Raw genomic sequence first — 72,089 nt, 5'->3', positions numbered from 1 at the left:
ATGTTTGGTTTTCATTGGCTCAGAATTTATATTACTTCAGCAAAGTGTGTGTGTGTGTGTGTGTGTGTGTGAGCACATATATATTGGAAAGAATACTCAAGCTCGTTACACTTACTCTTAAACGTTCTTTTTCTCATATGTGTTAATCAAGTCTTATTGTTCAGAATGTTTGTGTATTCACCCAGGTATGACCTGAAAGCACTTCGACAGTGTATTTCATAGTTAGCAATGCAGATACGTTAATACATGTACTTGTAGCTGATTCCTCTCTTTGATATTTAGAACATTCTGTCATTACTGAAGCTGCAGGCCTGCTCACAGTTAGCGGCTTAAATCCATTTCACTTCAGTGGGATTTAAGCAGCCAAAGGGTGAGCAGGATTGCATCCTGAGTTCCTGAATACCAAAACAAACCTAATTTAAATTGTGGTCTTCCCATCAGAAATCACAAAAAACATCATCATGTACTTTGTATAAGACTACAAGTGTTAATGTGTCTATGCTTGAGGTATGTTATGTCTTAACTTAAAAGAGGTGTGTGTGTCCAAGATTCACAATACTTTTCTTCTTTCTTTCTTTCTTTCTTTCTTTCTTTCTTTCTTTCTTTCTTTGATACACAGTATAATCTAAGTGTAGACAGACACAACTATACCTAACACAGCCCTTCTCTTTTGGCACTGCAAGGCAGTGTGGAAGTGGGAAATGCCCCAGCCACCACCATGCACGCATGGGTTGCTGAGTGGATTACTGCCATTGTTGATGTTATCCCGCACCTGCACCAAGTCAGAACTGCACCAAAGCAACCTTCCACTCCTCCATTTGTACAGTGCTGGTTATGCATCCCCCCTCACCTCCAGTGCCATCTCCTGGCACTGAAAGGTAAAGGTGGGAAGGCCTCTTCCTCCAGCCCCAGTTCTCTTGCCACCTGAGGAAGAAGAGAACACACAGTACTGGCACCACTGATCCTACATAGCACCCCTTCCTGCCTGCTGCATTGTGTCCCAACTAGCAGGACTCTCTGGAGCAGCCATCCCAACCCATTCCTCCATCATTCCCCTCCCCTTTTGTTTGCTGCCACCACAATGTCAGCTCTGTGGAGAGCCCTACAGCCAGAAGAAGCAGGCCACAGGGCTCTCATGAGAGCTCACCTGGGTCTCACAAGACCTGGGTATGCTCTCACGAGAGCCCCATGCTTGCTTCTTCCAGCCACATGGCTCTCCATATAGATGTCAGGGTGGAAACTGAGCCCATAGAGCCCCAGAGCAGTTCTGATGCTGAGGAGGAACAGCAATCCATGGGAGAGGAGCTCGCTCATCTCTCACAAGCACAGCAGCTGGCAGAGATTCTTCCTGCCAGCATTCCTGAGATAGATAGTGACCCTGGCAATGAGAGAGCAGTGGAGGGGGGCTTGCTGGATGTTCGGCACAGACGCAAGGAGCGGTGACAGATGGAGGGCACTGAAAGGAGGCGATCCGTTCGTTTGGCGCTAAAACAACAGTCGCATCCCAAGGACCCAAGGGAAAGAGGGAGGATCTCTCCATAGCCCATAAGTTCAGAGTCTTCCCATGGTTCTCCTTCAAATGGGGACCAACTGCCTTACCTGGAGCTTAGGCTACTCTGCTATCTACCCCAGTGCAGTTCCTTCCTTAGTCGCTAGTGATTAGTATCTGTAAGAGTCATTAAGTAATAAAGGAATAACGCCTTGGAAAGAATCCTCATCGTCTGTGTCCTGAGTTGGCTATTGGAGGAGACTGTAAAAGGCAGCTAGGGCACTCCTGACAATAGCAAACAGAGCAGCAGTGGCAAATGTAAGGGGAGGGGAAATGCAACAAGGGAAACAGAGGGTAAGTAGCTGTTCCAGAGAGCCCCAGTAGCTGCTCTCTTGCTGTGGCGAATGTGGTGGGGCTCTTGAGTGCCCCTACTGGAGGAGGCGGGGCAGCATCTCTCCCACCACTTTTGTGCTTTGATTGACATAAAGGAGTGTGTCTGTGTATACACATGTACATAATGGCAGTTTTTAATGGCTGTGGGTTTTTTTTTAATTGCAATCCTCTTATAGGTTTTGTTCTAAGAACCAAAAATGGGAATATTTGGTTCTCAAAATGAAATGCAAAGGAAGATTGCTATTTAAAAAATAGCTCTGTGAGCAAAGATATTTGAAACTGCCTGCCATAACACATAAAGACTAGAAATGCTGCAAAGAAGTAAAATACAATTCGGTAATTGCTTGAAATGGACTTAAAATAGTATGGTGTCACACAACATTTCATTTGATCTTTGATTCCTTTCTTTGCTTCCTATTATCTGCAGTTCCACAGTGGCATGGAGATAGATAGATGCAACCCTCAGTTATTTTATCAAAGGTCAGAGCAGCAGTGGGCATGTTCACCCCTTGGTTTGGATGCTGTACTGATTACGATACACTAGGGTCCTCCCTTCATGCTTTGGTGATATTAAATTACCATTGTTGTTGTTATGTTATTAGTCTGACCAACTGTTCTATACATTTTACATCAGGAAAGAGGTATGTGCAAATCTTTCAAGAAAATGCTTGGGTTCACATTTTGTACACTTGTTACAGGAAGACTATTCAATCTTTAATGAGCAGTTATTAGAATACCAGTGATGAAGCCCTGCTCTCTGATTTGAATATGTAGCAGGGATGGTGAACCTCTTTCAGCCCGAGACCAGAATTCCATTTCAGAGAAGCTCTCAGGGGCTGTCTTCCAATAGTGGGCATGGCTGAAGGATAAAGGGGCGAGGCCAAAAACATCAGCATGTTGTAGCTTAAAGTTATTACTGCAAGTAACTAAGCCTTAGGAGAGGCATTTCAGCCTTTTAGAATGGGGGGATTGCATAAAAACCAGGAACCACCAAATGATTGGTCTTTGACAGAAAGGAGATGAGGCCCAGGCAAGGGAGTGTGGCCACCTGGGAAAACTGGCTGGATTGGGACCCCAGGAGGGGTAGATTTGACCCCAGGCCTGAGGTTCTATATCCCCTGATGTATAGACTGAATGTCCAGGACAGAGATCTCAGTACCTTGGATTGCCATGGAATTGTGGGCCAATTAAGGTACAGATAACACCGCAGAAATTTGTTAAGATAGATAAGCCCTATTTGGGCATCTGTTTCTTCAAGTGAAACAGATGGCTAGCATTTTTGTCCCTGCTAGCCAGCAGCCAGATGTCCGGCTGCTGGCGGAGCCAGCCAGCGGCTCCACAGAATCGCTGTGGAGCACAGCCGGCCGGCCAGGATTCTGGGGGGGGAGGAACGGAGCGCCTCCCCCCCGGCCAGGATTCCGGGGGGAGGGACAGAACACCTCCCCCCCACCATCAACATAATCCGCGGAAAGGTAAGTCACTTTCGTACATCCCTAGTTGCAGCCCATAGAGTTTGCAGCCATGGGAGATTATGCTGAGGGACAGAGTTTTATACCTTCCCCTTGCTGTGGGGCACCCCTCTCCCCTCAGCAGAATGGAGTGGACAGACTTCTCCCTTAATGGGCTACAGGGGTGCACCTGGCAGGGGCCATGCCTCTGGGTGCCAGGGGGCATGGTTTCACTCAGGCAGGGCAGGCACAGTGTGTCCAAACCTGACAACTGTGTAAGTTTGCTTGAAGGCTTCACTGTATCAAACGAAGGGCTCTTCCCACCCACGTGAAACTGGATCCATTTGCTAGTGGTAAATAAAGAAAATGTTGGAACAAGAGCATGAGGCTAATGAAGTATTATGGCTTTAGAACACAACTTGTGACATACAATCCATGCAGAGACACCCTCCAGGCCTAAATCAACCTGGGACCAGGGGCTACCTGAAATACCGCCTTGCCCATATGAGCCTGCCCATCTCTTAAGATCTTTGGCAGAGGCTACTGAACACTGCTACTGAACACTGACTTGTGGTGATGCGAGAGAGGGCCTTCTTAGTGGCTGCCCCCAGGATTTTGAACTCCTTGCTTAAGGAGGCTAAGTTGGCTCCCTCTCTGTTATTCTTCCACTGGCAGGCAAATATGTCTTATTCAGGCATGTTTTGTCACATAAGCTGGTCTATTGTTGAAGATGTTTTAATTGATTTGTTGCCATCTACTTCTTTTAATATTGTGGTTTAATTGTGTTTTAATGGATCTGTTTTTATGTTATGTTTTAATCAAGATTTAGTTTTTAATATGTATTTAATTATTTTTAGCTGCCTTGAGCACCATTTGGATCAAGGCCCCACACCAGTTTCATGCTGGAAATCCCCTGTCCCACCACTGTTTGTCTCCATGATGTTTACTGCAAAGAGTATCTTTTTTTTTTGGGGGGGGAGGCAATGTTCCACAGGAAATTGCTGTGGGGCTCTCATCCAGATAAGGAAGGTGTTCAAAACTGGGGGCCCATGGCTCCTTTTTCTTCAAAATAGACATGGTCAGTTTATGCACATCTTTTAGTGTAACATAATGTGTACCCTTAGTGACCTGTGGAGGGTGAGAAAAGGGGATAAACGATATGAGGGGTTTCCCTTTCAAAATGATGAACATCCAGTAACAACTAGACTGTAATGCATGCATATATATTACAGAAGAGTAACATTTAGGACTTCGAAAGGTGCAGTCACTGATAGCTTTTGTGAGTTCAGCTGTTAGCTAACTTTCCAGCCAGAATGCTTCACATATAAAGAAGGCTTCCTGAACAATGCATACGTGTGTGGGATATGGTAGAGACTAAACCTAGAAGAAGAAGGAAGCCAAGGTATTCAGAAGGGTCAGCTAGAAATATGACAATTGTACCAGGGTGGCACTTCCTTCTTTAATACTGCATGGTGTCTTGTTTAGTTTGCATTGTACTGTGTCAAGTTTGCTTCTTCTTTTTTTAAGCATCTTTATGAAAAATTCACAAAAAACAGGCTTCCAGCTGCCTTATTCAAACTGCAGCATGTACAGTTACCTTGGGCCGAGAATGATTTATTATTCTTAAATTTGATACATAAGCTATTTAAGCCTTGATATTTATAAAGTAAAATAAAGAAAAGAAAATTGCATTGGCAACACATCTGTAGATCAGCACATTCCTTCTGAGAGTTGGGGAAGGTTGGATTAACACAATGGAAAGAACTTGGAGCATTTTTTCCAAGCCAGTCAGAGGACTGGAGAAATGACACCTCTTTCTCTTTCTCACTGCGACAGCAGATTCAGCACTGGTGATGTGCACGGAAAGGAGAGAAGGGCTGGCTGCCCCTATGAATGGGTGAGCATTTTGTTTCAGTTCATTTTGATAAGAATTTACTAAAAAAAATTGCAAATTTATTCATATTTGGGATTTTAAAAAAAACTGTACATGGGAGAAACCAAAACTGACAGATTCATCCATTCTGGCCCAGGTCTTTACATGCTAAAATGTCTGGGTTTGAATCCCTGTGCAATCAGCCATGTTTTTGGCACTGAATTACGGTTGCCTTTTTTTTTTTCTCTGACAAAATCCTCACTTTAAACACCTCTATGGCAAGCAGCTACAACTTGGTTCTACCAATACTGGGAATAGCTGTACCTATTGCTTTTGGACAGTGCAAATGGATGGGAATTTTATTTCAGATAAGAATTTACCAAAATTCACAAATTACTTCATGTTCAGGAAGGAAAGAACTTGATAATTTTTTAAAAAATCTAATGAGGGAGAAAGTGAGACTGACAGATCCACCCATCTCTAGTTGCCCCTTCCCTTCCTCTTTGTCACCCTAGCACATTGATGTGCACTGGGATGCAGATCAAGCATGGGATATGTAGTTCTCTTAAGGGCTATTCTAATAGCAGGGAGACAGTTGCTGGCAACTCTGTTCCTTAGCACAAAACTAGATGGCAATGAATTTCTTCCTTAAAATATCTGAAAAGCCAAGGCGTACCAAAGCAAAGCCATCTTACCAATAAAGTGGCAACATAATTAATTTACCTTAATAAACTCAAGATGGCTATTTTGCTTTTGTGATTTCAACGCAAAGGTTGTGTTATTTAATTTAAAAGTTGTGCAACACCATTCATATGAGCTCAAGCGAAAGAGCACGTTCCAATTTATTTCACTTAGGATATTGATTTTTTTCCCAGGCTTTTAAGTCATGTCATTGCTCAGGTTAAGCAAAAACGAATAAGCTACTGGTTTGTTCACTGTCTAGTTAATAGGCAACATGTGCCTCAAGATGGTAATTAAAAGCCTAATCTCAATGAGTAACATAATTGTAGAAAGTGTATAGAAGTTTGGTTCAAGCTGGTAAACAAACGGTAGTTCTTTGCTATCGTTTATCTGACAAAAGAGAAGGTGGGATGATCAAACATTCCCTTGCTATATTTTTAACAAGAAATTGCAGTAAGTAGGTGCCACTTGTTGAAAAATCCCTAAACTCTGTTCATGCAGCCATATCCATGGATTATTATGACTTCATAGAGGGAAGAGAAAGACTGTGTCTTCAGACCATACTCCAATGGAGAAAAGAAAATGGAGAAATCCCAGGTGCCTATAGAAAAGGGTTTATTAGTTCTTTTATATTGCCCATATATATATACACACACACACACACACACAACACAGTGTGTGTGTATATGTATGTGTGTAAATATATATATATATATATATATATATATATATAACTATCTCCAATATAAAAAGATATAAACGAATATAATATATCCAATATAAAAGGCTAATATAAAAGAACTATAATAAACCTTTTTCTGTAGGCACCTGGGATTTCTCCACTTTCTTTTCTCCATGGTTTTTTTCCCTTCAGAACTTACTCCAGCACCATACATTGATGCTAAGGTCAGAACAGACAGCTTGTACAAACAGAGGCTCCGTGCACGAGATCAGGAACTCTGCAAAAATCAGGATCCAATGGTAAGCCTTAAACACCCCTCCCCAATCAATGAAACACCCCCTCCCCACCACACACATCTCTCTCTCTCTCACACACACACACACACACAAATTTTCACCCTGTAAATGGGACGGTCATTTTTGTTCATCACTGATTTATGATACTATTGGTCTCTACAATGTTGCTGGGCTCATGAACAACTCTGGGGAAGACAACTCCTCTCCCAGCAGCAATAACTCAACTATATTGATATTTTTCTTGCATTGCCTTATTATGAAATGTTGTAGTGAAATGTTGTAGAACACTTGTTTCTGACTATTTTGTATTGTTGTACTTTTGTCAGTTTCGTTACACACTGCCTTGAACATGATATATAGGCAGGTGGCAGATTAAAACAAAAACAAAAACACATTAACAGTGACTTTGACACTCATGCAGTTCTAGAATTAACGAGCATAGTGTAGCAGGAAAAGTCCAAGGTTGCACCACTGTCAACTGCCTAAGGATCCTGATAAATATCTCTCACACTGACATTGCAGGATTCCATGCATAGTCCAAAGAAACAGAAGTAGCTACATTTTTCACCATGGACTCATGGAAATGACAGCAACAAATGCCTTAAAAAAAGACAAATGTTAATACTGAGCAGAAAAAGTCAACAACCATACCTAGAATTGCCTGCAATTCAATAACTTCTTAAATATATTCTCATTTCTGGGTGAGAATAATGATATGTTGCAAAGATTATGGACCATACAGTGGTGCACCTAATCAAACCCTGTCCAGAGAATATGTTACCATATACCAGCTATTGGTCCAACTTTTTCATAACTAGTGACAAGAAGGGAGGTATTTTACTTTTTCTGGGAATTGATGCACTGCTTGGATAATTTTGAATTCTGCCCCATCTGATATTTTACCTTTTAAAAACCTGTCAATATTTAAATGTATTGCATCCTGTCCTATTGCCCAAGGGGATACCACCTTAGCACTGAATATACAAATGTATATGTCCAGAATCCACCACACTTCTTTGATTCTGGCTTGCTGCTTCCTTTTTCCATAACATACCTTATGCGTATACTTTATGTACTAGCATAGACATTTAAATGCCTATAGGGAAAGCTGGCATCCATTTGATTTCATTAGGAGCTTCAGTTATGTATTTGCATATGGAATTTCTCACAAATCTAAACATGTATTTGAAAAATAATATTTTCAACAATTTTATTCAGCACTAGATGGCAGTGCTAAATTTAAACTCCAGACTTCCTTTCTTTGTTTGTTTCATACAAAGAGTGAATAACCTCTTTTCTATAAATAAGCTCCAAACAGTGGGTGAATACTCTTCCAATTTAAATGGTTTTCTAAGGTCTATGAATATGCTATAAAATAATCACAATAATTAAAAACCGAAATGGAGAATCAGTCAACTACACTATCCCATCTAAAATGGAAGGCTTGTGCAAAGTCCTCTAAAAAACACACCCATCTTAGTGGTGTTTTGTATTTGTGTGTGTGCGCGCCTGTTCACTACACCAATATACTGTTCCTTTGGTACTGTTTTTAGGGCTTCTTTCTTCTTCATTATGGTGACTAATGGCACAATCCTATCGTCCCTGGGAAAGCATCTCAGGGACCACGGGATTTTTTTAAGTGCCCCTCCTGAAGCCATTGCTTCAGGACATTGCTACAACCCCAGGAAGGGGACTTTGTGTTCCAATGCTTCTCTTCTCCCCTGGGCCCTGCAGTTGCCAAGGAAAGAACCACAATGGCTGCTTCCCAGGGTCACAAATGTTACTTGGGGAGAGAAAAAAAGGAGGCATGACAATGAGCATGAAGGGAGAGAGGAGGAGAGGCCAGAATATTATCTGTCCTATGACCTCACCAACCCTGCCCCTGCCCCCACCAGTGCAATGGGAATAGAGAGGCTCAGAGGCCTGTCCACTGGAGAAAAAATTAAAGGAGGGTGGAGGGGTGAAAATCACCTCTGTCACTCCTCATGCCTTGCAAGCAGCAGCCCAGCACAGTATAGGAATCTCAGATAGGTTTGTGCCCTCAGAGAGCAATCCTATGGCCCCAAGATATTGTCTGAGAGGCTATAGAATATTGAGGATTTCCCTTTTGAGGCAGTAGAGGGGGAAAGTCCCCACTTGGATTTCCCATCCCCACCTCCCTCCTAGCTGGCTGGAGAAAGCTCTGTGGCAGCCCCCTCTCCCAAGGTTGGTGTCAGAACCTCAGGAGGGGAGGAAATGGATGTCTGAGTCTGTTTCCCGCCTCCCAGCTGAGCAGAGCAGAGCAAGCTGCTCCAGCTGGTCCAGGGACTACAGAAGCAGGCAAGCTCCCAGAGAGCGAGCGAACAGAGCGAGCAAACAGGGGGAGCAAACAGGAGTTGGCCAGGGGAGTTGCAGTGGTTGAAGAGACAAAGGAGACAAAGGAGACAGAGGCTAAGAGGTAAGTGGGTTGCAGGAAGCCCAGGGCGCTGCCCTGCCCTTTATCCTTCTGACTGGCTGTGAGCTCACCAGGAGCTTCTGAGAGCTCCAACTGAATTGGAGGGGTGTGGCCTGAGTACTCCCAGCAGCTGACTGGGCGGGAAGCTTCAGTCTGTTTCCCGCCTCCCAGCTGAGCAGAGCAGAGCAGAGCAAGCTGCTCCAGCTGGTCCAGGGACTACAGAAGCAGGCAAGCTCCCAGAGAGCGAGCGAACAGGGGGAGCAAACAGGAGTTGGCCAGGGGAGTTCGGCAGGGGAGGTCAAGGGGGAGGCCCCTAACATTTTTTTTTTTAACTAACTTTTTCCCATTTATTTGTCTTGTAACACACACTTCCACACCAGTGGGACTCTGCTTTTAACCTCTACTGAGTAGAGGAGCAGGCACAGGCTAGTCTAGAACAATCACAAAGCTAGACACAAAAAGGGAAAAGGGGCTATGGAAGGACAAGACTCTCCAGTGGTGGTGACCTGCAAGGTGTGTGCCATGTTTGTTTTCTTGCCTGAGAACAACATGGCCTACACCTGCAACAAGTGCAAGTTGATCACGCTGCTGGAGGAAAAAGTAAGTGGACTGGAGCGGCGACTGTCAACCCTCCGGGGAATAAGAGAACACGAAGAGTTCTTGGACAGAATGGGGGAACTACAGCAGCAAAGGGAAGACCAGAAGCTTGAAGAGCAACAGCAAGATGAGGCAGAAGTGGGAAATGCTGAGGAGAAGAAAAATGGAGTAGAGGATACGCCTTGGAAAACGGTGACAGTTAGGAGAAGAAGAACTAGACGCCACTCTGCACCAGTGGAAGCGGTGGAGCTGTGGAACCGATTCCAGGTACTTGCAGATGAGACTGGAGGACAGCCTGCAGAGGAAGAATCACAGGGGAACCTGCATGAGAGTGAGCAAGAGGCTAAAGGTCAGTCAAACAGAGGCGATGAAACCCAGGCCTACAAGAAGAAGAAGAGAAGAGTGGTAGTAGTGGGAGACTCCTTGCTGCGTGGGATCGAGACCCAAGTATGTCGCGAAGACCCGTGGACTCGCCAGGTATGTTGTCTCCCGGGAGGACAGATTAGAGACGTGACTGAAAGGTTGCCTGCACTCATAAAGCCCACTGACAGGTATCCCTTTCTTCTCATCCATGTGGGAACAAATGATACCGCCAAGCGGAGCTACGAAGAGATCACGTCAGACTTTGAAGCTTTGGGAAGGAAACTCAAGAACTTTGGGGCCCAGATAGTTTTCTCATCCATCCTTCCAGTAGTTAGAAGAGGGATAGAAAGGGAACGAAAAATACTCCGGGTGAATGACTGGCTACAAAGGTGGTGCCGACGAGAGAGATTTGGATTCTGGGACCACAGGCTATACTTCCTGGAAGATGGGCTGTTGGCTAGGGATGGGTTGCACCTCACAAAGGCTGGGAAGAATGTGTTTGGCCACAGCATGAAGAACTTCATCAGGAGGGCTTTAAACTGAATCCTACGGGGAAGGGAGATGTAATGTTGGGGGTAACAATGGACGTAGGCGCATGCACTGCAATGGAGAGAACAGCGCTGATAGCGCCCAATAATAGTCTTCAGACACAGGTAGGAAGAAAGCCGGACTATGAAGCACATGGTCTTCGATGTCTATATACTAATGCCCAGAGTATGGGAAACAAACAGAACGAACTTGAACTCTTAATACAGGAGGGAAATTATGACTTGATAGGTATAACTGAGACTTGGTGGGATGACTCTCATGACTGGAATACAGCAGTTGAAGGATATAACTTGTTCAAAAAGAACAGGAGGAACAGAAAGGGAGGCGGGGTTGCACTGTATGTGAAAAATACATATCTCTGCACAGAAATACAGGAGGAGGAGCTTGGTAGCCCCATCGAGAGCATCTGGGTTGAAATAAATGGAGCAAAGAATAAAAGGAACCTGGTGGTCGGAGTCTACTACCGGCCACCCAATCAAGGAGAAGCCAAGGATGAAACTTTTGAAAAGCAAATAGCCAATGTTTTAAGGAAGCATGATGTAGTAGTAATGGGGGACTTCAATTTCCCCGATATTTGTTGGGAGACAAATTCTGCAAAACATGGCCCCTCCAGGAAATTCCTGACTTGTGTGGCGGATAACTTCCTCCTACAGAAAGTAGAGGAAGGAACTAGAGGATCGGCTATCCTTGACTTGATCCTAACCAACAGAGATGACTTAGTGGATAAAGTAGCAGTTACAGGAACTCTGGGGGAAAGCGACCATGTTGTACTTGAGTTCTTGGTTCTAAGGGAAGCAAAAGCCGAGTGTACTCAAACGCGTACCCTGGATTTTAGGAAAGCTGATTTTAATAAACTCAGAACAATGATCAGTAAGGTCCCATGGCAAGCAATGCTAGCGAGAAAAGGAGTCCAAGATGGGTGGGAACTTTTAAAAAAGGAAATTCTCAAGGCACAATCACAAACAATTCCAACAAGAAGAAAAGGTGGAAGACAACAGAAGAAGCCAATGTGGCTTCACAAAAAGCTTAGGGATGACCTGAAAACAAAAAAGGACACATATAGGAAGTGGAAAGAAGGCCAAGTAACAAAGGAAGAGTACAGGCAGGTAGCACAGAATTGCAGGGATGGCGTCAGGAAGGCTAAAGCGGAGAACGAGGTGAGGTTAGCGAGGGATGCTAAAAACAACAAAAAGGCTTTCTTCAGCTACGTGCATAGTAAAAGGCAGAGGAAAGAAATGGTTGTTCAGCTATTAAATAAGGATGGCAAAATGATAACAGAGGACAAAGAAAAGGCAGAGGTGCTCAATTCCTACTTTGGCTCAGTCTTCTCCCAAAAGAGGGTCTATGACCCCCCTGGCAAAGGCGAAGTACAGGCTGAAGGGGCAGGATTGCAGCTTGAGATCGACAGGCATATGGTCAAGGAACACCTCATTACTTTGAATGAGTTCAAATCTCCAGGGCCAGATGAACTGCATCCTAGAGTCATAAAGGAACTGGCAGAAGAACTCTCAGAACCGCTGTCTATTCTCTTTGAGAAATCATGGAGGACCGGGGAAGTGCCAGATGACTGGAGGAGGGCTAACGTTGTCCCTATCTTCAAAAAGGGTAAAAAGGAGGAACCTGGGAACTACAGACCAGTCAGTCTGACATCAATCCCTGGGAAAATTCTGGAGCAGATCATAAAGCAATCCATCTGGAAGCACCTTGACAACAATGCCGTGATTACTCGAAGCCAACATGGATTTGTCAAAAACAAGTCCTGCCAGACAAATCTGATCTCATTTTTTGATCAAGTCACCTCCCTTGTAGACCGTGGGAATGCTGTAGACATCATATACCTCGACTTCAGCAAAGCTTTCGACAAAGTGCCCCATGATACCCTGATGAGCAAACTAGCTCAAAGTGGGCTAGATGAAACAACGATCCGGTGGATCCACAGTTGGCTACAGAATCGGACTCAAAGAGTGCTTCTCAATGGGACCTTCTCAAGCTGGGGAGAGGTAACGAGTGGGGTACCGCAGGGCTCAGTCCTGGGCCCAGTGCTCTTCAATATTTTTATTAATGACTTGGAGGAGGAGGTGCAGGGAATGCTGATCAAATTTGCAGATGACACAAAATTGGGAGGGATAGCTAATACTTTGGAAGACAGAAACAAAATTCAAAGTGATCTGGATAGACTGGAGTGCTGGGCAGAAAACAACAGAATGGCATTTAATAGGGACAAATGCCAAGTTCTGCACCTAGGAAAAAGAAACCAAATGCACAGTTACAAGATGGGGGATACGTGGCTCAACCACACTACGAGCGAGAAGGATCTTGGAATTGTCGTCGATCACAAGCTGAATATGAGCCAACAATGTGATGTGGCTGCAAAAAAGGCAAATGCTATTTTGGGCTGCATTCATAGAAGCATCGCTTCCAAATCCCGGGAAGTACTAGTTCCCCTCTACTCAGCACTGGTTAGGCCTCATCTGGAGTACTGTGTCCAGTTCTGGGCACCACACTTTAAGAAGGATGCAGACAAGCTGGAGAGGGTTCAAAGGAGGGCAACAAAGATGATCAGGGGACTGGAAACAAAGCCCTATGAAGAGAGACTGAAAGAACTGGGCATGTTTAGCCTTGAGAAGAGAAGACTGAGGGGAGATATGATAGCACTCTTCAAGTACTTGAAAGGTTGTCACAGAGAAGAAGGCCAGGATCTCTTCTTGATCATCCCAGAGTGCAGGACACGGAATAATGGGCTCAAGTTACAGGAAGCCAGATTCCGACTGAACATCAGGAAAAACTTCCTGAGTGTCAGAGCAATACGGCAATGGAACCAATTACCTGGGGAGGTGGTGGGCTCTCCCACACTGGAGGCCTTCAAGACGAGGCTGGACAGCCATTTGTCAGGGATGCTCTGACTTGGATTCCTGCATTGAGCAGGGGGTTGGACTCGATGGCCTTGTAGGCCCCTTCCAACCCTACTATTCTATGATTCTATGATTCTATGACTGTGGGAAAGGAGGAGACAGGAAATGGATCCACTGGATCCACAAGCCTCTTGGACTCCATGCCACCCCCACCTCTATGTACCAGTTAAATGGGCTCAGAGGCCTGTCTAGCAGAAATTAAAGGAAAGGAGAATGGAGTAATTAAAAAGCCTCTGTTGCTCCTGCCACTTCTCCCACCCTGCGTAGGATGGATAAAGGCCACCCTTTATTTTGGAGTCCTCCATCATTTGGGTGTTTATCTGATAGGACTGCACTCTTAGTCTATCAAGGATAATGTAGTTAACATGTTGGAATCACAATAAAGGTAAAGGTAAAGGTGTCCCCAACCAGTCATGTCCGACTCTAGGGTGTGGTGCTCATGTCCATTTCTAAGCTGAAGAGCCAGCACTGTCCGAAGACACTTCTAAGGTCATGTGGCCGGCATGACTGAACACCGAGGTGCACGGAACGCTGTTACCTTTCCCGCCGAAGTGGTACCTATTTATCTACTTGCAATTTCTTGCTTTCGAACTGCTAAGTTGGCAGAAGCTGGGACTGAAGACGGGAGCTCACTCCGTCACGCAGCACTCGGGTCTCGAACTGCTGTCCTGCCGACCTTCCAGTCTGCAGTTCAGCGTCTTAACCACTAAGCCACCACGGCCCCTGGAATCACAATACCACATAGGCAATCAGATATGGATGCAGGGCGATGTACGAATTATGACAAAAATGTAGGGATGGAGGAGAATTTCTCCACGAATCTCCGGGAGGCTGAATGCCAACGCATTCGGGCCCCCCGAAATTGGTGGTGAAATTCTCCGCCCTCCCTCCCCCCCCCCCGGGATGGGACTTACCTCTGTCGAATGTCCCTCTCGGCGTTGGGTTCCAGCAGCGTTTCGGCAGGCATTTCGGCGGGGGCGGCGGCGGCAGCCGGTCTTCAGACTGGCTGCCGCCGTCACCATTTCCCCATAAAGAATTAAAAAAAAACACGTGATAGGCTACGTAACGATTTACGTAGCGTATCACGGCTAGCTTTTCAAAGTCAGCCATGATAGGCTACGTAAATCTTTACGTAGCCTATCATGGCTGACTTTGGGGGGAAAAAAAAGCGCTTACGCAAATGGCGGCGCCCATGGGTGCCGCCATTTGCGTTCCTTATTTGGGCACGGGTAGTCTATGTAAAGATTTATGTAGACTACGTAGTCTACATAAATCTTTATGTAGACTACCCGTGTCCAAATAAGGAATGCAAATGGCAGCGCCCATGGGTGCCGCCATTTGCATACCCACTTTTTTTTTTTCAAAGTCAGCTGTGATAGGCTATGTAAAGATTTACATAGCCTATCACAGCTGACTTTGAAAATCTAGCCATGATAGGCTACGTAAATCTTTACGTAGCCTATCACTTTTTTTTTTTACACTTTATTTTTTTCTTTCATGGCCGGGGAGACGGGGCGCTTTCCCCCAGCCAGAACTTCGGCGGGGAGGGATGGGGTGCCTCCCCCCCGGCCTGAATTTCAGCAGGGCGGGGAGGGGCGGGGCGCCTCCCCACTCACCAAGAATTTTTGGGGGAAGAAACGAAGCACCTCCACCCCGAAAAAAGCTGCGGGACGAGGTAAGGGACTTTCGTCCATCCCTACAAAAATGTCCTGTGATTGTTCTCATTTTGAAATGTACGGATGAGAAAACATTTATTTGATGTCCAAACAATTCTATGTGATGTCATGGTACATTGGTAATTTCATTGACCCCTATCTCTGCACAGCAAGACTTCCACCACAATCCAGCTCTAGTTGCACATAGGGATGGTGGAGAATTTCTCCCCGAATCTTCGGGGGGCCGAGCGCCAACACATTCGCCCCCCTGAAATCGGCTGTGAAATTCTCCCCCCCCCGCCCCCCCGGGATGGGACTTACCTTTGGCGAATGTCCCTCCCGGTGGCGGGTCCCGGCGGCGGTTCGTCGGCCTTTTGTCGGGGGCGGGGGCGGCAGCCAGTCTTCCAACCGGCTGCCACCGCCGCCATTACAAAGTGTAAAAAAACAAACAAACCCTGTGATAGGCTACGTAATGATTAACGTAGCCTATCACGGCTAGACTTCCAAAGTCAGCCATGATAGGCTACGTAAATCGTCACGTAGCCTATCACGGTTGACTTTGAAAAAAAAGAAAGCGTGTACGCAAATGGCGGCGCCCATAGGGCGCCACCATTTGCGTTCCTTATTTGGTCCCGGTAGTCTACGTAAAGATTTACGTAGACTATGCCGTAGTCTACGTAAATCTTTACGTAGACTACCAGGATCAAATAAGGAACGCAAATGGCGGTGCCCATAGGCCGCCGCCATTTGCGTATGTGCTTTTTTTTTTTTTCAAAGTCATCCGTGATAGGCTACGTAACGATTAACGTAGCCTATCACGGCTGACTTTGGAAATCTAGCCGTGATAGGCTATGTTAATCGTTACGTAGCCTATCACGGGTTTTTTTTGTTTTTTTGTTTTTTTATACTATGTTTCGCGGCTGGGGAGATGGGGCGCTTCTCCCCGGCCTGAATTTTGGCCAGGCAAGGCGGGACAGCTCCCCCCCCTCGCCTGAACTTCGGGGGGAGAAGCGAAACACCTCCCCCCCACCGCGAAGCACCCCTGCGAAAAGGTAAGTGACTTTCATACATCCCTAGTTGCACATCATTACACATGGCTTCTTGGGGTACAATGTGGATAAGGATGCACATTGGAATCCAGATCTACGTTATGTCCCAACTAGACAATTATGCATGCCTGGACTGGGGGAGGAAGTGCTCACCATGTTACCTCAACAACAAAAGACACATTTTGTATTTTTCCTAACGCTCACCCTCTCGGAGAGAGTTTCACAGGGATGTAAAAAATTCCCCCCAAAGGGGACAAAAACGTCATGAAACATCTCCTCCCTGTTTTGTCATAACACTGAAACCCACCATCCAAAGAAATAAACTGAAACATAATACTCTAGTGAAAAATAAATAACTCTAGTGAAAAATAAATAAATAAATATATAAAAATAAATAAATAACTCTAGTGAAAAATAAATAACTCTCCAAGCTGTCTGTTATCATTGGCAAATAGTTTGGCTGGACAACACCAAGCTCTCTCAAGATTATACAATACAATATCAATAAAAAATATGTATGCTAAACTCAGAAGTTAATTATTTTGCATAATAAGAGTCTGCAATTATATTTGTACAAAAAATATACATGTAAAATTCTCATAAGGCATTATTAAAATTCTGTCTAGCTTTCCTTTTTTGACCTTGGCACCTCAATTGCAATTATGCCAAGGGAAAGCAGCATGGGATAAAAATTATTAGCTCTGTCTTAACCACTGATTTAAGCAATTTGCTCTGGCTGTCACCTGGGGAGCAACAGACAGAGGAGTTTCCACAATGTTTAGCCACAGTATTTCTTTTCATTAGATCAAAAGATATGTGATTTGCTAGAACCAAAAACTATTCTGTTTGCCTGGAACTGAAGGACGCATTTAACAAAGCATGATCATCATTGTCCCATTATGCTGAAATAGGCACAGGCTCTTTCCCTGAGGCTTTGTTCTCGGCTTCCAATTGTACAGTAAATGTTGCCCTTTTTAGAGGACAACAGGTTAGAGTCCATGGGATCAATGAAAAACAAATTGTGAGGCTGTGTAGCATTAGCGCAAAGTTGTAACCTGTTCTTCCTAGTGAATAAGTAAAAGTTGATTGAATCAGCCAATGGTTATTGTAAAAGTTTCTTTATGGTGAGCTCTTCTTTTCTATTTTAAGGCAAGTGTACGGATAAAAGATTAGGAAACAAGCATCAGTATATTGTAAGATTTGCGGAACTGACTACATTTGCCTTCAAAAGGTGATGGAATGTGGCAGTGGCTGACATTGCTAATCTTTTGGTGACAAGTACATTATTGGCCTCCACTGGGGGGAGCGATCCTTTCTCTTCCCTGGCCGATCTGCTTTTATATGTTCTAGAACCAGGGCTTCTTCACATAGAGGTTTTATCCCACCATTGAGATTGCTCACTCACGGAAGTTTGCTTTTCATGACATCGTGTGAACCTCCAGGGCACATCCAGAGGTATTTCTCAGTAAAATCTTTCCTATGTAAAAAGATCTTTCCCATGTAAAAAGGTCCTGAAATAAAGAAGTATTAAAATACAGTGGATAGTTGCGCTATTAAAACAGCCACTAGATTGCGGTGTTTCATTGAGTTCTATGGAACTTTGAAAATTAAAAAACTTCCCCTCTCAGCAATCACATGGTCACTGTCTGGGTAGGCCTGCAGATTTTTTCTTTAACGTAAAAGCAGCCCCAAAGTCCAATCTGGACAAATGTCATCTCTTTTGAACTTCTCCGTGAATACACTCAAACAAATAATGGGTAAGTATGGATGGCGAAGAATTCCGCCATGGATTCCAGTGAGGCCAGATTCTTTAGAATCCAGCCTCCCAGAGTCTGTGGCAGAATGGAGCAATCCCCTCTGCCACCCCGCAAAGTCCCCGCAGACTGGATCCTACCTGCCTCCAGCAGTCTGGATCCGGCTGCTGCTGGCCGCTGCTGCAGTGTGCGGCCACAAATGGTGTCCTGTGTAGGGCATGTGTTCTAAATGTTGTAGGGGTGACTTACCCATAGGGGTGTACAAAACCCCACTTACCTTGCTCCGCTGGGGTCCACGGGGGGGGGAGGTGATCCGGTCCTCCCCCCCCCCGGAATCCTCCCTGGCCGGCTCTGCTCTGCGGTGTGTCTGCAGAGCCACTGGCCGGGCCAGGGCGATCCACAGCCAGGCTGCTGTGGACACAAATTACAAGATTAATTACAAGATATAACATCTCTTGTATTAAATAAACTTTAATTTGTTTGTCTTTAAATTATGAAATCCCACATCTTGTTCATCTTTCTACACTGCCAATAGTGTTCATATTTCCTGGGAATGTCTCCTGGTTGGGTAAAAGGAACCAATTAGGCATATTGGGTGTCTCTTTTACCTGGCGAATTTAGGGGCCCGGCTGACACTCATGGGACAGTGAGGACAGCGGTCCCAAAGCAGAGGCAGACAGACCTGAGGGAGGGTTACGTCACAACTGCCATGCATATGTTTTTGTTTAAATTCTTATTTATAATTTTTAATTTTAAAAGATGATGGTGATGATGAATATAACGGGGTAGGCCAGTATTCAGGTACAGTTTTATTTTTGGAGTGAGCTACAGATGTTTAAAATATTTCAATAGGCTGCTAATGAGTAATATGTTAATTATATTAACAGCTGTCCTACAGAGTGATTAAAATGAACAAATATTTTTCCAGTATTTTGAAACTGAAGTAGACTTAATCCAGTCAACTTTAATAAAATGCCATTTTCAAATAAGCTATTTTCTGTTGTTGTTCAAGAACAATCATAAGTAATTAGAATAGCTGTGCAGAAATGTTTGCTTTTCTAAATGCAAATAATGATTAAAACACATATGGATAATTAACTTTCCCCCATTTAAAGAAATGACTAATTAAGTAGGAGGAAGCCATATTGCCCAGAGACTGGCATTCCACTCAGGTGTTAATGGAAATGATAACTGCCAACACTCAGATATGGTGATAACCTTGAAAGAACATTTAGATTTTGTGGTTTATTTTGTTGGGGAATATGGCATATGCAAAAACAAATTATCAGTTATCATGAACAATGGAAGGATATAAAACATTTGGGTCCCCCAAGAATCTGTATTAGGATCTAACATTTTTAATTTGTTCATCAGTAATCTGGAGTTAGGGGTGAGCAGTCCAAGTTTGCTGATGACAACATATTATTTAGAGTGCAGTCCTACCAGATCGACTTTCTTTCAGCAGAGAGCTGCATTAGAGTGGTTAAAACAAAAACATAAAGCAAAGGGATATCTCCAAACTGGGGAAATCTGCATTAAAATGGCAAATGTGGTTCGGTGTACACCAGAGTAAAGGGATGTACATTGGGGGATAACATCCTCACTTCTCAAATACAGTGATGGGTTCTGAGCTCGTAATGACTGACCAGGAAAGGGATCCTGGTGTTGTGGAGGATAGCTCACTCAAAATGTCAGCCTAGTGTGCAGCTGCGGTGAAGTGTGTGATGAATGCAAATCCCTTGTTGGGGATCATTAGGAAAGGAATCAAAAATAGAACTGCCATTATTTCATTTCATTTATTATACTGCCCATAGCCAAAGCTCTCCGGGCAGTTCACAAAAATTAAAAACCATTAAAATGCATTATATAAAATATAACACCATTCATGTAATGCCATAGAAGTAGGGATGGCGGAGAATTCCACCACGGATTTCAGTGAGGCCAAATGCACTGGCATTCAGCCCCCCGAAACCTGTGGCAGAACGGCCTCCCACCCCCCACCACCTCGTGGAATAGCCCCAGAACGAAACTTACCTGGGGCTCCGGCGGCGGAGGCTGGTCTTTTGACTGGCTGCCGCGGCCGCCATTTGGATCCAGCAAGGCTGCCGTGATAGGCTATGTAAGTATTTACGTAGCCTATCACAGTAAAGGCAGCTACGCAAATGGCAGCCACTACATTCCGCTACAACAGCGTAGCGGCTGCCGTTTGCATCCCTGCTCTTTTCCGTGATAGGCTATGTAAATACTTATGTAGCCTATCATGGCAGCTTCGCTGGATGCAAATGGCGGCCACTACGGCGGCCGCCATTTGCGTCCACAACAGCCCATCCGTGGCTGGAACTCCAGCTGAGTGGAGCCAGCCAGGGAGGATTCCGGGAGGAGGGACAGAGCGCCTCCACCCCCCCACCGCAAATCACATCTGCGAAAAGGTAAGTGACTTTCGTACATTCCTTCATAGAAGAAATATCACACACAACAAAAACATATATCTAAAACAATTTAAAACAATCAGCCAAAGACAATCAAGAGACTAATTATACACTGCCAAATGCCTGAGAGAAGAGGGCAGTTTTTTTTAACCTGGCACCAAAAAGATGACAATGTTGATGCCAGGCAGGCCTCATTAGGGAGATTATTCCATAAATGGGGAGTCACCACCAAGAAGGCCCTCTCCCTTGTTATCATGATGTTGTTATACGAATCAGTGGTGTGATAATACTTGGAATACTGTGTACAGTTCTTATCACCACACTTCAAAAAAAGGATGTTGTAATGCTGGTGAAGGTGCAGAAATGGGTGATCAAAATTATCAAAGGGGATGGAGTAACTTCCCATGAGGAAAGGTTACAACATTTGGGCTTTTTAGCTTAGCTAAAAAAGGTGCCTGGGGGCATGGTAGAGGAGTATAATTACAAGTGGAAAAAGTGGATAGTTTTTTTTCTCCCTCTGTCATAATACTAGAATCCAGAGTCATCCAATAAAGTTGAATGATGGGAGACTGAGGACAGACCAGAAGAAGTACTTATTCACACATTGCACAGTTAAATTGGAGAACTTGCTAGCATAAGATGTAATGATGGCCACCAACTTGGATGACTTTAAAAGAGGATTAGACAAATTAATAGAGGTTAATGCTATCAGTGACTACTAATAGTCTGGATGGTACGCATAGGGATGGCGGAGAATTTCTCCCCGAAACTTTGGGGGGCTGAGCGCCAACGTGTTCGGCCCCCCGAACAAGTTTCGGGGAGAAATCCTCCGGCCCCCCCGCCCCCCGCCCCCCCCCGGGACGGGACTTACCTTCCCTGAATGTCCCTCCCGGCGGCGGGTCCGGCTGGCGGTTCGTCCGGTGTTCGAGCGGGGCGGGATCGGCAGCCGGTCTTTCGACCGGCTGCCGCCCCCGCCATTGCAATGAAAGAAAAAAAAAAAAAGTCCCCTGATAGGCTATGTGATGATTCACGTAGACTATCACGGCAAGATTTGCAAAGTCAGCCGTGATAGGCTACGTGAATCGTCACGTAGCCTATCACGGGTGACTTAAAAAAAAAAAAAAAAGTGTGTACGGATAATGGCGGCCCGCATAGGGAGCCGCCATTCCCCTTCCTTATTTGGTTGCTGTAGTCTACGTCAATGTTTACATAGACTACGGCGAAAATAAGGGCAACGCTATTTGCGTTGCCCTTATTTTCGCCGTAGTCTACGTAAACATTGACGTAGACTACAGCAACTAAATAAGGAACGCGAATGGCGGCTCCCTATGGGGGCCGCCATTCGCGTACGCGATTTTTTTTTTTTTTAAAGTCACCCGTGATAGGCTACGTGACGATTCACGTAGCCTATCACGGCTGACTTTCCAGATCTAGCCGTGATAGGCTACGTGAATCGTCACGTAGCCTATCAGGGGACTTTTTTTTTTACTTTCGTGTTCGCGGCCGGGCGAGGTGGGAAGCCTCCCCCCCCGGCCTGAATTTCGGCCGGGTGAGGCGGGAAGCCTCCCCCCCCCAGCCTGAACTTCGCAGGGGGAGCAGCGAAGCGCTCCCCCCCACCGCGAAAAAGCTGCGAGAAAAGGTAAGTGACTTTCGTTCACCCCTAGGTACGCATGTGTGTGTCAAGAATGGGTTAATAGAGTAGAAGCCATGAAGGCCGCTGGGGTAGTCAGGTACTAAGCAGCCACCTGGAGGTTAATTGTTTTTAGCTGTTTCTCAACCTGCTAGCTCAAGGCCAGGGTTTGCTCTGACTAATTGAGAAAATAATAACAGCCCGGCCTGGTGGGAAGATACAGCCTCTTCGGAGGTTGGAGTGGGGTGTCCTGGGCCTGGGTGGGGATTGGGTGTTCAAATCTGCCCTGGGTTGCTAGGCCTGGGCAAAAAAAGGAGGGCTAAGGAAGGGGTGGGTGTCTCTTCTTGGTAGGGATGTATGAAAGTCACTTACCTTTTCGTGGATTCTGTTCGCGGTGAGGAGAGAGGCGCTCCGTCCTTCCCCCTGGAATCTTCGATGCGGGGGGAGGCAATCCAGTCCTCCCCTCAGAATCCTGCCCAGCTGGATCCGCTCCGCAGCCGGCCATGCCCATTCGCAGCTAGGGATGGGGGAGAATTTCTCCCCGAAACTTCGGGGGGCCGAGTGCCAACATATTCGGCCCCCCGAAGTAGTTTCAGGGAGAAATTCTCCACCCCCCCGCCCCCCGCACCCCCTCAGGATGGGACTTACCTTTCCCGAATGTCCCTCCCGGAGGCGGGTCCTGGCGGCGGTTCGGCAGGTCTACGGCAGGGGCAGAGGCAGCAGCCGGTCTTTCGACGCTATTTGTGTTGCCCTTATTTTCGACATAGGCTACGTAAAGATTTAAAACTTTAAAAAGATTTAAGACTTTAAAAAAAAAAAAGCGCGTACGGATAATGGCGGCCCCCATATGGAGCCGCCATTCCCGTTCCTTATTTGGTCGCTGTAGTCTATGTAAAGATTTACATAGACTACGGCGAAAATAAGGGCAACGCAGCGTTGCCCTTATTTTCGCCGTAGTCTACGTAAAGATTTACGTAGACTACAGCGACCAAATAAGGAATGGGAATGGCGGCTACCTATGGGGGCCGCCATTATCCGTACACGCTTTTTTTTAAAAAAAAGTCACCCGTGATAGGCAACGTGACGATTTACGTAGCCTATCACAGCTGACTTTGCAGATCTAGCCATGATAGGCTACGTTACTTGTCACATAGCCTATCATGGGGGCGTGTTTTTTTTTTCTTCTTTTATTGCAATGGCGGCGGCGGCAGCCGGTCGAAAGACCGGCTGCCGCTCCCACCCCGCACAAACACCCTCCGAACCGCCGGCCGGACCCACCGCCGGGAGGGACATTCGGCAAAGGTAAGTCCCATCCTGGGGGGGGTGCGGGGGGCAGGGGGGGTGGAGAATTTCTCCCCGAAACTACTTCAGGGGGCCAAATACATTGGCACTCGGCCCCCCGAAGTTTCGGGGAGAAATTCTCTGCCATCCCTACTTTTTTTCCAATTGCAAATAGCAACCCAAAGCTTAGGACTCTTGAGACAAGAGGGTCTTCAGTGGTGAGTTGCAGGTTGCCCGCATCAGACATTTTCAGGCTGCAGCTACTTTACATCTTCCTACTGAAAGGCAAAATTCTGAAAGAGATGGGGGTACCAGACCACCTTACCTGTCTCCTGAGAAACCTGTACGAGGGTCAAGAAGCAACAGTAAGAACTAGACATGGAACAACCGATTGGTTCAAAATTGGGAAAGGAGTACGACAAGGCTGCATATTGTCACCCTGCTTATTTAACTTATATGCAAAGTACATTATGAGAAACGCTGGGTTGGATGAATCACAGGTCGGAATTAAGATTGCCAGGAGAATTATCAACAACCTCAGATACACAGATGATACCACCCTAATGGCAGAAGGCAAAGATGATCTAAAGAGCCTCTTGTTGAGGGTGAAAGAGGAGAGTGTAAAAGCTGGTTTGAAACTCAACATTAAAAAAACGAAGATCATGGCATCTGGCCCCATCACTTCCTGGCATATAGAAGGGGAAGAAATGGAAGCAGTGACAGATGTTATTTTCTTGGGCTCCAAGATCACCACAGACGGTGACTGTAGCCATGAATTAAAAGACGCTTGCTCCTTGGGAGGAAAGCTATGGCAAACCTAGACAGCATAGCCAGAAGCAGAGACATCACCTTGCCCATAAAGGTCCGTCTAATCAAAGCTATGTTTTTCCCAATAGTAACGTATGGCTGTGAGAGCTGGACTATAAGGAAGGCTGAGCGCCGAAGAATTGATGCTTTCGAACTGTGGTGCTGGAGAAGACTCTTACGAGTCCCCTGGACTGCAAGGAGGTCAAATCAGTCAGTCCTAAAGGAAATCAACCCTGAGTGCTCATTGGAAGGACAGATATTGAAGCTGAAGCTCAAATATTTTGGCCACCTAACGTGAAGAGAAAACTCTCTGGAAAAGACCCTGATGCTGGGAAAGACTGAAGGCAAAAGGAGAAGGGGACGGCAGAGGATGAGATGGCTAGATAGCATCAATGATGCAATGAATATGGACTTGAGCACGCTCCGGGAGAGAGCGCAGGACAGGAAGGCCTGGCGTGCTATGGTCCATGGAGTCACGAAGAGTCAGACACAACTGAACGACTGAACAACAACAACTGAAAGGCATGCTGGTGTGGTAGCTACCTTGTTTGCCTGTCCATTAGGTATTAGTATCCTGCTACAAGCATGAACATTCTTATCTTTTCATGGCCTTTCCTTCTGTCCTTTCCACGCCATCACAAACTCAATGCTGGATTTGTTATACAAACTGGATATTTATATCCACCCACTTGCTTGGAATAAGCACTTGGATGCAGTTTGTGTCTTAAAGTGTGAATGAAATAATTAAATGTTTTTATGATCTAATATCAGCAACTTGCTTAGTCAGATTTCCATGAAGATGAAAGCTGTTTTGGAAACTTAAACATAATTATTTTATAATACAAAACAGAATCTCTCCAGTTGTAGTAAAACATTGCAATTTCATGTACTCTCTACTAAACTCTGATGTTCAGCTATTCACTTCATAAATATTTAGCTGTGGGAAACATCCTAAAAACAGCAAGGAGGAGTTAGTATTTGCTACCAGGATTTTTAATAGCTCATTAAAGAATGAAGAGAAATAAAATGGAAAAATCATAACCATGATGCTTTTCTTTAATAGATTCCACTTGTAAAGATTTTTTTTTTCAAACTGTGCTATGATCACAGGATGGTATGAAAAGTATGAATGCATGCAGGCACAACTTTTTATTTTTTAAACTTTTTTTAAAAAATGGCAGTTGTCTTAATTGATCATTATATTTTTGATTTTTAACTTTATTGTTAGCCACTTTTGGCTCTGCTGAAATAGAGGATAGAATCGTCCTTTTAAAAAGTGTATATAAACAGCAATATAAGCAGACTGTAATAGAAAGAAAACGTATCAGTAAAGTTCATCAATCAAAGAAAAAAATGGCAACTTAAATTAACAAAATACTAGGGGTTGGGGGGGAGTGAAGTATGTAACCCTGGGACATAATAAAAAGCAAAAGGAAGGATACTTCACTTGTCTCAAAACAATGTCTCTTTCGGTTTCAGAAATGAAATACATTAAAAGCCAGTGTTCAAAATGTTTCCGAAGAAAAGTCTCCCAAACTGTCATTGGACATAGGAGGCTTCATTATTCCTGGACTGAATGATCCACTTTGTCTGGAGAGGCTCAGGCTTTCATGGCCATTATGACAACCATGAGCCTATCTCAAATGATATCTGGCCCTATGCACAGGACAGGGCATACATTAGATCTGGGGATCGGGGCTTGGGTTCTGGTTCAGGGGATAATGATGCTTCAGTGGGGCAGCCAGAAATAGCTAGGGATGGCAGAGAATTCCGCCACGGATTTCAGTGAGGCCGAATGCACTGGCATTCAGCCCCCCGAAACCCATGGCGGAATGGCCTACCCCCCCGCCCCCCGCGGAATCCCCCCTGGGACGAAAGCTTACCTGGGGTGGATGTTCCGGCGGCGGCTCCGGCGGCGGCTCTGGTGGTGGCGGTGGCAGCAGTAGCTGGTCTCTCGGCCAGCTGCTGCAGACTCAAATGGCGGCCACCACGCCATTTGCGTAGCTGCCTTTGCCATGATAGGCTACATAAATACTTATGTAGCCTATCACGGCAAGCAAAAACAAAAAACCGTGTACCCAAATGGTGGCAGCTACGGCAGCCGCCATTTGCATTTATCTTTTTTCACCATTTTAGCCTACGTAAATATTTACGTAAGCTATTACGGTGAAAAAAGGGGAACACAAATAGCGTAGTGGGCACTATTTGCATTCCTTTTTTTTTCACCGTAATAGCTTATGTAAATATTTACGTAGGCTAAAACGGCCGGGGGGGAAAGGAACACAAATGGCTCCCACTACGCTATTTGCGTTCCCCTTTTTTTCGCTGTAATAGCTTACGTAAATATTTACATAGGCTAAAACAGCGGAAAAAATAGAATGCAAATGGTGGCCGTCATAGCCGCCATTTGCGTACGCGGTGGGTTTTTCTTGTGGAAGGCTGCCCAGCATTTACGTAGATTTAAAAAGATTTACGTAGACTACAGCGACCAAATAAGGAACGGGAATGGCGGCTCCCTATGGGGGCCGTCATTATCCGTATGTGCTTTTTTTTTTTAAGTCACCCGTGATAGGCTACGTGACGATTAACGTAGCCTATCACGGCTGACTTTGCAGATCTAGCCATGATAGGCTACGTTAATCGTCACGTAGCCTATCACGGGGGCATTTTTTTTTCTTTTATTGGAATGGCGGCGGCGGCAGCTGGTCAAAAGACCGGCTGCCGCTCCCGCCCCGCACGAACACCCGCCGAACCGCCGGCCGGACCCGCCGCCGGGAGGGACATTCGGCAAAGGTAAGTCCCATCCCGGGGGGGGTGCAGGGGGCAGGGGGGTGCGGAGAATTTCTCTCCGAAAAATGTTTGGGGGGCCGAACACGTTGGCGCTCGGCCCCCCGAAGTTTCGGGGAGAAATTCTCCGCCATCCCTACTCTCTCCCCCCTTGCCCCTGCCAGGAGGGCCGGCCACTCCTTCCCTGCCACCTCCAGGAGATGTTGTAGAGAGCCCTGCTAGCTATTGGAGACACTGTATTGCAGTGGTTCCGGTCCTTCCTCTCCGGCAGGTACCAGAGGGTAGCACTGGGAGAGGAGGTTTCGGACCCGTGGCCACTCACTTGTGGGGTGCCACAGGGTTCCATCCTCTCCCCGATGCTATTTAACATCTATGTGAAGCTGCTGGGGGCTATCATCAGGAGGTTTGGGGTGTGGTGTCATCAATATGTGGATGACACGCAGCTCTACCTCTCATTCAAATCTTCACCAAGGTTGGCCGTAGAATCCCTGTCCAAATGTCTGGAGACGGTGAGTGGCTGGATGGGGAGGAATAAGCTGAAGCTGAACCCTGACAAGACCGAGGTACTTTTGGTGGGAGACAAGAGGAGGCTGGGGGATGTTGACCTGGTGTTGAATGGGGTACGGCTACCCTTGAAAGACCAGGTCCGCAGCCTGGGGGTCATTTTGGACTCCCAGCTGTCCATGGAGGCTCAGGTGTCAGCTGTGAGCCGGACAGTGCTGTATCAACTCCATCTGATACGGCGGCTGCGCCCCTTCCTTCTGACCATCTGCTCCCATCGGTAGTACATGCCCTGGTCTCCTCTCGTTTAGACTACTGTAATGTGCTCTACGTGGGGTTACCCTTGAAGACGGTTCGGAAGCTGCAGCTGGTACAGAACGCGGCGGCTCGCCTGATTAAAGGCAGCTGCCGGCGAGATCACATCACTCCAGTGCTGAAGGAGTTGCACTGGTTACCAGTTGTTTTCCAGGCCAAATTCAAGGTGTTGGTTTTGACCTTTAAAACCCTATATGGTTCTGGCCCAGCCTATCTTAAGGAGCGCCTCCAGCAGCACCAGACAGGCCGCTTAACAAGATCAGCCTCGGATGTCCTTCTCTCTGTCCCATCAGCCAGGACAGCTAGACTGGTGGGGACGAGGGAGAGGGCCTTTTCTGTGGTGGCCCCCACTCTGTGGAACTCCCTTCCTAGGGAATTCCGCCATGCCCCCTCTTTAATGAGCTTCTGTCGTGCATTAAAAACGTGGTTGTTCAGGCAGGCATTTGGGGTGGGTTAGGGTATTTTAAAAAAACATTTATGGTAGAATTTTATTGTTTTAAATTGTTTTATGGTGTGTTGTACATCACCCAGAGTGGCTGCATGACCAGCCAGATGGGTGATTAATAAATTTAATAAATAAATAAATAAAATAAATACTTTCCTGCCGTGGCATTTGCCGCATCAAGGGAGTGGCTGGCAGGGCTCTCTAAAGCAACCTGCTAGGTATGCCACCACTTCTTACTCTGGGCAGCTGCTCCTGCCTTGTGCCCCCCACTGCATGGCTCCCACAAGAGGTCAGCTGAACTATTGTGAGAGGTTGGCCAACCTCTTGTGGGAGCCCTGTAGCTCGGGCACAAGGCTGGAGCAGCTGGGCAGGCAGGAGCAAGCGAGTGAGTGGCTAGCTGGCTGGGGAGGCATGCTGGCCGAGCGAGCAGCCAGCTGAGCAGGCAGGCAGCCAGCAGCGGTGGCAAGATACATCGGACCGGGCCTGATGTTATGCAGCCAGATGTGGAAATTCTTGAAGGCCCACTGTGACCAATTTCCATTACATTTTACAGATAAAACTGCATTGCAGTTTGGATGCCAGCGCTGGATCCAGCTAGGGTGCCACCAAGTCATGTTCTTTTAGATACGTTTCAGTTTGTGCAGCCTGATGACATAGACGAGCTTCCTGGAAGATGGAGAACCACCACCTGTTATCTGGATCCTTGTCAAACCTAGTTATTGAAATCTACCAAATCTGGGTTTACCATAGTTAATGCTTCCCTGAGGGAGGGTGCAATTAGGGACGTACGAATTGTGTACCTTCCGTGCCGCTTGACTTCCGCAGTTTGTGGCCAGTTCTCCGTACCATCGTTCGCAAGCCCCCGGAATTCTCCTCTTTTTTTTCTGCTCCGAAAATTACAAAGATAAATCCATACCGACAGCTGTAATTCTGCATAACTTCCGTAAGAAAGGCTATTTTTCGTAGATATTTACGTATTTTTTTCCCTGCCCTGAGACATGCAGTAATTACTTCCAGCCAAAACACTTCCTCCTCCTCGGGGCTTCCCAAAACTAGGGATGGCAGAGAATTCTGCCATGGATTCCAGTGAGTATTTATGTAGGCTAGAATGGCGAAAAATAGCGACCGCAAATGGTGCCACCCTGCCACCGCCACCTCCACTGCCCCTGCTGCACCTGCCGCCACCACCCCCGCCCCCGCCACCACACCCGCCCCCACCGAATCCGCCGCTGCACCGCCGGAGCCACCCCAGGTGAATGCCGTCCTGGGATTCCGCGGGGGGGCTGGGGCAGGAGGCCATTCCGCCACGGATTCCGGGGGGGGGCGGATTCTACAGAATCCGGCCTCACTGGAATCCATGGCAGAATTCTCTGCCATCCCTAGTTTTGGGAAGCCCCAGGGAGGAGGAAGTGTTTTGGCTGAAAGTAAACAGAGACGGAAGATTTCAATTGAAAAAAGAACATCCACAAACAAGGCAGTGAGCATAATTCTTTTTTAAAAAAAAACTTATGTATTTATTATTGAAATATCCTACCTTGAGTTTTTATTTACGAAAATTTCGCGACTCTGAGTGGATGACCAAAAAAAAGCCGCATGACGGCTGGCTCCGCAGGACCTCATGGTGCCGTTCCGCAGAGGATTCCGTGGCACAGACTGAAGGGAATTCGATCCCATTTCAGTCCATGGCAGAATTCTCTGACATCCCTAGGTGCAATTCCAGCTGCTCTTAAAAAAAAAAAAAAGGAAAAAAAGCAATGTTTTTACCAAAATTTGATCCTCTGATTTGGGATAATTATAGTACAGTGTCTCGAGTTCCATTTTTAGTAAGATACTGGGAGAGGTGATCTTTCAACTCCAGGTAGTGGTGGAGGATGCTGATTATCTGGATCCATTCCGATTTGGTTTCCAACCTGGTTTAGGGACAGAAACAGCCTTGGTCTCTCTGATGGATAACTTAAGTGGGGGATAGCCAGGGGCGAATGCAACCCTCTTAGTTCTCTTTCACCTCTCAGTGACTCAGGTACCAATGCCTTAGTATCCATCTGGGTCACTAAGCTGAACTAGGGCTAGCTGGAGGGGGCATGGTGTTACAGTGGTTCAGTCCTTTTTGGAGGGTCAGACCTAGAAGGTGGTGCTGGGGGACTCCTGATCTGTTCCATGGTCATTGGCTTTTGGGGTGCCTCAGGACTCCATCTTGCCCCACCCCCTTGCCTTTTAACATCTGCATGAAGCCACTAGGGGAAGTCATCCAGAATTGTGGGCTAAAGTGCTGCTATTATGTAGATGGCATGCAGCTCTACTTCTCATTTCCATCTTTAAATCTCAAGGAGGCTGTGGAAGTCTTAAACACATGTTGGGAGGTGGTTTTGGAATGGATGAGCCCAAAAAACCTGGAACTTAATCCAGATAAGATGTGGGAAGGCAAACCTGCTGATCTGGATGGAGCTGTGCATCCAGTCTAGGATGGGATTGAGATCCCCCTGAAGGACCAGGTACACAGCTTCTTGGTTTACCTGGACCTGTCTTTGGAGGCACAGGTGGCATTTGTGGCCAGGAGGGACTTTTATCACCTTTGGCTGATTCACCAATTGTTCCCTTACCCAGAAAGGGTAATCCTTGCCAGTTATGCATACTCTGGTTAGGGATGTCAGAGAATTCTGCCACGGATCTCGGTGAGGCCGAATGCCAGTGCATTTAGCCCCCTGAACTCCATGGTGGAATGGCCTGCCCCCCCGCCCCCCCCCCCGCGGATCCCGCCGAGACGAGATTTACCTGGGGCGGATGTTCCGGATGGTGGCAGCTCCAGCGGTGGCTGCGGTGGTGGCGGCTGGTCTTCCGACCGGCTGCCACCGCCACCACCATTTGCAGTCTTCTTCCCCCCCCCCATTCATGATAGGCTATGTAAAGACTTACATAGCCTATCATGCCTGGGTTAAAAAAAAAAAACGCGTACGCAAATGGCAGCGGCTATGGCCGCCGCCATTTGCGTTCCTTATTTTTGGCCATCTTAGTCTACGTAAATATTTACATAGACTAAGATGGCGAAAATAAGGGGGAACACAAATAGCGTAGCGGACACTATTTGCGTTCCCAGTTATTTTTGCCATCTTAGTCTATGTAAATATTTACGTAGAGTAAGACGGTGAAAATAAAGGGGAACGCAAATAGCGTCTGCTACGCTATTTGTGTTCCCCTTTCTTGTCTTTGTCTTAGTCTAGCCATAGCCACCGCCATTTGCGTACGCGTGTTTTTTGTTTTTTTTTTAACCCAGACATGATAGGCTACATAAGTCTTTACATAGCCTATCACAGCTAAATTCAGGGATGCAAATGGCGGCGGCTATGGCTGCCGCCATTTGCGTCCCTGCTAGCCAGTGGCCGGATGTCCGGCTGCTGGTAGAGCCGGCCGGCAGCTCCGCAGAATCCCCGCAGAGCGGAGTCGGCCAGCCAGGATTCCGGGGGGAGGATTCCGGGGGGAGGGACGGAGCGCCTCCCCCCCCAGCGGAACCCGGCGGAGCCAGGTAAGCGGGGTTTTGTACACCCCTAACTCTGCTTACATCTACATTGGATGACTGTAATGTGTTCTAGGCTGAGCTGTTCAGAATCTCTAGCTGGTGAAGAATGCAGCTGCCCAGTTGGTTGTAGGGTTTAAGACACTGAAATATATAACACCGATTCTGTACCGGTTACACTGCTTGCCAGTACATTTCCAGCTCAATTCAAAGTACCCAGTGTGTGCTTTCTTTTAACTTGTAAAGCCCTAAGTGCACAATCCTATGCATGGTTGGTTAGACAGAAAAAAAGACCTACAACTCCCAGCATTCCCCCCCCCCACTATGACTGGCAGGGGAATGTTGGGAGTTGTAGGACTTTTTTTCTGTCCAAACATGCATAGGACTGTATCCTAAATAGCTTTAGGTTGGCGAGCACAAGAGACAGGGACTTCTCTATGGGGGCTCCATCATTGCGAAACTTCCTTAGGAAGTGTGTCTGGCTCCCTCATTCACTCCTTTTAAACAGGACCTTAAGGCCTGCTTGTTTGAATCTGCTTTTATCTGAAACTGCTACTGAAAGGTTGACTGCTCATCTGTAGCTGAAGAATTTTAATGGATGCTGCTATTTTGTTTGTATGTTTTGTTTTTATATTACTGCCATTTTATTTTTGTAATTGTTTGTTTGTTTTCAAGCTCCCTTGAGGGGCCTCTTTGCCCAGAAAGGTGGTATATGAATGCATTAAATAAGTAAATAAGTGCATTAAATAAGTAAATAAATGCAACTGTGACTTTCTTCATTAATTATGATGTGCCTGGTCAGTTGACAGATGTCCTGTTCTGCTACAGTTTCGGATTCAGCAGCAGGAAGAAACAATTAACATGCTGAGTAGGGGTCCTAGAGAATTTTGTTAGGCCATATTTTTAAGTAATTGACCTAATTTGCGCTACCCAGACTATAAGGTTCAGATATATTTTACCCAGGCATTTTAATTTGTACAACTCTCAGTTTGCCTGTGTAATTTAATTTTACTTTACTGCTTTTTTATTAGGATTATTACACCTGTTGGACTTCTAGTTTTGTACTTATTGTAACACTTTTTGAAGTAATTAGTTACTTATACTATACACCACTGTGAATTCCTTGTGATGAGACAGGATATAGAAATGTTTTGAATTAATTAATAATATGCAGAACACAGTTATTCTGTGGACTGCACTCTTCTCCAAATGCTGTGATGCAGTTCTTGGCTCCAAATATCCATATAAAAATGTGTATTTTAGGGAAAATGTATACAAAATCTACATTTTAGGGTTAAATGGAAAGTGGTGAATTCACTTCTTAACAATATACAGCTTTCTCTCTCTTGTTAACATACGTTGTTTAAGGGAGAAATCCCATGGCTGCTAGTCAGCGGCTAGATGGCCATAGGATATGTGGGTTTCTGGGAACCGACCTCAAAGCCTGCGCTCCGAGTTCGGTTCCCAGAGAACTGACCTTCCACCCTTCCATGCTGCCTCGAAGGCAGCGGGAACAGAAGAGGATTGCAGAGTGGCCAAAATGGGGTGTTTGCGGGGGAGACGTTCTGGGGCAGGGAAGGCAGAAATGCCGGTATGACACATCCTATGTGTCATCCAGCAGTCTCCTCCCCTGCTCCACCTTCCCATGGCTAGGTAGCTGAAATTGGCTGTCTACCACAAATATAGGGCAGGAGAAGCATGGAGGGAATGATTGCCTCTGTGCTTCTCTTGCCCAGCATTGGATAGGTGGTCATCTCCAAGTTCGGAGGCAGCAGCCTATCCCCACAGGATTGTACCCTAAGTGTCACCTGAAGCTCATTGACAACATTCTTTCACACAGCTGACTTGATAGTGTATGAAGGATCATCACCACCTTTGTAAATCCAGCTTAGCTTGTTTTCAGAATTTGGATTTTGCAAGGTTTTTTTAAAAAATACATTTAGGTTTATACTAGTAGCTTTAGCTTACAGTGATATTTTTGTTCTGACTTTTTGTAATAATGTTTGCCATTTTTTAAATGATGTTTTTAATCTAGGTTTGCAACAGTAGTTCACAATATTATTTATGTTGCTCCTTCTTGTCCTTATGTTTGTACTTCTACTATTTTTACATCATGTTTTTGTTCTCTTATAGCATTTACAATGTTTTATTCACTGAAACTTTTATGCAAAGTTCTTCACTGAGGCCATTGTACAATTGTTATTTTCTGTAGATTGCCCCTGACCAAGGAGCCTTTGTCTCTAAAATGTTTGTGCTCAAATAAAGACATTTCCCTTTGGCACCTTTGAGAATACATTCTCTTTTTGCATTTCATAGGGTTTAATGCATACAATGTAGAAGTGAATTTTCTTGCAGGTTTTTTTTTTTTAAATAATAGCAGAAAATGGGATGGAACAGACTTGTGATTAAAGACATGCAGAACTGACACAACTGAAAATGGACTGATCCATCCGGAATTCTGACTGAGGGATTGATTTCCAGTCTACCAAAATGGTTTCATAAAAACAAGGACACAAAGGGGTTTTGGGACATCTCAGAATATATAACATACCCCAAATCTCTAGATCTGATGACAAAACTACCAAAAATGGACAAAGGTGCATTTATGTTCGTTGTTGTTGTTGCTTCTAAAAATGATTGGAGCATGACTCAGTAATATATCTGAGTATATGTCATATGAGTTAAACAAATTATAGTGCCATCTTCTACATGTCTACACACAAGTAAGCCTCACTGACTTCAATGGGCCTTCTTCCTGCATATGTATATGATTGTGCAGTTAGGTGAATAATAGTGGGAGGGTTTGAAAAAGCAGAAGTATGATTGCGAGCGGAGATGGGTCAAAGAAGACGCAGACAACAAGCTTGGATTGAAAATTGGGCCACATTTATTGAAATATTTGCAAAGGGGTAACTAGGACGGGAATCTAACTGTGTCAGCGTCTAGCTGACACTTCTAGGGCGAAAACACACCCAGCCTGAGGGGTGGCGGTGATCTCGCCATCCCTCCGCACTGCCCCTTCTGGGGGAGGTAGACCTTCCGGTGTCACCCCCAACCCGGTGCCGCAAAACACCTGGGTGAGTGAGTAGGGTTGGTCTCCCAGGCAACCCTTATCCCCCCGCCGAGCCGCACAACCCGTTCGGGGGGCCTCAGACGTCACCTGTCACCATAAGGTGCCTCTGCGTGCACACCATCCCTACTCCCTTTCCTGTTTTGCCCGTCCTAGCCGCCACAGGAGTCACAAGCCTATTGCTTGTGAAACTCCCCCCACCTGCGCAGAAGAATTTCCCGCAGGCCCCTTTGCAGATCGGCCAAAAATAAGTCGTTGCCTGTGTCTGACAGGTGGACTCCGTCCTGCCTGTAAAGCTCCCTCCTAGTCCAATGGATTCCTTGGTGGTTGATATAACCGTCACCATGCTCAGACAACCCACGTGCCAATTCTCTGTTCACCTTGTGCCGGGCCCGTTCCATGGCCGCATTGCTCTGCGCCCTCCACATGATTCTCGGGAGCATTGAGGACCATAATATGGTCACCCCTGGCCAACGATGTCGGATCGTCCGCAGATCAGCCAATGCCTGCTCAGTCAAGACCTTTCCAGGCTTGTAGCCCAGGTCGTTCCCTCCTAGGTGCAGCATCAGGACCTGTGGAGGGAAACTGACCAAACCTCGTTGAAAGAGTGTGGGAAGAAGACTGTCCCAACGCATACCCCGTTGGCCGAGCCATTGTATTGCCACCTGTTGGGGAAACTGCAGCCGGGATCCGAAGGCCGACGTAGAAGCTCTGCGGGCAGCCCAAAAAACCATACTGTGCCCACAGATGAGCACCTGTACTGGCGTTGGTCGAATCCCATCTAAATAAAACATTGGGGAAGGTGAAGAGAATCATCATGAAGCATCAGGCAACTTGCGAATTTAAGAGCAGAAGGCCCTGGAGCGCCATCTCCCTACTGCCTTCACTTGCTTGGAAGAAAAGCCTACGGCAGCTGCCGTAGAGGCTGCCCCAATACGGAATGAGTGAGTCCCAAAACGATAATGCCCCAGACCCAGTGTGGTCAAGACTAACTTGGTGACTGCCCAAAAGTGGAACTTTGTCAGTGGTGAACCGTCAGCATGGCAAAATAGGGGACCCTCCTTTGCCCCGCGATGCTCAAAGAAAGCCTTCAAGGCCCTGACAGGGCATAACTCGTCAGCCTGGGCCTGGTTAAGGGTCACCAATGTTCCCTTGCCTGACTGATCGGTTTTTGAACATCGAATATGGAGGTGAATCAGGTTAGAATGGATCAGGATATCGGAATACCTCAAGGCCCTCCCGGTGGTGTCAGATTTGGATGCCCAGACCAGTTCTGAAATCCTAAGGGCCCCAAAAAAGGCTGTTAAGGCTGCAGCGTGAAAGAGGGAGGCTTCGTATGGAGAAGAGCAAATGGAGGGCCACAATGCCCGAAGCTCTACAAGAATAACTGGCGACAAAGGATGTCTGGAGTCTGGTGGGGCGGGAGACATCCATGCTCAGCCTTGCACAGCCTTCCTGATTTGGAAATCTGAGGTGGAGTCCTCCACCCCTCGCACTTTGGCCCAGAAGGCCAAAGAGGTGAGCTTCCCCGAAATAGTCCTAGCAGATAGTCCCTTATTATGCAGATGTACACAGAATTGTAACAAGTGGTCCACAGGTAAGGGCCACACATCCTGCAACTGCAGTCCACACCTGAAGGCGCTAAACTCCCTACCTGCTTTCTCGTGGGCAGCTCTAGTGCTGGGGGCAATAGAATTCAGGATAGCGTGTTCGACTTGAGAGCGCCAATCTCCCACAGTTCGTCTGGCATGGGGTCTGGCAGCGGACGTGCCCACAGAGCCAACGCACGGAACCGGTCGATCTGGTTTCGTGACAAAGCATTGGCTATAGGGTTCCTCAGACCCGGCACGTGGCGAGCACGGAACCATATGTTGTGGCGTAGGCATTGGAGGGTAAATGCTCTAACTAACTCCATAACCCTTTGGTTTCTGGAGGATAAAGTATTAATGACATGCACTACCGCCAAATTGTCACACCAAAAGAGAGCGACAGAGTTGGCCATCAATTCTGCCCAAATATGTACAGCCACGTAAATGGGGAAGAATTCCAGGAAGATGAGGTCACGACAGATACTGCCGGCAGCCCAGCTCTCTGGCCACTGGCCCTGGCACCACCGGTTTCGCCAAATTAGCCCAAAGCCAAAGGTGCCAGCCGCATCCGAATGGATCTGCATGTCAGCTTGTAGAAGTAACTCGCGCCTCCAAAAGTAGATGCCGTTAAAGTCTCTCAAAATTTTAAGCCATACTCGCAGGTCCATGCGCATAGCAGAGGTGACTCTGGTGCGATGATGCGGTAGTCGAAGACCCCGCATTGCCCAGCTGAGCCGTCGCAGGAATGCGCGGCCGGGGGCCACTACCCTACAAGCGAAGTTCAAATGGCCAACAATCTCTTGGAGGGCTCTAAGGGAGACTTTATGAAGGTGCAAGATGGATTGGATCTTATTCCTAAGTACCAGCAATTTATCAAGAGGGAGACGAGAACACTGTGTGAGGGTATCGAGCTCGATCCCTAAGAACGTCAAAGTAACAGCTGGGCCCTCTGTCTTCTCATGTGCCAAAGGGACACCTAAATCTGAGGACAGGGATATGAATGCCTTAATCAGGTCAGAGCATTGACTGCCGTCCCCGGGTCCAGCAAACAAGAAGTCATCCAAATAATGAACCACATCGCCGCAGCCCGTCTTATCCCGTATGGCCCATTCCAGAAAGGTACTAAATGTTTCAAACATGGCACAAGAAATGGAGCATCCCATAGGGAGGGCGCGGTCGATGTAAAATTTGTCCTGGAAGGAAAATCCCAGCAAATCAAAGTCCAGAGGATTGATAGGCAAAATGTGAAAAGTGGATTTGATATCACATTTGCCCATCAATGCCCCGCGGTCCAGGGCTCTTATCATGGCTACCGCAGTGTCGAAGGAAGTGTAACACACGGAGCATAGGGAATCTGGGATTTCATCGTTAACAGACTGACCTTTGGGGAAAGAGAGGTCATGAATTAACCTGAACTCACCGGACGATTTCTTGGGGATAATTCCCAAAGGGGAAATCCGCAGGTTGGGTAGCAGGGGCAAGGGAAAGGGGCCGATGACCCGACCTGACTGAACTTCTTTGTTAATTTTGTCTTGCACTAAGCGCCGCATGCTAAGAACAGACCGGTGGTTACCGGTCAAATACGGCTTTCGCAGACCCATAAAGGGGATCCTGAAACCCAGTGTAAAGCTGCGTTCCAAGTAGATCGCTGCCCAACGATTTGGGTAACGCCTTAGAAGTTGAAGGAGCGGAAGAATCTTAACTGGGCTGGGGCCCTTTGTGAGGGGGAGGGTGCCCACCGCCATGTTTTCTGCCACCACGGCCATCCCTTGGGGAACCTCTCCAACCTCTGGCTCTCGGGCAGGAGGAGTAGGAGTGTTGACCGCCACAAAGAGAGCACTCGTGCCAGAAGCGGCATGGGTTTCAGGAGCAGGAACCTTTGGAGCTGAACTCCCAGCACAGCCAGCAGTGTTGAACCCCTGGACCCGCAATAGGCCTAATGGCTATTGCGGGCGACAGCTTGGCCAGGATGTGGCCGCTGTCGGACCTGTCGCCAAAGCCTGGCCTAGAAGGGGTCATGAATTGGAGCCAAAGGTCCTGGTCCTTCAGATCCCAGCGCATGGAGGGATCAATGGCAGCCCTCCTACGAAAGGCTTCATCGTAGGCCAGCTATGCACTCCCTTCATATTCTGTGTAAGCCCTGTATATTATGTCAAGGTATTTGGTGAGAACCCAAGCCCTCTCAGGGAATCTCTGTTGGAGGATGCCAGCATAAATTAAAAAACCTGGCATCCAGTTCGCCCATGTGCGAGGCACTTTGCGGGCTTTGCTCCGCTCAGGATCTCGGTCTCGGGACCTATCTTTATCACTGGGTTCAGGCTCACGAAAGAGCTGGGCAAAGACGTCAGTAAATTCACCCCGCAGAATTTTTTCTCTGGTGGCAATGGTTAAGTGAAAACCAATAGGGGAGGAAGTAGCACCAGTGGGCATAGATCCTCTACTCAGGTTGGCGCATGTGTCAATCGCGGACAACTGTGGGGCTAGGAGAGGAGGAGATAGGGAAGAAGGGGGTTCTGAAAAGAACCGGCGGGCCCCTGCCAAACACTGGCGGAGGCGACGTTAATTGGATGAGGCTGGAGCAGTGGCGGAGCCGGCGTGGTGGCATCTCCTGCTAAGGGGAACGAAGTGCCAGGCCCCACTGAATTAGGTGGGCTAGCCACCGGAGCAGTTGAGCTGAGAGTTGAGGCCGAGGCAACGGGCTGGGGAGTACTAACTGGGGAGGCTGAAGTAACTGAAGGAAGTGAGAGAGGGGGAACTAGGCCACCCTGAAGAGTAAACCACGGCAACCAACCCCATGGGGTGATTTGTCCCATGCCCGGCCATGCGAATTGAGGTGCCAAAGCAGTCTCACCTGTATCAATCGTAGGTGTGTTCTGATCCCTAGCTGGAAAAACCGACGTTGCTGCTTGTGCGCCCAGGGAAGATGAGGCCACAGAAGGGAGGAGCTCCACTGAAGGCGGTGAGCCTTCTGGAAGAGCCGAGGAAGAGGAGGTGGATGCCTCAATAGCGTCTAGACGAGCTGAAATAGAAAGAAGCAACGAGTGTTGGGTTTGCTGCCGCGTTTGCTAAGGTTGGACCGCTGAGGGTTTTTGGGGCCTGGCTGGGGGAGAGAGAGGTATCCCCGAGGACCGCTCAGCAGCTTCCAAACGAGAAAGAATTGCTGACAATACTGGGTCTGAGTCCTCATCAGACTCAGAATCAGGCCTTGGCAGCAGTCTTTTGGGGAGGGGGAGGGGGCCCTCCCTTTACCTATCTTACCACCTTGGCCCTTCTTAGGAGGCATGATGCAAAAGGTAAGTTAAGCTTAGCTGCTACCGACTGAAGTAAGCAAGTGGGCACGCCGGGCAACAGGCAGCTATCACACAATCTTCACAATCAGCGGATACGCATTCCAGATCGAGAGATTAAAGCTTAAGAGGTGCAGCAAAGTTGTTTGTTTTTTGTTTTGTTTTTTTGAAGGAAACGCGCTTGAGCCCAGGCACCCTCAGCTGAGGGTGCCCTAGCTCAGGAGGTGCCAAAGAGGCAGCCACGGCTGCTTCAATAGTTTAAGTAATTAAATTTATTTATTTATTTATTGGGGGGGAGAGATGCCAACAAGAGAATAGCAAGGCACTGGGGGGGAAACACCTAGTCCCTGGCCCTGCCGCCAGACTCCCCTCCCCACCAGGCAGCCTAAACTGTCGAGCTGGGGGGGGGAGGCAGGCACCCAGCTGCCGGGACAGCCGGAGCTGGCAAACGCAGGAGCCGCGCTTAACGCGTGCTGCTGCCGCACCTCGCCGCCACCAGCCCCCGAGGCCCAGTGAGGTAAGCGAAAGGCCACGGCCAGCGGAGGCCAGCGGAAGGCGAGCCCGGCAGACCAATACGCCGGCCGGCAGACAGGCCAGGAGCCGGCCAGCCAGCCGGCCAACAAAAAAGGGGTGGGCGATTGAGAGACCGTGTGGGCAGGTGAGCGAGCGAGCGAGCGGGCGGGCGGACGGGCGGGCAGGCAAAGGAACGATGGGGCGGGCGATCGAGCGGGCGGGCAGGCAGGCAGGCAAAGGAACGAGGGGGCGGGCGGGTGACTCAGGTGATTGGGGGGGTGAACAAAGGCCGAGGGGGCAGGCAGGCGGGCGCGCGCCGCCCCACCCAGACCCCCGGGAAGGAGTAAGGCGCCTCACCCAGGCACATGAAGAAGAGGGATCACGTGCTCGAGCGCAGCTGCTGCGCCTCCGGCCAAACCGGGGCTGCGGTGGGCGCTCGAGGAAAGGAGCCGGCAGGGAGGGAGGGAAGGGGGGGTGGAAACGATATCACCAGTAACGTTGGCTCTCCTGACGGCCAGCAGGCGCCGTCCCAGAGGGAGCGGCGCCGGAGCGCACGAGACCTGCCGCGAGTGTCGGCAACTCGATAGCCGCGCGTGAAGAGAAGCTTTGGCGCGCAGAAGCACGCTGAGTCCAGGTGGCTGGAAAGACTACGACGAAGCCGGTCTCCAGCAGGCGAGAATCCCTCGTCAAAGCCAGGCGAGTCTTTAGTTCTCAATAGCTGCGTCGCGCCAAAGAGCAGAGATAGGGAGGGGGGTCGAGTTTAAGACAACTCGGCCTGCTCCTCCCTGACTGGTGGTGCGACTGGGGTGCACCAATCAGAGGCCCATACGTCTTATCACCCCACCCACCTGCAATGCCCCCCCCTTTCTGCCAGACAAGCAGGCACCGGGTAGGGCATTTGTGAGTGTTCTAACTTTGCTCCTGTAGATGAGATTCACTCTGTTTCATCGATCTAGACCACTTTAAATTTTAATCATATACATAATATGAATTTTTTTTAAAATGACGATATATACTTTAATTGTTACTCCTAGATAATCCCATTTTGGCTGAAGTATAATCAGTTTTCTAATATTATTATTACATTTATTATTCTATTTCTATCCAACCTTTTTTCCCTCTTGTAAGGAACCCAGGGCAGCATACATGATCCTCCTCCTCTCCATTTTATACTCGCAACAACCCTGTGGGGTAGTTAAATTGGGAGTCAGTGACTGGCCCAAAGTCCACCCAGTGAGCTTCATGGATGAGTGGTGACTAGAACCTGGATTTCCAGAGTCCCAGTTCAACACATGAAGCACTACACCACACTGGCTCTCTCTGTCACCTGACAAAAGAATGATAAAATATTATTAGAATTCAGGGCTAGTTTTATTTAACTTTAAACTCAGAAACCTAGTGATAGAGTTACATATTTCAATTCGCACTACTTTGTGAAGAGGATTCAGGTGATGAAAGGTGAAGAAGTATATCATTAACGAAGAAGATAATTTGTTCTTTGAGTTGGAACTTTAGCCCCTCTGTCTTTGACTTTTTGCTAGAGAGTTTCTGCAAATGGCTGTGTAGACAGAGCGAAGAGGAAGAGAAAGTCTTGTCCAATTCCCCTTTGAATGGAAAAAATCCTCAGATCTAAAATGATTTATCTTGTTATGTGCTTTAGAATTTTTATACATGGCTTTGATTGCCCAGAAGGAACATGGTCTCCACTGCATAACTTTAAAATTTTCAAGAAGAAAAGTTCCCTCCAGGCGATTGACAGTCTTCTCGGCATCTAGGGAAAGGCTTGCCAGAGGCTTTTAAAATGTTTAGAGTAATGAACTAAATTGAGAGATCTTTGCACATTGTCAGCTATTTGGTAGGAAGGAATAAAACCTGACTGATCCTCTTTTGCATAAAGTCCAATAAATCTGTTGAAGGTTTTTATAATCCTGATTAAGAAGGGAAATGGGATAATGGGATCCTCTTAAAGTAATGTCCTTACCAGGTTTGGGATTACACGGGTTTTAGCATCCTTCCATGGGTCAGGTATGGGGTCGTTAGAAAGAATAGTATTAAATAGCTGAACTAAAACTCCAGCCAATGAATCATAATATTGGCAGCAAAGCCATTTTCTGATGGCTTCTCTTGATATTTTTTTATATGGATGGGCAAGTCAGTCTGCTGCCTGTGTATCAGAATTTTTACTTTTTTAACACGTGTCTCAGAAACCTCAATCCCTCTTCTGACTCTTTGAGGATGGTGAAGAAGCGATACCTTGATATTACTGCGTGGTTAGGTATTAGCCTAATGACTATACTTAAATTAAACACAGTAGAACAAAACAACACAACCAAATAAGATAGCCCTAGTTCCTTCACTGTGGACAGCAAAATGTCAACATAAACTAGTTACTTCACTTTAAAGAAAGAACAGAGGAATGTTCAAGTGGAACTGGCAGCCAAGATGCCCTTGGATGAGCCTTCCATTCTGAGAGCTTACCTTAGACTGCTGTCTTGATGTTACCTTGTATATCTGGCACCATCTTCAAGCTTGATGGACCTGGCAGGAGGATCACCTAGATGGAAGCCCTGGTGCTCTAGAGAACTGCCTGCCATGGTGGTATGAGATGGCTGTAGGGAGGATGATGGCTGAGAAGCTCAGCCATCCTCCTCCCTGCCCAGGGCCTTGCCTTTCAGTTCCTGGTCTCCCACCCCGTCTTGCATGGAAAGGGGAGCTTTATACTGGCATCTCTCGTCAACCAGCTGCTTCACTCTGTCCTCCTTCCCAGCTCTTGTCCCAACCACCATGCACTGCCTGGTGTGCCCTTCCTTCTGTAGCACAGGATTGTAGTCAGGCAAGCGGCTGATGATTTCTGCTTCCGTTCATGCTGTCACTTCCCCATTTCTTAGAACAGTAAGTGTTGGCAAGGTTTACCCCTGAGGGTTCGGGGTCAGGATCAGGTGACACTGCCATTTTTGCATGTGTTCACTCCGAAGTCCCATTTACACATTCATATGAAAATGAAATTTATTTTACACCCTCATGGAAAAGTGCATAGATGTATGTACTTAAATATTCATTTCTTTGACTTATTTTCTCTTAATAGATGCATATTCTAAATGTATTTTGTCTCAAAATACATATTTTCAATTTTGATACATTGAAACTACCAAGAACTGCAGTTTAAATTTCATTCCCTGGGGCACTGTATGCGGGTGGGGTAGGGGATGGTTTCCCCCACAGGGGCAGCCATTTTTTCCCATACAGTTCCTTTGCAAATTATGCTAACTCATCACTTAACATCATTCCCAGCTGCATTCTAGCTCCATTTTCAAAGTGTGCACTAGCAGTTGGGCTACCTAGCCACTTGGTGAGAGATCTTAACTTTACGAAACATTACAAAAGATTATTTTTAAATTTTTTTAGGCCCTCAGACCACCTCATATGAACTGTAAGTGTACTAAGTATCCCCAGCCTGTATTCTGCCCCCTTCAAATCCCTCCTCCCCAGTCTTCAAGAGAATCACAACCACACCAAAGCCACCTGGTGAAAAGAAATCCTGGGCTGAAATTTAAGCTCAGCCCTGGTTATTTTCAGCTCCAAACTTTTTCTTTGTTCATTAACCAGTCTAAGTAAAATTATTTTATTAATGTTTCCTGCAGCGATCTCTGGTGCTATTTCCCCATTTTAAAATGTTCCATACAGCTTGGATGTTTTCTATTTCAGGACTAATGGACCAAATCTCTCAATCCTCTGCAATGATCTTTGATAGATTATTTTAGGCTTTGCATGTCTGTAGTCTGCATGCCAACAGGTGATCAAGTTTTGCTACTTCTTTCATAATATGCACATTTAAGGTAAGATAATGCTTGCTGAGCCACCTGGGTTTCCCACCGCTCCAGTTAATGTTCAGGTTCAAGTAATTTCCTGTATACATCTTTGGAATTAGTACATTTATGTTGGGTTTGAAATGTAAAATTTCTTCTAAAATAGCTTTTCCCTGTTCCTTTCTCTCTTTTTATTACAGTTCTTTCTATTAAAATAACTCCACTAAAAGCCTTAAAAGGATCCCAGCCCATGTGAATTGTTACAGGGGTAATATTTTATTTATTTATTTTATTTATTGCATTTATACCCCGCCTTTTTTCCTCTTGCAAGGAACCCAAGGTGGCTTACATGATCCTCCTCCTCTCCATTTTATCCTCACAACAACAACCCTGTGAGGTGGGTTGGGCTGAGAGTCTGTGACTGGCCCAAAGTCACCCAGTGAGCTTCCATGGCTGAGTGAGGACTAGAACCCGGCTCTCCCAGCTCCTAGTCCAACACTCTTGCCACTACACCACGCTGGCTTTAAATGTCTTGAATACTTCCTTGGGTTTCTTAAAAGTACCAGTAATCTCTTTCGTAGACCAGGCCTGAATACTACCTTGGATGTTCTCAATAAATGTCAGAATGCACCTAAGCATTATGTGACCATACTATGAAGCCCATATTTCAGTTATGGCAAAACACTCTTTATAAATTAAAATAATCCATGCAAGAATAATTTTTATGCCTATTCAAGAAGAATGTGTGACCTCAGTTGTGTTGTATACTCCATATATCAGCAACTTGTATGTTCTCCATACGAGCTTTTAATGAAGGCCTCAGAGAGTATCTTTGATTAGTAGATTTCACTGACCTATTGATTCAGCTTCAAATTAAGTCACAGTTCCAACCACCCTCGGTCAAATATATCAACAAGTTGTATGCTCTTCATATCAGTTTTCAGTGAATTCCTCATACTGTTAATCTGATCAGTAGAGTTCCCTGTCTTATCTAATTCAGCTTCAAGTACCAGTTTCAATCACCCACAGACAAAACACTGCCTTTACTAGAGTTCAGCTTGACCAAAAATAAAACCCTGTCAAAAATAATAACCAAAGAACTCTGCCTGTTATTTACTGAATGCTTATATGAAACCCATTGTCTTGATCTGATTGTTCAGTAAGCCTTTAAGGGCACAATCCTATGGGGATAGGCAGCCGCCTCTGACCTCGGAAGTGACTGCCTATCCAGAGCAGGACAGGAGAAGCACAGAGGGAATCATCCTCTCCGTGCTTCAGCTGTCCTGTATTTGCGGCTACCCAGCCAATTTTGGCTGTCTAGCCACAGGAAGGCAGAGTGGAGGAAGTGGCTGCTGGACGACACATAGGATGTGTCGTACCGGCATTTCCACCTCTCCTGCCCTGGAATGCCCTGTTTTCGCTGCTCCACGCTCCTCTTTCAAGAGCAGAGCATGGGGCCGTTCTGAGCTGCCTGCATGGCAGCACGGGAGGGGGGGAAGGTCGGTTGTCTGGGAACTGAGCTCGGAGCGCAGACTCCAAGGTCACTTTCTGGAAACTGACATATCCTATGGCCTTCTAGCTGCGGACTAGCGGCCATAGGATTGCTCCCTCCATCTCCCAGTAGTGTAATTAGGGGAAAAACCTCAACTTCAACTTTGCAGTTATTCAACAGTGCATTCACCACCACACAACTACTTTTGAAGACTCTGGAGCTATGAATTTATTTACCAGGTGCAACCTTCCCGAGTGATTTTTCTTGTGAGTCTTTTACAAATGCACACAGTCAGGTATTTCATTCTGGGGAACATGAGCAGTTATTGAGTCTCCTTATACTTTTTGTGGTTGGAGGCTAGACTAATTTCTTGTATCTTGAAGTTCATCTCAAGGTTTGGATCCAAACCCCACAAGTAGGGCTATGCTTAAAATAATCGTGGATTTCACCATGAATAACATCAGAAACATTTTTTGTAAAGACAAATTACCCAGGCCTTTTCCATCTGACTCCCTCCTTATTAAAGAATGGTGTGTAGCCAATAGCCATATGTTGGACCCAATTTAATAATGGTTGAAAGGCAAAAACTAATTAAAGTATGTCTAGGGAGTTTCTAAGGCTTGCCTCCTCCTCCTAAGCTGCTGTGGTGCCTGATCTTGTAAATCTAATGGCAGTTGCTCATCTCTAGGCCATTCTGACTGCCTTGACAGGGTGCAAGTGGGATCAGACAGGGGTGGGAAGGTGTGGCTACTGAATACCAAAGAGACAGAGAAGAGAGAGAAGAGGAGAGTGGGGCTGTAGGCTGTTACCGAATGTGCTCATCTAGACACGTGTGCGAACTTATGCACATCTTCAAGAGGTGCATCATTAAGGATCTTGGTAAAGAGGAAAATCCAAAACAATCCACAGACACGCAAGCTTCTTCAAACCATGGGAAATATTTATTAAGGTCAAAGGAGCATTAATAAAAAAATTGTACAGTTATTACTCTGGGGAAGCAAACATGGTAGAACAATTGCAATGCACATGTATGGATTCATAAACAATTTAAGCTTGCAACAAGGATGTAAATTGTGGGGAAATTAGATGGGTTCCCATGGAGGCTTGCTCCTGAGCTTAAAACTAGGCAGCAGACATGTACTGACTGTCAAGCTTGCAGTTCCCTAGGGCTTGCTGGGGTGAGAGGTTGAAGAAGTGAGGATTAGGTAAATAGGGTCCCTAAAGAGGGAAGGAAAAGAGAAAATGTTGAGGGTGCATGTAGAGAAGAGGGAGAAAGAAGGGGGCAAGAGGAGGGCTTATTCTAAGATAAGGTGATATAATTTACCTGGTTCCCAGTCCACAGTCACCATCACCTCCCTGGTATTTGGGAGCCTCCAAGTGTATCATCCTTTGGGCACCAATTAAAGACCCATTTCTTTACTTAGGCTTTCCTTGAATGAATGTGCTGCTGCCCAGTCTGTTTGTTTGTAATTATGGTGTTGTATTAGTTTTAATTGCTGGGGGTGGCGATGGCTGACAGGAAGCTCTGGCGTGGGCTGGTCCATGAAGTCACGAAGAGTCGGACATGACTGACCAAATAAACAACAACAACATTAATATTTTATATAAATGTTTCAACAATGTTTATGTATTTTAATGTATATTATAATGTATTTTGATGTACTTGGGATTTCCTTGTAAAGCACTTAGAGATATTTTTAAATACGTTCAGCAGTATATATAAATCTATTAAATAATACCAACAACAACAACATATTCTGCCTGACTTGAGGCCTCAGATTTTATGCAATTCTGATTGGTATGACAAAGCCAAACATCACATTTCATGCATGAACTGAAGCGACTAGATGACCTCCTTTGCAAATGTCAAAGCTTCCCACCTAAGCTCAGGCCAAACTTTTCTTAAAGCCGCCGCCATGCCGGTATTGTCAGCGGTGGTGGTGCATGACCTACTCTGAAACCAAGCAGTCTGCAAACAAGACAGAGAGGTGAGAGAGGAGAGAAGAAGCAGGAGGACAACCAGAAGGAAGGGAGGAAAGAGAGAGAATGGGACGGAGAGCCAGAGAGGCTGGAATGCTCCTGTGCAGATATCCAGCCATGCCTTCTTTCAGGGTGCTCTGTTCCATGCTCAGTTCTCAATGGGCTGTTTCTGGGGATTAGTCTCTCCTCCCCCCAATATGTTTTGTATTATGGAAACCTTGAGATTCCCCTAAACCTGCTGATACCTCCCACTTTTGTATGTGGATAGTGCTGTTCTGGCTAAAGAGCCACACTCAGAGAATGATTTCACTGTTAGTTTATAGGAAGAGCTGCATAATCATACACCTTTGGATGACATTTCAAGAATACTTTTCCAAGTTACTCAGTGTGGTGGGCTACACATGCATTAATGTTATTTGATTTTTCTACACTTTATTACTGTAAAACATGTAGAAAATGACTGAGAGAGGAAAACTGTCAAGTGGTCTGCTAGCAAACAAACACAGCCAGACTGGGTTTTGTTTTTTCCTTATTGGCTGGCAATCTTGTGTATATCTAACATGGTCATAATGCTGGAAGGATCCCTTGTCATGAATGTCTATGCTCAAGGCCAATTTTGTAGCTTATGCCTGAAAACACTTGTTTCTTTTTAAGCAAAGAATATGACTCAGTAGCTTCTGGGCAATTGCTCTGAACAAGATGTGAAAGAAAATCCCAGGGAAAATTAAGTAGCCTTTTTGTGTGTTTGTCAACAAGGATGAGCATTCAGATATCACAAAACAGGGTTCCATGTTTAAACAACTTGGTGGTTGTTATTGATCATCGTACTCTGCCTTATAGTTTCAACCACACATATTGTGCTAAAGTTTTAAAGAAAGTTGGCTACCATCCCGGCTTGTGAAATCTGCCAGAGGTGAGCTAAGTACCTGGACCTCCAAGGTGGTCAGTGCCTCCTTGAGGGATGGTAAAGTCCCTGCAGCTTTGAAAGAAGCTGTAGTGAGGCCCTTGTAGAAGAAACCAAATTTAGATCCTACAGTTTCAGATAACTCCTGCCCGGTATCAAATTTGCCATTCTTGGGCAAAGTGCTGGAGCATGTGGTGGCCTCACAACTCCGAGCAGTCTTGGATGACACTGATTACCTAGATCCATTCCAATCAGGTTTCAGGCCTGGGTATGGGATGGAAACAGCCTTGGTCGCCCTGGTTGATGACTTGCACCAGGGAATGGATGGGAGGAGTGAAACCTGGTTGGTTCTTCTGGACCTCTCAGCAGCTTTCAATACCATCTACCATGGTATCCTTCGGGATCCTTTATGTGGATTGGGTGCAGGAGGCACAGTTTTAAAGTGGTTCAGGTCCTTCCTGGAGGATCGGAAGGTGGTGCTGGGGGACATCTGTTCCACCCCATGGCCATTAGCCTGTGTTGTGCAGCAAGGTTTTATCCTGTCCCCCATGCTTTTTAACATCTACATGAAACCACTAGGGGAAGCCATCAGGGGGTTTGGGCTGAAGTGTCATCAGTATGCAGATGATACTCAGCTCTACCTCTCGTTTCCATCTGCACATCCTAGGGAGGTTGTGGAACACCTGTTTGGAGGCTCTTTTGGTAGGGATGTCTGAGAATTCTGCCACGGATCCCAGGAAGGCCAAATTCCAGTGAATTCGGCCCCCTGGAATCTGTGGCGGAATGGAGCAACCCATCCCACCACCCCACGGAAGCCCCCAGGAACGGAGCCTACCTGGCTGCGGCAGCGGCTCTGGCAGCGGCTCCGGCAGTGGCGACGGTGGCTCTGGCCGCTGCCCAGCTGCAGCCACAAATGGCGGCTGCTACACCGGCCGCCATTTGCGTCCCTTTGCTGAGCTGTGATAGGCTATGTAAATATTTATGTAGCCTATCACGGCTCAGCGAAGGGACGCAAATGGTGGCCACTACGCCAGCCACCATTTGCATCCGCAGACCTGCCACAGCCAGATGTCTGGCTGCGGATGCACCCAGCCAGCAGCTCCGTGGAGTTGCCATGGAGCGGAGCTGGCTGGGGTGGATTCCGGGGGGAGGGATGGAGCGCCTCCCCCCCCCATGGATGCCACTTATGAAACAGGTAAGTGGTTTCATACATCCCTATGTTTTGGGATAAATGAGGGTGAACAAGCTGAAACTTAATGCAGAGAAGGTGGAGGTACTGTGGGTTGGGAAATCAACTACTTCGCATGGTCTTAGATGGGGTTGCACTCCTCCTAAAAGACCAAGTACATGGTCTGGGAGTCTCCTGGACTCTGAGCTAACTAAGGAAGCCCAGGTGGCTGTGGAATCGAGGAGTGCATTTACCAGCTTAGTTGCCTTTGAAGATGGTTCAGAAACTTCAGCTGATGCAGAATGCGGCTGCCTGAGTATTGTTGGGGGCGAGGCGATTCAATCATATAATGCCTATAGTGCACCAGCTGTATGGGTTACTGGTGTGTTTTCAAGCCCGATTTAAAGTGCTGGTTTTGACCTATAAAGCCTTGAATAGTTTGGGACAAAGTTACTTGAAAGACCCCCTTCACCCATATCAGCCTGCCCATACTTCAAGATCAGAAAGAGAGGCCTTTCTCACTTTCCTACCCATGGGACTAGACAGGTGGGTGGCACACATGAGAGGGCCTCCTCTGCAGTGGCCCCACAGCTTTGGAACAAGTTGCCGTCAGAGGTCTGCTATGCTCCTTCATTGCAGGCTTTTAAGAAGGCCTTGAAACCATATTATTTTACCTTGGCGTTCTCTTGATATAATTGTTGTTGTTGCCATTGTTCTTGTTGCTGGTGGTTCTATTGTTGGCTTTTATTGTTTTGTTTATTGCTATTTTATTGTGTTTATGTTTTATCACTTTTAATATTTTAACTGTTTTTATGTATTTTATTGCTGTAAGCTGTCTTGGGAGGGCTTCTGCCCTGAAAGGTGGCCAAGAAATATTATAAATAAATAAATAAATTTAAAATGTGTATTTGGTGACACTGAAGACTCATCAAAGTGAATATTGGAGCTATGATCCCCCTATGGAAACTAATTTTAGAATGCAGCAGCTCCCATTGTTAAGGAGATTTTTTTTTAGTTTAAAAAGTGGCTTGCCTCTTCAGCTATCAGAGCTGATGAAGCAACAAATTCAGAGAAAACCCCACCCCCTCACCTTTCTCTCACATAAATATGTACAGATTCTTTGGATCACAGCCATTGCCCTTAAAATTTAAATACATTTACATATCATGAACGCCTCAATATATCTGCCTAGTTTAGCTTTTTAAATGGCCCTGTTCACCATTAACTCATTCTCTATGGTTAAACATCTGGCTGATCCTCCCTATGCTGTTGGGAAGTCAGTAATTAAGGGGGCGATCCTTTAAGGAGAGTCAGCCACCTCTGGACTGTCCAATGCGGGGTGGGTGGAGTGCAGAGGGGATCCTCTCCTTCATTCTCTGGCCACCCTGCATTTGTGGCTGGATGGCCGATTTCGGCTGTCTAGCCAGGGCATGTCAGAGCAGGGGCAGGAGGCCAGAAGGTGCATAGGATTCATCATAACAGCACTTCCGCAGTTCCCTTCCTGCCCCCAGGAATGCCCCCTTTTCAGCTGCTCTGTGCTGTGGAGCCGGGGACGCACAGTGTCACCTATGAGGTGGTGGATTTCTGGGAACCAAGCTCAGAGCGCTGGCTCTGAGCTCAGTTCCCAGAAATCAAAAAACCCTTTGGCCATCTAGATGCTGTCTAGTGGCCATAGGACTGTGTCCTAAATCATTTCCCTTCCAACAGCATTGTACCTTGTAAATTTTTTTGCTGTGCTACACAGCTAATTTGTTAGAAAGTAGTCTATCCAAGAGTCTAGTGATCAAGTTAGAAGCCTCGAACATCTTTCTGATTTGTGCTTTTAGATTTAACAACTGATGGCCCAGACAACAGACATACTGACTAACTTCATAAACTTTAATGAATAATTTCATATAAATAGATAAACTCCAAATTTCCAGTAACGATTACACTTAACCTCATGCATTTATTGAGCTGCCACAAGTAAATCCCACCATTTCCCCAAGGAGCTCAGGATGGTTGTCCTATTTTATCCTAACAACAACCCTGAAAGGTAGATTAGGATTTCCAATAGTGATTATCTCAAGGTCATCAAATGAGCTTTCTGGCTGAACCCAGCTTTACCCAGTGCAACTCTGACAGTCTACTCACTACACCAGCAGTTGTGTGCCATGGCCTGTGAGGCTGGATCATCTGGCTGCTGAAACAACAGTAGCTCTTTTAAGATGTTACATATATGTGTGGAGTGGGAAGTATGTTTATGTATGTGCCAACCTCCAGGAGTTCATTATACAATCTGAAAGATACACTGCATGTACAACTCTATGCATATTGGGCTTTCTCCATTTGAACAAGAGCCCTGACAAAGTCAAGCCATTGAGCATGTGGAGTGAGCCCACATGCTCAATGGTAAGGCTGCACAAGCAGAGGTCCTTTCTGACCTCATAATGAATGGATGGAGGCACAGAATCCTGATTCCTCATCCATATGAACATGCAACATCTGAAAAAGGACTGTTTTCTTAGCTGTACCAAATTTTATTCAAAGTAAAGTAAAGATTTTGCCCACAGTGTCACTCATGAGGGAAAGACAAATATTTTCAGCATGCAAAAAAGGAAGACATTTCATACTTTAATACATCTCTCTTTTAGATTTTGAATTATAATATCTTAGCTTTGCTTATGCATGTGAACCCCTTAACTGTGATGGCACAGATTTTTGATGACATCAACATTATTTTCATGCCTGATCACTTGTGAGTATGATAGTAGCTGTGGCAAAATTTGCCTCTGACTCACAAACTACTGCCTAGATATTAGGGGTGTACGAATTACTCACCCCATTCCGGTGGGGCCATCCACTGGGGGTGGAGGCAATCCATCCCTCCCCCTGGAATCCTCCCCGGCTGGCTCTGCTCTGTGGCAAGCCCATGGAGCCACCGGCCGGGCCCACCTGCAGTCGGACTTCCATCCGCTGCCAGGCTGTGGCCGCAAATGGTGGCCGCCGTAGTGGCCACCATTTGCATCCCTGCATTAGCCGTGATAGGCTACGTATATACTTATGTAGCCTATCACGAGAAAGAGCAGGGATGCAAATGGCGGCCGCTACCCCATTTGTGTCCCTGCTCTTTTCATGATAAGCTACGTAAATATATACGTAGCCTATCACGGCTAACGCAAGGACACATATGGCAGCCACTATGCCATTTGTGTCCCTGTGTTAGCTGTGATAGGCTACATATATATTTACATAGCCTATCATGAAAAGAGCAGGGGCACAAATGGTGTAGCGGCTGCCATTTGCATCCCTGCATTAGCCGTGATAGGCTATGTATATATTTATGTAGCCTATCACAGCAAAAGTCAGGGACATATGGCGTAGCGGACGTTATTTGCGTCCCTGCTCTTTGCCATGATAGGCTACATAAATACTTACATAGCCTATCACAGCTGAAGTAGAGAGGCAAATGGCTGCCGCAGACGGGCAATCTGGCCCCCCGGAGACCATGATGGAATGGAACAATCCTCCCCGCCACCCCGCGAAACCTGACCGGGATGGAACCTACCTTTTGTCGGCTGTCTGCAGGTGTGAATGGCGGCCCTGGTCTGCGGCTACCATTACCCTCGCTCCGTTAGCCATGATAGGCTATGTAAGTATTTACGTAGCCTATCACTGCAAAGAGCAGGGATGCAAATAGCATCCGCTACGCCATTTGCATCCCTGCTGTTTTTGTGATAGGCTATATAAATATATACATAGCCTATCACGGCTAACGCAGGGATGCATATGGCAGCTGCTGTGCCATTTGCGTCCCTGCTCTTTGCCGTGATAGGCTACATAAATATATACATAACCTATCACGGCAATGCAGGGACGCAAATGGCAGCCGCTATGGCAGCTGCCATTTGCGGCTGCAGCCCAGCAGCGGATGGAGGTCTAGCTGCGGCTGGACCCGGCTGGCAGCTCTGCGAACTCACCACAGAATGGAGCCAGCCAGGTAGGATTCCAGAGGGAGGGACAGATTGCCTCCCCCCACCGCAGACCCCAAAATGGAGCCAGATAGGTGATCTGCCCACCCTTACTAAAATCCTGCATTTATTTTTACTTTTACTTACTTACTTACTTACTTACTAAAATCCTGCTTACTAAAATCCTTACTAAAATCCTGCAAAATGGGGCTTTCTGCTTCCATTTCAAATGCAGGATCATAACAACTCCTTTTCAAACCTGCTTCCTTTCCCCCCTCCCCTTCCCCCCTCCTTCTCCTGAGTCTTCCATTATCTTTCATTGATCTCACTTCTCTTCTTGCCGCTTTTACTCTTTGCAGAGAGGGAACTCAAGTGGAATTTGATAGCTCATTATCTGCGATCTATTTAAAAATGGAACAAAGGGCATTTAGTGCAGGAGACTCCTTGGAGGAGCACGGCGTCATGTAAAGAGCCCGCAAACTTCTGTGAAGGAGCAATCTCAATCACAGGATAAAAGCTTCCAGTGAAGAAAGCCTAGGTCTGTTAAAAGAACAATGGCTTTTAAACTCATCCTAGAAAGAAGACAGTTGGCCGGTTCACATGACATGACAGCCCATCATGGCTTAATTTAGCCACAGGGACTGTTGTATTGTTCTGGGTGACCACATTTTTACATGGCATCCATGGACACCCGGCTTACCATGTCTTGTCATGTTATGCGAACCTGGGCAGTATGGCTTGTTGGGAGTGGGTAACAACAGAACGGCCCATGGCTTATTTGAGAATTGCAACCCACTCCAACAAGCCATGCCTCCCGGGTTTGCATGACAAGGCAACCTATGCCAGTATAATTAAGTAAATGCTGCTGGCACACAACCGACATGCGTGGTGGGGGAGAAAAACACCATGGCTATTTCCACAGCGAACCCTGTCAGTAAGTTCCGATAGTTCAATTTATGTATAGACATTTTTGCTTTCATTAACCTTACAGATTATTTTATGGTACCCTTAACTGTGTGAACTGGCAAACAGGTGACTGTGAGTCTCAAAGAAGACCTAAAGCTTCCACAACACCATGACATCTCTAGTCTGAGCAAGTGTACAACAGGAGAAAATGAGGGGAAAAAATAGAACCCCTTACCTTTCACTTTGGTTTGAATGGCAACATTACCACTTATTTCTCACAGAACCTTTAAAGACAAGTGAAAAAAGGTCTATGCAAAGGTGATAAACTAAAAGCTTTCAACTCGCAAGGGGCTGGCTAATAGAGGGAGGAAGCATTAGGTAGAGAACATATAATGGGTAAATGTTACTGGCTGCCAAATGTTTTGTTAGCTATCTCCCTTTGTATAACAATGCTGTTTTATAACTGCTGGGTTAGTGCTTTATGGAAACCTTGCAAAAGAGGCTGGGGAAAACATTCAAGAGACAGGAACAAGCACAGCCAAGTTGCTTTGCTCTGCTGGAGAAGAAGCAAACAATGTATATCTACTCAGAAGTAAATTCCATTCAGTTCAGTGGGACATACTCCAAGGTAAGTATTATAGGAGAGCAGGCTAAATGTGTGTTGTTGTTTTGGTGGTGTTGTCATCGTTACTAAGCCTAGTTGCCTCTAAGTGCTCAATATACAGCTGCTGGTTTGCACAGAACATCTTAACTTCAGTCCAAAATATCAGTTTGTATGTATTCCTGCATTTTTGCTAAATGGAAAACACAACAACCCCTACTGTTATTTCTATTCAGATACTTCCACTCAATAGGCCTTTCTGCTGTGAATTCTGAAGGGCAACTTTAGAGAATAATAGCACAAATTAATGTTTGGTTTTTATTTATGTATATCTTAGGGAAGGATGAATCTGTCAGTTCTGATTTTTCTCAGTTTCTCTTTCTTCTCATCTTAAATACAGCTCAACTTAAACGTCTGAATTTTTTTTTAAGTTCTGCTATTTCTCCTAATAAAATGAAAAATATTCTGCAATCAAAAAATATTATTTATTTATTGCAGTTATAGCCTTTTTTCCTCTTGCAAAGAGCCCAAGGGGGCTTACATTATCCTCCTCCTCTCCATTTTATGCTCACAACAACAACCCTGTGAGGTAGGTTGGGCTGAGAGCCCAGAGTCACCCAGTGAGCTTCCATGGACAAGTGGGGACTAGAACCTGGATCTCCCAGCTCCCAGTCCAATACTCTTGCCACTACACCACACTGGCTCTGCACTCCTTCTAAAACATGCCTTTTTGTACACAATTTTTCCCTATATGCACATTAATTGCAAGCAATTTCTCAAATATAATGCATTTTAAATGTTATTTTCACCAATATATGCATTGTTATGTGCAGTTTTCCCTAGTATACACATGTTGTACACTTTTTTAAATTAGAAAACTGCACTGCAAAATTCAGAAATTAGAATTTACAAGTTTCGTTAAATTTTGGGTTTCATTTTGTGTATGGTTTTAAAAGTGCCAAATTAGGTACATTCACATTAAAAAGCAAACTGAAGGCATTTCTCTCCTGTTCCTAATCAAGATTTATATTCCACCTTTATTGCTGAGGCCTCAAGGCAGTTAACCACAATAGATATAAACACATAAGAAGCTAACTACAATATTAAAACAGCTAAAATCACAGATAAAATATAAAGTAATAGCAGCTGAGACACTAATTCAGGAAGAGAACAAACAATAAAAGTGATCAGATACTATTAAAAGGTGAATCTTGGCCGGTGCTTAAAATATGATGATGATGTGCTTAGTAAATACGACTTTGGAGGGAGACCCTTCCTCTTATAGCTAGTATCCACCGAACATTAGAGAAAGGAGATACCAAGAGAAGGGCGTCCAAAGGAGGTCTTAAAAGCAGGCAGGTTCATTATAGAGAAGACATTCAGCTAGCTGGTCCCAAAGTAATTTAGGCATTGAAGATTAAAACATCACTTTGAATTGGCTCCAAAAGCAGGTTGGTAGCCACCGAAGTTCTATGTGTGTTTGAGCATAAGTTCAGTGATCCTGCCTAGACATATTTGCCTGGGATCATGGAATTATAGGAGGCGCATTCTGTAAATGTCTTCAGGATCAGAACAGGGCAACACTAGCAGTTTCTGTGCCATGGAAAAACTGCTAATGTGCCATGAGAAAGGAAGTAATGACTCAAAAGCACCTTTAAGCCAAAGCACCTTCCCACAGATGAGGCTGCCTATGGAATTTCTGTATGATTCACTGCTTTGGACTGGTCTCTTCCCAGTCAGTCTTTGACGGGAGCTGGCAATTCATGCTGTATCACGTGTGACTGGGTCACTCAATATACCAATGCAGAGACTGGGCAGACTTTGTCTACCCTCTGAGGAGGATTTCTGTTGCATCTCTGTATGGGTCAGTGTTCTAAAATGGGCTCCTTCCAATCAAGAGGCACATCCAGAAAAATAACACAGGCAGATACATGGAGGGTGAACTGTTTTGCAGAGAAAAAGTTCTTTTTAACTCAAAAAAGTGTGCCTTAGTTTGTAAGACATTTCAGAACCACTGGATTAGAGCTGAATACTGAGGTTCATTTTTAAGATTTATTTATTTATTTATTTATTGCATTTTTACCTCGCCTTCTTTTTCCTCTTGCAAGGAACCCAAGGTGGCTTACGTTCTCCTCCTCCTCTCCATTTTATCCTCACAACAACAACCATGTGAGGTAGGCTGAGAGTCTGTGACTGGCCCAAAGTTACCCAGTGATCTTCCATGGCCAAGTGAGGACTGGACCCTGGATTTCCTGGCTCCCAGTCCAACACTCTCACCACTACACTGCACTGGCTCCCTATAGACTTCTCCTGTATGTGATCAAACTAAGAAACCCTTCATGTTTGGCTGCTCTTGATAGCTATTCAGAAACTTTAGCTGGTGGAGGATATAGCAGTCTGCCTTGGAAGTGGTGGTGGTGATGGTGGAAATAGATTCTTCGGAGCACATTAAACCTACAGGATCTGTTCTTATTGTCCTTCTGACATAATGGAAAGCTATTCTTTCCTTTGGATGGACAGATGTGTCAATCTCTGTCTTGTTGAAATCATTGTGTTATTTTTAGATCAATCTCATTCTGTCCCATTTCAGCAGGAGCTTGCATTTTTTTTTAAAAAAAAAATCTGCACAGATATTTGTATTTTTTTTGTACACATTTCTCTTGATGTACACATTGCTGTGCACATTTTTAAACATCCACATTTCTCCCCACATACTTTGCATTGCTGAAATATTGTTTTGTGTGCCCTAATACACACACTTGTGCATTTTTTCCCTGAAACAAGCTGCACTGGAAAATTCACAAAAACAAAACAAAACAAAAAATTGAGAATGTGCACAGGGCTTCTTCACATGGAGCTTTTATCCTGCTATAGAGATGGGTTACTCATGGAAGTTTGTGGGTCCTTTTGATGACATCGTCATCCTCCAGGGCATCTCCTGCATTAAATGATCTTTATTTTATTGTTAAAAGATCAGAGATAATGAGCTATCAAATTACAGTGCTTGAGTTCTGCTTGAGTTCCCTCATGAAAAGAGAAAACCCACAATAAGTGGCGCTATACCACAGCACCATCTAGCGGCTGTATAATGAAGCATATGGAAGACTCAGATAAGGGGGGAAAGAAGGGGGGAAGAGGGAAGGAAGCATATGCAAAGGGAGTCCATTGTGATTCTGCATTTAAAACAGAAGCAGAAAGCCCCATTTTAAATGTGGGATTTTAGGGTGGTGTAGAGATGCTCACAGCCTCAGTTTGCTGAAAGGCTCAGGATGTGTGAATTGAGCAAATCTGTTAAAAGAAAAACATGCAATGAAGTGAATTTCTAAAACATCAATTTTTGCTCATCCTGCCGTGGTCAGATTTGTGAATTTTGATTGGCTCAGTCTGTGTTGAATTTCTAGATAAATTATCTGTGGCTATGTTGTAATTCATGAAGAAGTTACTAATGATGCCATTGGAGTGAATGTCACAGTTGTTGCATTTATTATACTTTGAACATTGTTCAATATGTTGAATTGCTGCTTAGTGGGGCTAAGATACTGACTAGTTTGCACTAATGCAAGCAACAGCACCATGGTGGCCATCTTTGCAGAACTATAATTACATGTCACTTTGTATTTGTCTGTAATTTCTTTTGCCAGAGTTCTTCTTGGTTCATCCTGACGTTTTTGTCCTGGCACAAATGAATTGCTCAGGTTTCAAGATGAAAATGTCTTTTAATGTATCTGTCCTGACAGCCAGTATGTAGTTTCACTCTGTCTTTTTCAAATTAAATGTTTATTTGAGACATTTTGTTTTTAAATTGTTTTGATTTCCTCTCATTTTTCAGTTGAAAAACTTATTATGCAGGCACATCCAAAACATCTACACTGCTGATATTGTTCTTGTTAGCAGGAAAGTGATTGAACTGAAAGCGGAAAAAGCAGAGGAAATAAGATTAATTTAGAATGGAAGAGATGTGCCAGTGAGTGGCAGTTTTCTCCCTGCACCATAGTCGTAATACTATAGATATACTAAACACAACAAAGAGCTTAGGACAAATCTCTAACTGTGCCAAAGACCCAATTTGTTTGCAGTTTGTTCATTTGGCAGAAAATGTTAAAATCCAGTGAGATGGAGAAAAGGTATAACAGGGTAGAAAATATACACGCTCCATAATCTGAGGAAGCAAAGAAACTACAATGGATTTTCGACAGAAATCAATGGGAGTAAATACATACATAAATGAGGTAGCTGGACAGTTTTCTCCTTTGGCTCATATTTGGACTATAGATTTATAGGTCTGAAGCAACAGATGGGGGAAATTCCATTTGTCTTCATTGATCTTTCATATTTAACACGTCTAAGACTTTAGTCTGTTTTATTCAGAACGTGTCAAATTACCAGAGGGAGAATGCAGGAGGAAATAAGGCCAGTTAATCATACTCATGGTCCAGCTGTGGGTGGTGAGGTATGGTGAGAGACACAGGCTTGTGTCCCCTGCATGTAGATTATTTTTATACACTAGTACATCCTCCTGGTTTTTGTTACAGAGGAATTATATGGGTGGGGCACACTCATGTATAAACATATGTAGGGATCATTTATACAAAATGTTCTATCTCTGATGCGGGAGAAGGCCCACTTTTCTTTGGAAGTATTAGAACAGCTTACCTAGGTCTCCCAGGACCTAATGAGGTCTACACCAGCTTTGATTCAACAGTGCTTCAGCATGAAATGCTTCCAGATCATTCAGTGGACTGGACCCATTGGCTGTGGAGGAAAGGCCAGAAGAAAGGCATGCAGACCACCTGAACTTAATCCCTGGTGTCTCCAGTAAAAAGGATCAGATAGCAGGTGATATTACAGAACTTGCCTGAGTCCCTGGACAATCATACCAGGTCACAATAGACAATTCTGGCCTGAATAGTCCATTTGGCAGCTTCTTATGTTGCTATGACCATAGCTGTGGAACTGAGGCTGAAATCTATGTATTCATGACCTTGGTAGAAGCTTATAGAAATTTGTGGGACTCATGAAAAGAAGAAGATAATAAAGGAATGAAACAGGATGAATTAAGATGCAATCCTATGCATAGGATAAAATAAAGACAGAATAAAGTCCTACAACTCCCAGCATTCCCCAGCCAGCATTCCCCAGCCAGCATTTCCCAGCCAAAAAAGTTGTAAGACTTTTTCCTGTCTAAACATGCATAGGATTGCGCTCTTAATATAATAGAAATAGAAAATAAAGGAGGGGAGAAGCAGAATCCTGAAGCTGTTCGAGCTGGGGGAGGGATTGGGGAGGGATTTGGAATCATTAATGTGTTTTGTAATTTCTTTAAAAAAAAATTTTTTAAAAAAATGAAAAGAAATCTGTGTATTCAAAGCCACCCATGCAGTGAACCACAGACCTGTGGTGGATCTTAATCCTTGCCTCTGAGACTCAAATTGGCATGCTATTCAGTAGACCACATTGAGTGTGTATGGCTATATGCAGAACATCAAGTGTGCTTTGATATCTCTCTGCTACTGGAACATCTGAGATACTGTCAGCATTGCAGGGGGGATGACAGATTTAATAAGAATTATGCGGTCCTGATAATGATGCACATTTTCTAGAGATGTAGAAAGTTGCCAGAGTTCCATAAAAGGTTGAGTTGCAGTTCTGTACTCTAGGCAATGCACACATACATTCAGTATTTGCAGAAAAACACTGAGGAGGTGTATTTGAATATTCAAGTTTGGGGCTGGGCTGGCTTGAAAAGGACGAGCCCTCACTTATATGCATTTAACTAAGAAAAACAGTTATTTAAAAGTGTGTACACTATTCCCATATATACTTGGAGCAAGGAAAAATAAATGAACTCATTCTAAAATATATGGTTTAAATGTTTTTAATTTTTTTAATGGCATGTAACATCAATTTCCCTCTTCCTCTCAATACCCTGTTGTAGGTGTTGCAACCATCTGGAATCTGATAGGTGACAACTTGAACGAAAGCCTCTCTATAGTTGACCAGCCCAGTGGAGTGGTTATCCAGGGGAAAATACAGGTTGACCAGCTTGTTCCAGATATTTAGGAAGCTCACAATGATCTTGCATGTTTTTTTTTTTAAAAAAGCTGTTGCTGGTTATTATTAAGTTTGAGTCAGACAAATCATATTCCACATTATAAGCAGAAATTAGGGGTTGAGTAGGTCCTACAGCTTATACTCAGAAAACAGCTAATTGATCTGAAAAATGGCAGTGCAGAAGTCAGTCTGAGGATGGTTTATGCCAATGTTGAGGTAGAAAGGTCAAGAAATGGCTTATTTATAAGAATTTAAACTTTGTTGAGCAACCTCCAGCAGTTTGACAGCTAATGTCTTTTTCCCCATAGACTTTGCTTTCTGGATCAATATTTTGCATTAAAAATTGCAGGTAGGGTTCCCAATCCAGATCAGACCCATAGTGAGAGGAAGGATTAAAGCACCCTACCCCCCCCATCAGCCCCACTGCTACCATACCATATCCGTATTGCCTAAAAAAAACACACTTATTAAGGGCATGACCCTTAACAGCTGCAATTTCCCAGCATTTTGGAACTTGGACAAACCCACATATAGAGATGTGGGCCTGCTTTCATCATGTGTAGTTTGGCTCTTAACTTTATTTCTTTATTTTTAGGAAAGGCATTAAAATCATTAATATTGGAAGTTGTGACATGAATAATAAAAGCTACATGCAGCATCCAACTGTGTCATTCTGCACATTTAAATAGTGCTAGTGGAGCTCCACTCAATCTTTCCTTTGTGCAAGCAGTTGCACAGGATGCTTGTGCAACCAGTTGTGCAAGTAGTTGTGCAGCCAGTTGTGCAACCAGCTGCAAAAGTATAATGCACAACCGTCATGCACATCTGGTTGTGCGACCGCAACTATGTAAATGAGACTTTAGCTGGATTCTCCTCTTCAGCAGAGTTCGGAACCTAGGGCCGATCTACATTGCGCCCACCATCGCAATGAATTTGGTGTCCCATCGGGTTAAACTCTCTCGCATTAAAACGTGATTATTCACACTCACCCATTTTCCCCGTTGCAGTGCTTAATCGAATGCGCGAGCTTGGTTCACACTTGAGCGCTGTGCTGTTTTCCTGCGTGCGCTTGTCTGATCTAGGCGTGTACAAAACCCCGCTTACCTCTGGCTCCGCTGCGTTCCACAAGTGGGGGGAAGCGATGCGTTTCTCCCCCCCAGAATCCTGCCCGGCCGGCTCCGTTCCATGGCCAGGCCGCAGAGCTGCCAGCCGGGCCAACCCGCAATGGGGCCTCAAGCTGCTGCCAGGCTGCTGCGGCCACAAATAGTGGCCATTGTAGTGGCCGCCATTTGTGTCCCTATGCCAGCCCGTGATAGGCTACATATATATTTATGTAGCCTATCACGGCTAAAGCGGGAATGCAAATGGTGTAGGGGACACCATTTGTGTCCCTGCTTTAGCCGTGATAGGCTATGTAAATATATACGTAGCCTATCATGGGCCGGCATACGGACGCAAATGATGGCCACTACGACGGCCGCCATTTGTGGCTGCAGCAGCCTGGCAGCAGCCAGAGCCACCACCCCCACTGCCGCTGCTGGAGCCAGAGCCGCAGCCAGGTAGGCTCCGTTTCGCTGGGCTTTCGCGTGGTGGTGGGGCGGGGCGCTCCATTCTGCCACAGATTCCGGGGGGCCGAATTCACTGGAATTCGGCTCCCCTGGGATCCATGGCAGAATTCTCTAACATCCCTAGTCTGATCTTGGATGCTAAGTAGGGTCGGCCCTGGTCAGTAGTTGGATGGGCAACTGCCTGGGAGGCTGGGAATCAGGCTTCCTGAACTGAGCAGGGGGTTGTTCTATCCCTTCAGAGGAGACTAAGTTTTACCCCCTCCTATCCCCTTCACAACTAAGAAGCTTCACAACTTAGAATCTTCGAAGATCATGCCTGAATTAGAAAAAAAAAAGGAGAAGCCCCGATTCTGCGAGGATAATGCCTTAATTTAAAAAAAACAACAACATCCGGAGTGGGTGATAGGAGGGGGTAAAACTTAATCTCATTTGAAGGGATAGAACAGCCCTCTGCTCAGTGCAGGAAGCCTGATTCCCAGGTGGTCACCCACCCAACTACTGACTGGGGCCGACCCCACTCAGCTTCTGAGATCAGACAAGCACGCACACATCCAGCCCTTTGCTTGTTGCTGAGGAAACGGGGGCTGCTGAAGAAGCTATGCAATCAGGAGCCGGAAGAAGACATGGGGCCGTCGAGAGCTGTGATTGGACAGGAGGGAAATACAAACACCACCGTATATGGACAGCTAGGGGAAGGGACTACGACCGGATACGGTAGTGAAGGCGGAAAATCAGAGCACATTAAGGGGAAATACCGGGATATTAGGGTATTGAAAGCGGGAGCACAGAAGTGGGAAATTCCGGTTCCAATTCGAGGTGGCTACTGCGTAGTGTGAAAGGCGGGTGGTGAAACCTCATTGGAAGTGAAAAAAGGCGGTAAGTGTAGATCCAGCCCTAGTTTCCACTAGTGCAGCATCGTTTGTGATAATGAAATTACACTGATGAATGTGGCCAATGGTTCCTCAAATTAATTTTGAATACAGAATTGCTGGTGTGTGTTTAATTATTTTTCTTCTCTGATTGCCACCCTATACTGTGTAAAGAGTCTGTCAATAGCTTCCCTCTCTCTTGCGCTCTTCAAAATATTCATTATATGTTGACACAAATGTTACATAACTTAATACTACAATGTAGGGATGTTGTGGGAGTCCAAAAGGGGAGGGTTGTCTGGTGGACTAATCCCCTTTTGGCCTCCTGGACTCCAGTCCATGGACTGCCGTGCTTGCCTGAGTCAGCATGCATTGAGTTGGGCAAATGTGAGGGACCCTGGTAGTCCAACCTGCTGCCACTTTGCATAAAAATGACAGCTCATTCTTTTACGAAAAGGGTCTTTTACACAAGTGGCAGCCGTAAAGTGGCCATTTATGCAAGATTACAGGTGTAAATTTACGCTTGTAATCTTTAGTAAATAACTGCTTTACAGCTGCCATTTGCATAAAAGGTGCTTTACATAAAAAAACAAGCTGCCATTTTTAAGCAAAATGGCAGATCGCTGAGGGATCAGGTGGCCACACAAAGTGTGGAGGCATGCAGCCGGCAGGGGTCCAGAGGGCAGCGTGTGAGGCGGACTTGGGTGAGTCTGTCCAACCCTACTACAGTGGTATTCAAATTAAGGTAGATGTGTCTTTCACCTCAGTTTTTTTTTGCACATAGTTTAACCTCAACACCTTCCCATCACTTCTACACATGACATGATTTATTAAGTGCCTGTATTATCACCTTCAAAGAAACTCCTTTGACCCTCCTGGGTGGCATAGCATTGATCATTTGTCAACAAGATCTGCAGCTGTGTGCACTATGGTTCTTATTTGCCCTTATTACAGAAATATATTGCTGTCTACAGGGGTTTTCTTATTATTAAAATAAAGGCATTGTCATCCCCCTCTGCTGCTACTAATCTCAATGTTAATGGATGGACACATGTACCAAATGATAGCCCTTCTCACTGTGACTAATAATTCTAGATTTGCTACAACTCCTAAGGTGGGTTACACCAGTAACACCACCCCCACTCCCCCCCACACACAATTTTCTTTCTCTTTTTCTGGTGCTCTTAATCTAAGGCAAGAAGAGACTGGGGGGGGGGGGAGAAAGAGAAAACTGGAAGATGCATACTGTAAATAACTTTTAAAAGGTTCCATGATGTTAAAGGTGAGTTCCAGCCATGAAAAAGTCAAAAACCGTAATAGCCTACACTGTACACACTTCATGCATCAATAATCAAAAGAACTAAGAATTGCCAGCTTATTTATTTGTTTTTTATTTGTACCCCACCTTTCTACCCCAAAAATGGCACTCAAGGCCACTTATAGAACCAATTAGAATTGATTAAAACAGCACATTAAAATACAGTAAAAACATAACAATTACGGGGGGGGGGGATTAAAAACTGCACCCAGCCCACCAGACCCACTTACAGGTTAAAGCCCTTCTTAAGTCAAGCAGTCCTTGCCTGCCAGTGGAAGGACATCAAAGAGGGAGAAAACCTACCTCCGTTGGGAGTCTGGGAGCGGCCACCAAAAAGGCCCTCTCTTGGATAGCCACCAAATGTGCCTCCGAAGGTGGCAGTCTCAAAAGAAGGGGCTGTCCAGAAGATGTTAGGAACTAGGCAGGCTCATATGGGAGAAGGTGGTCTTTCAATAGCCTGGTCTCAAGCTGTATAGGGTTTTATAGGTCATAATCAGCCCTTTGAATTCTGTACAGAAACAGACAGGTAGTCAGTGAAGCTGTTGTAACAAGGGAGTCACGTGCTTCCTGCTACCAGCCTAGTCAACAATCTGGCTACATCATTCTAGACCAGCTGAAATCTCTGGTCCAGCAGTACTAACAGGGACACACTCCCCTTGTCCAGTTCCCAGTATAGACCATCCACCAAGGCGACCATGCAGTTTCTGTCCCATAACCAGGCCTGAAGCCAGAAACTGAAATGAATTTAGATAATCCATCTCATCCAGAAATCCCAGGAGGCTCAGGAGCCGAGAAGCCATCACAGGCTCTATCTAGCACCTTGCCCAAGAATGGAATATTGGAGACCAGCCAGAAATTATGTAATACAGTGGGGTCCAAGGAGGTTTAAAACAAAACAAAACAAAGGTCTTCCCACCACCTCCTTTAGGCAAGATGGTATCACACCTTGCCATAAAGAGCACCCTTACCCACTCAGGAGAGTTTGCTTTTACAAGCCAGAATGGGCAAGGATCCAGCACGCAAGTAGTAGGCTTCACTTCTCCAAGGATCCTGTCCACATCCTTGGGCTATACAAACTGAATAATATCCATTATAATTGGACAAGCAGGAGAGAAAGTTACATCCGCTGGACCTGTATCAACTATGGGATCCAAGTCAGAAGGGATACGATTGATTTTATCTACAAGGTGTTATGCAAGTTAGTCTCAGTGGGGTATCGAGTGATTACCATCATCCTACCCTACAAAGAAAACCAGATCTAAAGTGTGCCCCACTGAATGAGTGGGTCCATATACTATTTGGGACAGCATAAACAATAACGGACTGCAAAAGTAGACACAATGTTTTAAATTATCAATTCCCTTTGTACTGTCCCTCTTCCATTTTAGTTATTCTTGCAGTTTATTTGATGCTGATATTTCTTTATGTATGTATGTATGTATGTATGTATGTATTTATTTATGCATGCTGATATTTGATTCTATTCATTGGCTTAATATAGCTAGAAAGATCATGATTACAGATGTTGTTAATGGGTCACTTTTTGTATTCTATAGGGATACGGATACATTTTCTGAGCTTGCTCAAAGGAGGGGTGGGCAAGGTGCCTTGTGTGCCTTTGGAGCAGACACTCACAAAGCCTCCAGGGTGCTTCAGAAACCCCAGTCTGCTGCTACTGACTTATTGTCAGTATTATTATTATTGCTCTGTGCCATGGCAATTGTGCCATGGGGTTCCACAGGGCTCTATTTTATCCCCCATGCTGTTTAACATCTACGTGAAACCGCTGGGGGAGGTTATCCGGAGGTGTGGGCTGAGGTGCCATCAATATGCGGATGACACCCAGCTCTACCTCTCTTTCTCATCAAAACCAGGTGAGGCAGTGGCTGTTCTGAACCAGTGCCTGGGCACGGTAATGGACTGGATGAGGGCTAATAAACTGAAACTCAATCCAGACAAGACGGAGGTACTGTTAGTGGGTGGTTCGTCTGCCCGGCTAGGTGATATTCAACCTGTTCTGGAGGGGGTTGCACTCCCCCTAAAGGATCAGGTTCGTAGTTTGGGGGTGCTCTTGGATCCAGAAGTGTCACTTGAGGCACAGGTGAACTCAGTGGCACGGAGCACTTTTTATCAGCTTAGGCTGGTATACCAACTACGCCCTTATCTGGACAGAGATAGCCTAGCTACAGTTATCCATGCTCTGATAACTTCTCGTCTGGATTACTGCAATGCGTTATATGTGGGGCTGCCTTTGAAAATGGTCCGGAAACTTCAGCTGGTCCAAAATAGGGCAGCAAGATTGTTAACAGGGACTGGCCTGCGAGCTCATATTACAGCAGTACTTTTCCAGCTGCACTGGCTGCCAGTCCATTTCCGGGCCCGATTCAAAGTGCTGGTGTTAACGTTCAAAGCCCTTAATGGCTTGGGGCCAGGTTACCTGAAGGATCGCCTCCTCCCATATGTGCCTGCCCGGACCTTAAGATCATCATCAGCGGCCCTTCTCCGTGAGCCCCTGCCAAAGGAAGTGAGGCGGGTGGCTACTAGGAGGATGGCTTTTTCTGTTGTGGCACCCCGGCTCTGGAATGAGCTCCCTAGTGAGGTTCGCCTGGCGCCTACATTGTACTCCTTTCGGCGCCAGGTGAAGACCTTTTTATTTTCCCAGGCATTTTAGCTTTCTAAATTTTTATCTTTGCTGTTTTAAATCTGTATTTTAAACTCCTGTACTGCTGCTAGGTTTTATTGTGGTTGTATTGTTATATTGTGGTTTTAATGTTCTATATATTTTAAATTGTTTTATTGTGTGTTGTTTGGTTTTAATTTTTGTGAACCGCCCAGAGAGCTTCGGCTATTGGATGGTATAGAAATGAAATAAATAAATAAATAAATAAATAAATACTGCTGTCGACATCTCCCTCTCCCCCTGACTGTTTCTGTCTCTCCTGCAGTCCAGCTCCCCCACCCCTCCCACAAGGCTATCCTTCCTCTGCTACACTCTGATACTAGAAGTGTGCAGAGTCACTTTCCTACCAGGGAGTGGAAAGTCCCAGCCTCTGGTGTGAAAAATGTTCCAGTGGGGACTGGGAATATTTTAAGCCACTGCCAATACTTCTTCCTTTCCCCTACCCCAAAATAATTTTTTGAGGCATCTTTGGACAGGGAACGTGGTGGCAGCTAAGAGGATCCCTAATTCTGCCTGTGAGTATTCTGTCAGTGTGGTCAACTTTGCAAGTGCCCCTGACTGAATATTTGTGTCATTCCTAGACTTCGATGCACTTGACCTTTCCATAGAAATGTCACAGACTTACTCAGCTTCCTCAGACTTACTGGTCCTTTGGCTGCACTGTTTACATTTTTTCTTCTTCTATAGCTCTGTGTGTGTGTGTGTGTGTGTGTGTATGTGTGTGTATTTGCTGACTGAGGATTACACTTCATGAATGTGATGAAGAGTGCTCTAGCCCATGAAAGTTTATGCCACAAAAAAATCTGTTGGCCCTTAAAGTGCCTCATGCTATGTGTGTTGCTTTTGCTGCAACAGACCAGCATGGTTGCCCCCTTGGAATTTGCTTTAAGCTTGTTAGTAATGGTTGACAAAGTCTTTGTGGAAGATCTTGAACACAGTAACACCTCAAGATTGCCTTCTTAAACTGAAATGGTAGAAATACCAGCCCATGATTATTATTTTTTAAAAGAAATGTTTTAGAGGTGCTGTTTTATGTGATTTTCTGCATTACTGAAACGAACCACAAAATGAAACAATGCACAGCATGCCATTGAAACCAGGAAGTAGGTAAGTCAAATAAGGAGAAAACAAGAGAGCTAAGACAGAAGCATTCAAAGAGACAACTGAATCTCTGCAGAGAAACCACCGTGTCTTTGAAAAGCAGATCACATTTTTGTTTGAACTTTTTTGTTTGAGTGACAGAGTTGGGCATATCCATTTGCAAAAATTACTAAGAAGCAAATGTGTAAATTGTACAAATATCCTTGTCATGTCTGTGAGGCTGAATCAGCTTCTGAAGGCTGAGCCCATTGTTCCCACTTTATTCTTCACTCTTTTTTGTCTTTTCAGTTTGTATTCACTAAAGACAAACTGTCCCACTGATGAATGTCTCTTTTCTCTTGCAATGGAATGGAAGCTTACAGCAGATTCCAACAAATGGTGCATCGAGCTCAGGTTAAGGAAACCTGAAATTGAATCCTAGACTTGCCAAAGACTTGGTAGGTGATCATGGGTGAATAGATCTCACTTAAGTGTCTTTTCCAAGTCTAACAGGGTAGATAAAAATCAATGAGTCTTTAAATCAAAACAATAGATTTTTTTAATTTGAATCACTGATTTTTATCCAACCTGTTACTGTTAGAGAATAAGGTTCAGTGCTATTAGGTAGGCTGAAGGGTAGTATAGCAGTGCAAAATGAATTAACAAAGAAGGCTTAGCCTGCTTTGATCATTACTGGAGTAAACAAACAAAAAGAGGTTCCGATAGTCTTGAAATAAAGATTCATTTTCTTCCCTGTCTGCTTCATTCCACAGACGCATTGATAAGACTGCGGAGCCTCTGGAAATGCAGAAGCAGCTACACATGGCACACTATGTCAGTAAAGCAGTTCCCTATACATGGCATGGCTGGAACTACAGGAATTAAAGGAGTATATTGGTTTCATGCATGCAGGGTTAAAGCTTTTACAAGGCTGCATTTCAAGCAGGAGCCATGCTCACTCTTTGTACATACGAGCTAGGCCTGAAGCTGGGACATAGTCTAATGCAGCTGACTTCTTTAGAAAAAGTTAAAGAAAATTGTGGCATGATTCTCTAATAGCTTTCCCAATGATCAGTTTATAATAGACTCAACTGTGGAAAGTCGTAACAGCATCTAATTCAGTATTGACTGGCAGTGGCTCTCTAGGGCTTCATACAAGGATCTTTTCTAGCCATGCCTGAGGATACCAGGGATTGAAACTGGGACTTTCCACATACAAAGCTACAGTTTCTCCCTAGTCTAAGACTGAGCAGCAATTAATCAACACAAGTCAAAGAAGAAGGAGAGTGACCACAACTCATTGGTAGAATGCATACTTTGCATTCAAGAGTTTCCAGGTTTAGTTGCAGGAATTGCCAGTATAAAGGATCTCAGCTAACACCGGAAAAGCACTCCCTGGGACCTTGGAGATCCACCACCACTCAGAGTAGCACTGGGCTACATGGCCCAATGGTATACAGAAATGTCCTTTGCTAATATAAGCAGGGATGTATGGAAATTCGTTTCAGTTTCATTGCAGAATTAATTTCCAAACAAACAGGTGAAATAACTTGATGCATATTGAGATTGAGAAAGAGAAAACTTAGTTCAAATAGTAAGTAATCTTACTCAGATGTAGTCATATCTTCACTGGCTCTTAATGGCCTACTCCCTATGCTATGCAAGTTTATTGTAGGCTGATAGCTTAGAAGAACTGCTCTGAAAGCACCTGTAACATTATGTGAGAAAAGTATAAAGAATTATTTGCAAGATTATAGGTGTGTAGCTCCTGTAGAAAGTTCTCAGGGGCACATAGAGTCTAACATGTGCAATAATTTCTCAATCATTTATCATAGAAACAAGATATCTAGATATGTGGGAAGGATATAACTAGAGGAATCGGTTCACAAGCATCAAGGCCATCTTATAACAGAATAACAGAACAACTGATGAATGTAGCAATGCTTCAGTTTTCTGAAGAAGTATAAACAGAATACAGCAGAATTATTTGGCATTGTACAAGACATCATTTGGCTCTCAAAGTTTTGTCCTTGTTCAAAAATATTTAGTACCTCACCGTCCCTTTAAACACACAGTCATGGCATTTTTTTTTCCTATTAAGCTTACTAACCTTTCTATTATTTCATAGTAAAAGAAGCATAGTATAGCTTTCTGGAAAAAACCCTGGCTTTGTACCATGAAAGCAAACGAAATTATATGCATCAAGTATAAAATGATGTATTAATTGCATTCTACCTACAGATGACATGGAGCAGCTAAGGAAACATGGAATTATCCTGCACAGTATTTAGTAAATGCCATTTTAACCTAAGAAAGGATGATTATTTAACATTCACATTGATGCCTTACATTTACAAATTAGAGAAATTGAATTGTGATGTAATTGTACTGTTTGTTCTATTCATTGATTATACCCTTGGGTATGTTCGTTTATCCTAGGGCTTTATTTCAACATCTGTTGTATTTAAAGCTGTGGACTGGCTTTACTTGTATGTATAGATGTGTCTATTTCATATCTGCAATAAACTGAATAGCCTTTCAAAATTAGGCATATATAGTATCCACTAGGAATACATTCCTTTCTTCAGTGCATGTACTCCACAGGTTAAGCAACTGTAGCTTCACTTTCCCTACCAGCACCCCCTTATTATGGGGGGGGGGAGGAAATGACAGGACCTGGATTCAAATAATGCACAGTATTTGAAGACCACATGGTATATCCAGCCCACCAGCAACCACGTATCCAGAAAGGATGTTGGGAGAAAAACCAGTGGGCGAGTTAATACAATAAGAAAAACCAAACCAAACCAAACCAAGAATGAGGATTTACATAAGGAAAGGGGTGGATGGGTGAGAAGAAGCGATTCAGTTAAGTATGAAGTGCAAGGAAAATGTCTAAACAACAAAATAGGAGGGATGGAATCCAATGAAACAGTTGCCCACAAGTGAGCAATTAGATTCTCTGGGCCAAAAAGTAGCAGTAGGCCCCAAGTTTTTATCGCTTCCTGGCAGTGCTGCTGCTGCTGGGGAAATGCTATGAGAGAGCAGAAGGCTGCGGTTCTCTCCTTCATGATCTTCTCTGAGTCCCCCCCCCGCCAATTAACAGTCATTGGTGCCTCCTCAAGCTTTTTCCTCCCTCAAATCTTCAACCGTCTCTCTATGAATCTCTTCAATCAGTTCTCAGAATCTCCTCAGAATTTTCTCACAATCTCCTCAAAACACCCTTCAGTCTCTCACAGTAGCTTCCAAGGGCCAAAAAGGGTTGTGTTCCAAGCAATCTGCAGTAGGTTACACTTGACAAAGCTAAGCAGCTTTTCTCTTCTTCTTCTTCTTCTTCTTCTTCTTCTTCTTCTTCTTCTTCTTCTTCTTCCTTCAT

The 72,089-nt window shown here is 45.4% G+C and overlaps 1 protein-coding gene across 1 annotated transcript; it reads right to left on the bottom strand.

Moving 5' to 3' along the window:
• Positions 1-34,748: 34,748 nt before the first annotated feature.
• On the bottom strand, positions 34,749-41,288 carry LOC146350317 (uncharacterized). The gene is made up of 3 exons (XM_084845536.1): positions 41,255-41,288; positions 39,392-39,559; positions 34,749-35,732 (listed from the first exon to the last, which is right to left on the bottom strand). Exons 1-3 carry the CDS (start codon positions 41,286-41,288, stop codon positions 35,128-35,130), a joined length of 807 nt encoding a protein of 268 aa, XP_084701662.1. The 3' UTR covers positions 34,749-35,127.
• Between the last annotated feature and the right edge of the window lie 30,801 nt (positions 41,289-72,089).

This window comes from Heloderma suspectum, chromosome 3 (genome assembly GCF_057233095.1).
Source record: "Heloderma suspectum isolate Gila_16-S chromosome 3, 16-S_ref, whole genome shotgun sequence".
Lineage (NCBI taxonomy): Eukaryota > Metazoa > Chordata > Lepidosauria > Squamata > Helodermatidae > Heloderma > Heloderma suspectum.
The sequence above is the reverse complement of the archived record's forward strand: the minus strand, read 5'-3'. Positions and strand labels throughout refer to the sequence as shown.

Bases quoted from the DNA above. Each gene is read 5' to 3' on its own strand.
- LOC146350317 (XM_084845536.1), bottom strand. From the start codon at position 41,288: ATGAAACAGAGTGAATCTCATCTACAGGAGCAAA. The intron at 39,560-41,254 runs GTTAGAACACTC...TTTCTATTTCAG, and splicing joins ATCTCATCTACAGGAGCAAA to CTCGTCTAGACGCTATTGAG. The intron at 35,733-39,391 runs GTGAGACTGCTT...TGTTTTATTTAG, and splicing joins CACACCTACGATTGATACAG to ATGGGATTCGACCAACGCCA.